Raw genomic sequence first — 67,839 nt, 5'->3', positions numbered from 1 at the left:
AGAGCCAGAAGCCCAAGAGGTACCAGCTCCCAGGGGAAGCTGGCCCTGGACCAGCCCCCCGAGCAAGGGGACCGAGCCATTCCCACGGGAGCCTGGGGGCTCAGGGCAGCCGGGCGTCCTGGTTGCCACATTGTCCCCTGAGCCCGGTGGGACCCTCAGGCAGGGCTCTCGCGGCAGCGCCCAGCCCTGTCCAGCCACCCCCACAGCCCAGCAGCTGCAGCTTTTGACAGTGGACAGCCCCGGTGCGACCCCTCGCGAAGGAGCTCCCAAAAGCCTTACCCTCGGTGGAGAGATGCAGGAGCGTGGGGAACAAGCTGCTCAGCTCCAAGCTGATGGCCACGGTGCAGCAGCCCTCCATCGCGCTTGCTGCTTGCCCTCAGCTCAGGGAAAGGGATGCTCTTGGCAGCTCCTTGCCCAAAACTCCTCGCCGACGTGCCCCTGCTCTGCCTGTCAGCAAGGGTCCTGCCTGTCAGCGAGGGTCCCCCAGCGCAGCCCCGCTGCCTCCCGACCCCGCTCCTGGCTGTGGAGCAGCTCCGAAGGGCAGCAGTGGGGAGCCCCTGAGCAGTGCCCAGCAGCACCCAGGCCTCGCCAGGAAGTGCCATGGTGCTGGGGGAGACCTCCCTGTCATGTGGGGCATCCCCCTGTGACATCAGCCCGCATCATCTGAAGGTGCATTATGACGCCAGCAGGGAGACGGCACAGCTGGGTACAGAGATTTCCCCTCTTGTCCTGGGAAATGCTCATCCCCTTTCTCGCCAGTCCTTTCCCAAAAACCCGTCTGCCCCTTGCACCAACGTCTCTGCTACTGGGAGCCCCGTCTGGGCAGGTGGGGTTTGGGGGCTGGCTTTGGTTGGGCAGTTACAAGAGATGGGAGCGAAGGCCTGTGGGATGCAACAGCCCCTCCAGCAGGCCCAAACACTCCTCTCGACTGTGCGTTGCTTGCGTGGCAGGAGTAGGACGGGCTTTGCTGCACTGGTTTTAGCTGGGATGGAGTTAAATTTCTCCAGAGCAGCCCATATGGTGCCGTGTGTTGCACTGGTGACCAAAACAGTCCTGATAACACACCGATGTTTTAGCTGTCGCTGAACAGGGCTTGCACAGCATCAAGGCCTTCTCTGTTTCTCACGCTGACCCACCAGCAACGAGGCTGGGGGTGGGCAAGAAGCTGGGAGGGGACACAGCCGGGACAGCTGACGCCAACAGCCAATGGGATGTCCCACACCATGTGACGTCATGCTTTGCAATAAAAGTTGGGGAAAGAACGAGCAAGGTGTGTGGGGGGTGTATGGTCAAGGATACGGCATTTGTCTTTCCAAGTTACTGTTGTGCTGATGAAGCCCTGAACATAATGAGCAGCGAAAAGGTTCAGTTGCCCTAACTTTTGCCATCTGCTGTCATTTCAATTGGCCAGAGGAATTTCCCAGCAACCGCCGAGCAGATGCCCCCAGATGCTGCTCTGTCTCTCAGAGCTGCTCCAGCAGAGCTTGCAGTTACCTGCACATAGCCTGGACCATCTCCAGTACCTCCTGTGTCCCCAGGTGTTTGTGTCGGAGCAGCTCACTGCTGCCCTCCATCTCCATTCATTAGCAGCAGAGCTGAGAGGAGGAGCTCACATGCAGGTGGCCATTTGGTGCACGGTACACGCCCATTTGTGTCGGGGCAGTACCTGTGTGCTGGTGCAGGGGGGGGATGGGAGCAGGGGAATGCGGGGACCTTTCCCTCAGCGCTGTGGGAGGCAGAGGAGGGAGAGCCCAGGGGCAGGGAGAAGGGATCCCCAGGAGACATGGACTGGTACCCAACCCATCACCCAGTCCCTGGCCTGGAGAAGGGCCTGTCTGGGAGGAAGCTCACGTGGGCACATTTACATGGCAGAGGGTATTTTGTGTCCCTCCCCTAAAGCAGGCGCTGATGGGAGTTGAGCCAGGGTCCCTCTCTCTCGGCTGGCGCTTTCACCCAAGAAGAGAACTTCTCACACAGGAGTCGGGTGGGAAAATGATTTGGCACTTGTGCAGGAACCTGGAGCCCAAACTGCCCTCCCTGCTCCCGCTCAAGGATCTCCACAGCCCTCTGGCTCTTCCCCAACAGGCTCCTCTGCTGCTGTTTGCAAGGTGTGTTGGTGTCCATGGCAGGGCTCCCTGCGGGAAGCAGCCACAGCTCGTTACCACTGCAAACAGCAGGATCCATAACCAGAGCAGAAGAGGGGAGGAGGCGGCTGTTGCCATCAGACTCTCCCTCAGCAGTGTTGCCCCATTCCCTGCTGGGACCTCCTCCAGCCCTGGGGTGACCCTGGAGGGGCCCAGGGGGAGCCCAGGCTCACACACCCCTCTGCCCTGGTTCCGAGAGCTTTCCTGCTGGCAGCCCCCAGTCCCAAGCCAGCCCCTCCATCCCCAGCCCTGGGCCCATCTCTCCCTGTGGAGATGCAGGGCTGGAGCCTGCCCCGGTGGGGGTTTCCCATGGGATGGAGGCTGTGTTTGCAGTGCCCATGTGTGTCACCCATCCCCTTGGGGGGTCTCGCCCTGGAAACACTGCTCTCCTGTGGATGTCCCACAGTCGTGCTCTGCCCAGCGTGGGGCAGCAGTGCAGAGGGTTGGGGTCTCACTGTCACGCCCTCGGGGAGGTCCTCGGGAGCTGCAGGAGCAAGCCCAGATCTGGGGCACAGTGCTGATCCTGCATTGCTCCAGAGCACAGACCCAGCCTGCAGGGCCGGATTGTTCAGGCCCCCAAATGCCATGAAACGGGCTCTCTCTGCTCGGGTGTGCTTCCCCCTCAGACACCCCCAGGGCCTGTGGCTCATCTCCCTGAGGAGGAGGAGGCAAAGCTCTGCCAGGTGCCAGAGTAAGGGAGAAATATTAGAGCTGGGGAGGGCGGAGCTGGTGGGGAGGTGGCATGGGGCAGACCCGGGCTCTTCTCCCCAGACCCTGCCTGGGGCAGCCACATGTCAGTGTCCATGCTGGTGCCTATCGACCTGTGTTCAGAAGACAGCCCCACCCCCTTTCTTCTTTGCTTCGCTTTTCTACATTATTTCTTGGAACTGGGGCTCACCGTTCCCAGGGGCTGGAGACCCTGCAGGTGAAAGGCCATGTCTCACAGCCCATTTTGGTTTCGGGTGTTTTTGCTGAGGGAGCAGCCAAGGCACCATCTCCTGGCCCTCCCCACCTGTGCATGGCTGTGGACAGGCCTCTGCCTCCTTGTTCCCACTGGCGTGGGGTGGAAGGAGACTCCAAACCCCCCAGGAACAAGAGGTGGGCACTGGCCCCAACTCCTCTGCACCAGGTTCCCAAAGCTGTGGCTCTGCTCAAGCCAGTGATGATGGCAGAGGGAAAAGGACCTGGAGACAGGGTCAGGGCAGGAAATGTCATTCCTCCAGCTGGGAGTCCCACAGGCCTGTCCCGGCTCCTCCAGCTCAGACACCCCTCCCTGCTGGCACAGCGGGGTGCTTCCCACGGGGTCTGGGATCTCTACCTGCAGACAGCACAATCTCAGACCCTTACCCCTGCAAAGCCAGCAGGGCAGTGTGGCTCTGGTCCCAAAGGGCCCCCGCACCCTCACACCACCTCTCTCCTGCAGCCAGGAAGGATTCCTAGTGTGCTGCTGGTGTCTCTCCCCTCCCTGAGCTCTCCCCACAGGGCTCTGCTGCCAAGCACTGTCCCTGGGCGCTGGGTGGGTGGGTCTGTGGTGCAGGGCAGTGACCTGAGCTCAGGTCCTGCACAGCTGCCTGCCTCTCTTCTGAGAGGGGGCTCAAAAGCAGCACAGCCCTCCTCCCCCCACAGCCAGGCCCTGGGTGGGCAGGGCAGGCCCACAGTGCCTGGAGAGGACCAGTGCTCCAGCTCCAGCCTGTACCTGCCTGAGGCTGGGGAGTCAGGGAAACAGCACCCTTGGAGATGCAGGGGATCGAACCCAGGACCTCCAACCTGCAGAGAGGGTGCTCTGCTGCTGAGCTCCATCCCCTTGACACCTGCCAGCAGGAGAGACACTCTCCTCCCGTGACGTGTCTATGACAAGAACAGCCCTGTTGAGCCCCTGGTCCCTGGGGAATATTCCTGCTGAGAGAGACATTGCCATCCTGCCAGCCACAGTTTCCAGCCAAAATGGCTCTCTCCAAGGTCCTGTGAGTGCCCATCACTTTACCTCTGGGTTCCCCAGTTGCTCTTTCCACCAGGCCCTACCTGGGCCATGCTGGTCCCACGCAGAGAGGCCACGACAGAGCTGCTGTGGTGGGTGAGCCCTGGGCTGTGGCCTCACAGAAGTTAGCCCTATGGTGCCCGCGGTGCCCTGGACACCCCAGCCAGCCCCAGCAGGTATGACAGTGGCGGGGACACAGGAGCAGAAAGCTCACAGCCCCTCATCCAGGCGCTGGGCCTCCCCCTGCACCCCTCTGCCCCCCAGCATCCCTGCAGGTGGGGGGAAGGGCAAGCTTCCCTCTCCCTGGGGCTAAGGGTCTCTGTGGCAGGGTGGGTGAGCATGGTCAGCTGTTAACTGAAAGGCCGACGGTTTGGCCACACGCAGGGGTGGTGTCCTCGTGGTGCTACAGCTGGGGCAATTGTGTCACCCAGTGCCATAGAGTTGTTCCCCAGTGAGCCCCTGCCTGGCAGAGAGGGCTTGGGGGAATCAAAACCAGACCGCAGTCACCGTGAACTTCTGGAGTGGTGGAGTGGAGGAGGTAAGGGGATGGGCTGCTCATCCAGTCTGCTTTGCACACATGGCCCCAGGGCCTGTCCTTCTCAGTGACTCTGCTATTCTTGCTCAGGAACAACCTAGAAGGACTCTTTTGGAGCAGTGAGAGTCCTGCAGGCTCTGTCCCTGCGGCCAAGCATTTTCAAGCTCATGCTCAAAGCTGGCCAGACAGTAACCTTGCTTGGACAGACAGCCTCTCCCTCTCACTTGCACTCATTCACAAAGAAAGCCAAACTTCTCTGGAGGTGCATTGCCAGGGAGCTGGCTATGAGGCAGCAGATCTGCAGGGGGCCAGGACATGCACATTGCTGTGGGACTACAGTCCCGTATGTGCCATTCCTTGACCTGACTGGTTGGGGAGAGGCTGAGACTGGAAGCAGAGGGGGATGGCCTGGGTTGCAGTTGTCATTGTGTTCCAGATGGGTGAGCAGGATTTTGTAGCAGCAAGAGGTTGCAAGAGGGCACTGCAGCAGGTTGTTGGAGCTCAAGAACAGGTCTTTCTTCCTCTGGGCAGGGCCTGATGGCTGTGAGGGGCTGCAGCTGGGCTGGACAGTGGTGGGTGAGAAGGTTTCGGTAAGGAAAGTGGGCACAGTTGAGACACTTGTGCTACGGGCCCTGGGTCCATAGGTGCTGAGGGGATGGAGAACACAGAAGCGTGTGCGATGCCAGGACACGCAGAGGAAGGTAAATCTGGAGAGTAAAAACGATGCTGAGTGGTTGATCTGGGGCTGTTGTGAAGGCACAGTGTGAGAGTTGGTGACCTTCCCTGCTAAACCCCAAGGGAGCGAGTGCTGGCATTTCTGTCCCAACTTGTGCCCTTGCAGCAGGGAGGAGCTGGTGCAGAGGGCTGTTGACGTGGGGTCCCAGAGGGATCCCCCTGTGCTGTGTATCTCCCTGCTGATGCCCAGAGAGGAGCACGTAGGTGTTTCATCAGTCATTGCAGCAGAGGGGCAAGGGGGGGGCCAGGAAACTGCGCAGGACAGCATGTAACTGAGCAAGACTGGTGGCCATGCACTACAGCGGATGATCCTCAGCACGGCTTTGTCAGCTGTCCTGGGCACATGAGAGGTCTTACTGGGACAGAGCTCCCTCCGGAGGGAGGATGCTGCCATTCAGGACTCAGCTCCAGGGAGTGCGTCTCCCTGGGACTGCGGGGATGGTGGCCTCCGGTCTGGGAAATGGGGTCCAGGTAAAGGAGGTGTGTGAGGATGGCACCAGTCTGTGCACCACTGAGAATGACAAAGAGGAGACGGGGTCTTTGCAGAGACCCCGCAGAGGAGAGATCTCGATCCCTGTGGAGCAGGGAAGGAGGGACAGCTGGAGACCACCCCGGAGGAGCACTGCAGGGCGAGTCCTGCCCAGGGAGGGGCTGGGGCCTGTTGGTGCTGGAGGAAGGCTCCTTCTAAGCCACAGATCTACAGCTACAGAGCCGCGATGGTGCTCTGGCAAGAGGTGAAGGAGCAAGCAGGGCTGGGGCAGGCTGGAAGAAGGCAAATGGGCTTTGCAAACATGGAAGGGAGAAAATGATTGCTGAAGCTCGTGGTTGAAGCAGGGACCTTGAGATCTTCAGTCTAACGCTCTCCCAGCTGAGCTACTTCAGCCCTGCCTTGCCCCCCCAGCCCTTGTCCCTGTGGCAGCGGTGCCAGGCCACAGGCTGACACACAGGAGGAGGCTCCTCAGGGAGGTTCCCAGGGAAAAGCTGTGCCCAGCCTCAGGCAGAGGGGACCTGGCCCCTCCCTGCCTCCAAGGCCCCGTGGGCTCCAGGTTTGGTGGAGGCCAGCTCGCACTGGCTGCGCCAAGATGTGTGTGGGCCTTGTACAAATGTGACAATGGCAAAGGTAAGTGGGCAGGCCAGGCATGGGCAGCTGTAAAGCCTGAGGGTGGCAGAAGTGCGAGGCTGTGGAAGACCTTATCTCCTTCCCCATGGAAGGCCTCCCTCCCACCACCCTTTTTTCCCAAGCTCCACTTCACCCCTTTGTTCCCAACTCTTCTGCCCCTGAGCAGTGCAGGGGGATGGGGAATGGAGGCTGTGGTCAGTCCAGAACAGTTCCTCTCTGTGGCTCCTTCCTTCTCACACTTTTCCCATGGGGTCCGTCTTGTGGGCTACAGTCCTTTGAGAGGAACTTGCTCCAGCATGGGCTCTCCTCAAGCCACCATTCTTGCAGGAGATATCCTACGTCTCCAGGGCTGGGTCCTCCACAGACTGCAGGGCTTACCTTCTCCACCGTGCTCTCTGCCATGGGCTGCAAGGAACCTGCTCTGGTGCCTGAAGCACCTCCTTCTTCACCAACCGTGGTGCCTGCAGGGCTGTTTCTCCCACTATTGTTTCCCTCACTCCTCTCCCACTTTGGCAGTTGTGACCTTTCTTAAATACACTTTCACAGAGGTTCCACCATCCTCGTTGATGGGCTCAGCTTTGGCCAGCGATGGGTCTGTTTGGAGCCAGCTGGAAGCAGCTCTGCCTGGCATGGAGGCAGCCCCTGGTCTCTTCTCACAGAGACCACCCCTGCAGCCCCCGCTACCAAAACCTGCACCTGGACACCAAGACACAGTGTAAAGCTTTGCCTTGCTAAATGACATCCCCTGCTCTTCCCTCATGCACAAATACAGTTTACTCGCTGGGGAGGCAGAGAGAGAAGCAGAGAAGGCCTTGATGCTGTGCAAACCCAGTTCAGCACTAGCTACAACACTGGGGTGTTGTCAACACTGTTTTGGTCACAAATCCCAAACATAGCACCATACGGGCTGCTATGAACAAAATCATCTCCATCCCAGCCAAAACCAGTACAATGTGCCTGGAAATACAGTTTCCAGCATTCGCTGCTGTATCACCTTGCCAGGGAGAGAGGTGAGGCTGAGTGGCCTGTAGTTCCCTGGGTCCTCCTTCTTGCTCTTCTTGAAGACAGGACTGACATTTGATTTCCTCCACTCTTCGGCCACTTCCCCCAGTTTCGATGACTGGTAAAAGATTATTGAGAGTGGCCTCGCAATGACATCTGCACGCGTGGCTGCATCCCCTCAGGGCCCAGAGACTTCGGTATGTCCACTTTGCTTACGTATTCCCTGACTTGATCCTCTTGCACCATGGCTGCCTGGCTCCTGACTTTCCCCACTGGTCTCTTGGACCTGGATTGCTGAAGGCCTGTCTTGCCAGTAAAGGAGGAGGTGAGGAAGGCATTCAATGCCATGGCAACGAAGCTGGTGAAGGGTCTAGAGCACAAGTCTTATGAGGACCGGCTGAGGGAACTGGGGTTGTTTAGTCTGGAGAAGAGGAGACTGAGGGGAGACCTTATTGCTCTCTACAACTACCTGAAAGGAGGTTGTTGCAGGGTGGGGGTCGGTCTCCTCTCCCTATTAACGAGTGTTAGGATGAGAGGAAATGGCCTCAAGCTGCGCCAGGGGAGGTTTAGGTTAGGTATTAGGAAAAACTTCTTCACCAAAAGGGTGCTCAAGCATTGGAACAGGCTGTCCAGGGAAGTGGTTGAGTCCCCATCCTTGGAGGTATTTCAAGAACGGATAGATGTGGTGCTCGAGGACATGGTATAGATGGACTTGGCAGTGATACGGTTGGACTCGATGATCTTAAGGGTCTTTTCCAACCTTGACGATACTATGATTCTATGATTCTATGGCCTTTCCCATGTCCTGTGTCAATAAGTCCCCCATCTCCTTCGGCAACGGACCCACTGTTTTTAGAGCTTTTGTCAGCTCTGTCAGTGCAGACACCCTTCCTCTTGCCATTAACATCCTTCATGACATTCACTTCTACTATGGCTTTGGTTTTCCAGACTGCCTCTCTGCATGCTTGGACAGTCTCTCTGTATTCCTCCCACGTTACCTGTCCCTGCTTCCAACCTCTCCATGCTTCCTTTTCATGTCTGAGTTTGCCCAGGAGGTCCTTGTTCCTCCATCCAGGCCTCCTGGCATTTTTGCCTGACCACCTCTGGCACCTCCAGTGTCACCAGGTGTTTGTGTTTGAACAACTCCCACCTGGCCTCTGCCCCCAGTAATGAGCATGGGAGCTGAGACAAGGAACGCACATGCAGGAGCCTATTTTGTGCACCTGTGTGAACTGAGGCAAGAAGAAACCCACCACCTGTGGGGTTGTGGCAGGCATGGGATAAAGTTTAGTCCCCTTCTAGCCCCAGGACTACAAACCCAGAAGGAGATACCTCGACGGACTCAGCTGAATCCCTTCCCTGAGCAGGGCTAAAGGAGATCATTCCCTGTCCCTCTCTGGGTGTCCTGTCTAATGATGGGAAAAGAAAACGTGATTTTCATGTGCAACTCTTTTTGCTGACAGGAGAAATGCCACTGCTGGGAGTAAGTGTCTCTCCCCAGCTAAGGGAGGGAACATCGATGATTCCTTCAGGCTGTTTCACAGCAGGTTCCCCTGGAGCCCCAGGGACACCTGGAGGGAGCCCAGAGGGGGCAGAGAAAGTGCTGCCTTGGGCTGGTCCTGTGCTGCTGAGCTGGGCTGGGCTCCTGGGATGGAGGGAGCTCTTGGCAAGAGGGCAGCGCTGCAGAGAGACAGCTCTGCCCAGGAGCAGCTCCTCTGCAAAGCAGAGCAGGGCTGAGGGCACTGCCTGCAGGCACCAAAGGGAGAGGAGCAAGGCAGAGAGAGGTTAACGTTCGTGTGGGGTGAGAGGATGCAGAGAGCTGACTGGGGGAGAAATCTTCACAGGCCTCTGCACAGAAAGTCTCTGGCTGCAGGACAATGTGGATGAGTATCCTGGAGGGTTGTCCTAAAACTCAGGCATCCCACAGCCTGTAGGATCTTTCCGGAGGACTCTCACAGTTTCCCTAGTGTAGAGGAGAAGGACATGCTCCAGAGCAGGGATTCCCTGCTTCACCATCAGAGGGACAGGGCACAATGGCTGCCTTCTCCTGGGGATGGCTGCAGGGGTGTGAAGGGGTGCCCAGAGCTGTCCTTCCAAGCAGGGTCCCTATGTCCCCAGGGGGCTGTGTGCTGGGGCAGGGTCTCTGCCACCCTCCAGGGTCAGCACTCGTCCTGCCCAGGGAGCTCCCCACGGCACTGCGGGGAGAAGCTGTGGGTGGAAGGGGCGACCCCCAGCAGGGCAGGGCAGGGTCCTTCTGCTGGTGAGAGGCTGCTGCATGGGTGAGGGCTGCTCACAGCTCCAGGTCACCCCCAGGACATTTCTGAGGGGCCTTTGGAAGAAGGACATCAAGGCAGCATTTACCTGTGTTGTGGTTTAACCCCAGCCAGTGACTAAGCCCCTCACAGCCGCTCGCTCACTCCCCCTGCCCCAGCAGGATGGGGCAGAGACTTGGAAGGGTGAAAGTGAGAAATCTCGTGGGTGGAGATAAGAACAGTTTAATAACGGAAATAAAAATAGTAATAGTAGTAGCAGCAATAATAATAATAATAATAATAATTTAGTCCCTCACAGCACCCCTGGCCCAAACCAGCTAAATTGTGCTCAGTAGGCGGAGGCCAGGCCCCAGCACGGTGCGACAAGCGGTGTCTCTTTGGCATAGCCAAGGCCAGGGCACCCTTATTTCAAACGTTCTGGCACTTCATCAGGATCCTGCACTTGTTTGTGTTGAAGTCCCAGACCGTCAAAGGTGACAACCCTTCTAGGTACCTGCCCATATTCTCCAACATGCCTTGAAACCCGTAACCACGCTGCCTCGGGGCCTGGGTGTTGCTCCAAAATAGTGGTTAACTTTAGAGAAAGCTGAAAAACTAGTCTTGAGAAGTACCAATAGGAGTACTTTGGTTCCCCAAGGATGTCCAAGATACTGAAGAGTTGTTGTACCGAGGGAGAAAACATCTGCCACGCAGGGAAAGGTGGTGAAGGTGCCAGTCTGTGTTTCCTCCACCAAAAAGCTCTCGGAGGAGAAAAGGTGAAAAGTGTAATTGTTGATTGTCTCCATGAGATGGTTCCCAAAGTAGAGTAGTGGCATCATTGCAGAGCTCAAAGACCAGATTAAGCTCAAGGCCACTGCTTTTATATATATATGTACCTGCCAGGTTTATATACCTGCCAGAGAAAGCACCACCAAGCGCTACAGAGCACAGCAAACAGCAAAAGCCAAAGCCAGCCTGTAACATGTACAACAAAAAAGGGAGCATGGCACAGATCAGATAAACTAAAGTTGGGGACAGAGGAGTCAATATGATAACCAGCAACTGTTCAACAGCTATCGCAATTATAAGTTCCCTCTACGACACTCTGGTCAAATCTGTGGTTAACTCTATCCCAGCCAAAAGCAGTACAGCAGGACAGAGACCCCCTGCTGAGTCCTGTCCTTCCCCCCACCCTCCGCAGGTACTAAGGGAACTGGAGGGTACTGGGAGACGGGAAGCAAGACGTGACCATGGGGAAAACAAGGCCCCCAGTGTCCGTCTGTCCCCACGAACGTGCCTGCCAGTGCTGCAGAGCGGTCTCTCCCTTCTCCTTCTAACCCTCCCATCCCTTCTCCTCCCCTTTTGTGCCTGCCTCTGTTGGTCTCTCCCTCCCTGCCTCCATCCCTGGGTTTCCTATGATGGGGCAGGGGAAGATGTATCTCCAAATGGGAGAGGGGAGAGCTGGGCTCATAGCTTAGGCTCCCACCCTGTATACCTAGGCAAGATGGACAGATAAACCAAGTGTTCCCACCAAAGAAGAAGCAGCACAATCACTTTTCTTTTTCTCCCCTTTCTCTCTCTAAAACAATGGCATACCTTTTGTAGGTATCCTGTAGGCAGGTCAAAGCCTGAGGAGAACAACCTTGCTAAAACTTTATTTGGGAAATAAATGTGGTCCAAAGTCCACTGCCTCACAGAAGCGACTGCAGGAAAAACAGAGAAACTCCCAGAAGTGCTCTCAGCCCTGCTCGGAGAAGGCGGAGAGAGATTAGCTACAGTTTAGACCAGCCCTGTAAAGTCTCCTGTCCATCTCTTGGTCAAACCGGCAGCCTCGTGACATTTTTCTTTTTCAATAGGCTACTGCTGCAAAACCATGAGCACGTCCTTTTAGATACCATTAAATCAGCAGATGGCATCTTCCTGAGGAGCACCTTTAATGTTAAGTGGCTATCAAACGCCATCCACCTGATTTGCATTTATCTCAAAGGCAGCCTTGACCCCTCCTAAGTCAGTATTCCTCAATTATGACAGTGCATACAATCCATCAATTCTTTTAAAAATAACTTCAGAATACAAATAGCACACAGCGGATTTAAACATGATAGATAACACCGTGTAACTTAGCTATCCAATAAATAGCGCAAAAGCAGAAGCAGTCAAACTGAAAATCTTCCAGGTGACTGCCTGCCCTTTGGGCAATTTCCAAAGCAAATACTCGAGTCATTGCCTTAAATCTTTTCGCAACCGATCCACAACAGATCTCTTATTTATAGTTAGTGTCCCGTAAAGATACAACCATATCCCTAACCCTTAAAAATGACATAGAATGTCAGTGAAGAATCTGAGCCATCTACAGTTCTCGTGAACCACTTATCAGTGTTTTTTTATTTCTTTGAAGCCGTGGCAGGAGCGTGTATCATCATCAGAACAAAACCAGTGACACCTTGGATTCACTGCCACGCAGGCAAACCTCCCGCTGACTTCAGAACCTAAACCAGACTTTTACCACCAGCCTTTGATTCCCAGCCTGTGTCTCCTAAAAATGAATTACCCTCACCCCCTCAGAGACAGAGGGCTAAAGCAGAGCACTAATTTACTTTCAGACATGTGAGGTGGACTGCTGGATGGTTTTGGAAGTGAATGGCGACTGGGAAGCACAGCGTGGTAGCTCGAATCATGTGCTGAGAGAGACATGTATCGTAGAATCATAGAATGCTTTGGGATGGAAGGGACCTTTAAAGGTCATCTAGTCCATCCCCCTGCAATGGCAGGGACATCTACAACTCGATCAGGTTGCTCAGAGCCCCATCCAGCCTGGCCTTGAATGTTTCCAAGGATGGGGCAGCTACCACCTCTCTGGGCAACCCGTTCCAGTGTTTCACCACTCTCATCGTAAAAATTTTCTTCCCTCTATCTAGTCTGAATCTCCCCTCTTTTAGTTTAAAACCATTACCCCTTGTCCTATCGCTACAGGCCCTGCTAAAAAGTCTGTCCCCATCTTTCTTATAAGCCCCCTTGAAGTACTGAAAGGCCGCAATCAGGTCTCCCCGCAGCCTTCTCTTCTCCAGGCTGAACAGCCCCAGCTCTTTCAGCCTTTCCTCATAGCAGAGGTGTTCCAGCCCTCTCATCATTTTTATGTAAATGCGTGCTGCATCTCCTGACTGAGACCTTACTGGCCCTATCTCCTCCCAGTGCTAACTCACACCGCCAGTGAAAAGGCTGGTCTTCTCATTATGCAGAAATGAATGAATACCTGCCCTGTTGTCTATCTCTTCTGAGAGTTGTGGGCATCTACAAGGAGGCAAAACAGGGGGGCCTGCGCTTCTTGATCCAAAATAGGCCTGTCTTCATTAGGAGCGTGTCCCTGCTAACAGAGGTACCAGCTGTTCCCTCTGCTGTTTGGGGCACCTGCAGCCTTGAAGAGAGCAGCGATGGCAGATCGCGTGAGTGTCCTGACTGGAAAGAATGGGTGCATCGATGCCAGATTGCTGGAAAAGAGCTTGCTTGGCTTGTGCGAGCCAGGCCAGCAGCTTCACCCAGCAGCTCTCCCCACTCAGCGCGGAGAGCTGAACCACTTGCGTACAATCCCACGCTGCCCTTGCCCCACCCTGGCCAGAGGATGCTGCCCAGGGCCCCCAGGATGGTGATGTTTGGGCCAGGGGTGCTGTGAAGGAAACCACCCGGGAAAGGCAGGGATAGCTGCAGGGCAGGCAGCGGGGGAGAGGAAAAGGGAGGCAGTGCCCCTAGGGAGACAGCTCCATCGCCCAGGCTGCTCTAAGCCCCGCTCCCGCAGGACTCCCCTGCCACCAGGCTTTCCCGAAGGAGAGCAACACCCCGGGTGTCAGGCTGCTCCCCCGGGACTGCCCCCGCTTCTGGGCTCCAGCGTGCGCAGTGCCCCGGGACCTGCTCCTCACCACTTCCCCCAGCACTGCCCTCCTCTGTGGGCTCTGCCTGCTGCCAGGGCTGGAGGGAGCCCAGGCGTCCAGGCTGCTTTAACCCCTCCAGACTCCCCCTAATTGGGCACTCTCCTGAAGCACCAGTCTTGCCAAACAGGTTCCTTGTGCCAGGGGCCCTGGGCAAACAAAGCTTATCAGAGATGCTGCGGGGACAAACATCCCTCCCCTGGCCAGGGGAGCTCTGTCCCCTCAATTAGCTCCGAGTGGCTGCCTGGGGACAAGCGCCCGCTTCATCCTGTTCCTCTGAATGGCCACATCCTGCTCAGGGACAGCGCTGGCCTGGACCAAGGACGAAGGCATTGAAGGGACACTTTGTTGGCACAAGGGCCTTTGGTGAGCTGTGGCCAAGACCCAGGCAGGGACAGGGCTGAAGCCAGAGCCTTGTTGGGGATGGGGTCACTGGGACCCCCTGTCTGGGGGCAACTCTGCAGAGTGGGACCCATGTTGTCTGGGAGGGCACCGTGGCCCCAGGCGGTGGCAGGATGAGGGCCAGGGCAGGGGATATTCCCCTCCGTTCTCCGCTTTGGGGAGGCCGTGGCTGGGGACTGCACCAGTTTGGGGCCTGCAGTGCAGGGGAAATGGGGTGGGCTGTAGCTGGGCACTGCCACCACCCCAGCACTTCCCCCAAGCCAAGTCCTCGTCTCCCGCTGCCCAGTATTCACCAGTGCTCCCCACTGCCAGTGCCTCCAGTGTCTGAAGAGCCCAGTCACACAGCAGTGCCCATTGCCCATGCCCCAGGTTGTCCTCCCACCTTCCAGTATTCCCTAATCCCGGGGTCCCTGGTGGCCCAAGAAGAGGGGTCAGTCCCAGCCCCCTCTGTACCCAAGGGGCTGGAGAGGGCTCAGAGACAATCCTGCTTAGGGACCCCTGGTTTGAGGCTGGCGTCATCTCAGGGGAGTCCCAGAAGGAAAGACTGGCCTGGGAGGCGAGCAGCACTGGGAGATGGCAGTGCTGGGAGCTGATGGGCGCTGGGAGGTGGGGGCATCTGGCTTTGGGGGGCTGTTGGAGGGTGGCTTTGTGTTGGAGCAGTGGGTCGTCACCGTAGGGTTTCCAGCAGTCAGAGGCGCAGTGCCCACCCCCCTCGCCACCCGCAGATGCCTGGGCCCTTCCCTGTGCAGCTGGCCCAGGCAGGAAGCTGGACTGATGCCGGGGAAGGTGTCTGGATCAGTGCCGAGGTGAGGGCGACTCTGTGCCAGAGTTGGGCTTGTTGCCAGGGCTGGTGTCTCTGCCAAGCCTGGCTTTGCCCTGGGGGCTCTCGGGGCAGGGAGGGGCAAGGAGGAGTCCTGGGAGGGATAAATCTGCCCGTCACCTTCTGCACCTTCACCCAGGACTCACCACACTGCAGAGGAAGATGAAGGTCGCAGTGCTCAGCGTGGCCCTGCTCTTCACCATCCTGCTGTGCACCCCGGCAGATGCTCAGGTGAGTCCTCAGTGCCACAGGGAGGGGCTCAAGTCTGGGGACAGCTCTTGGCTGCAGGACATCAGCTCCCCTGCAGAATGGAATCGTAGTGGTGGGCACGAAACCCCGTGACTTGGCCTCTCCCTTTCCCAAGCAAGGAGCTCCTCCAGGCTCCCCTGCATCTCCAGCCCCGGGCAATGCAGCTTTCTGCCTCGCACAATTCCACCTGTTCCCTCCACTTTGCCCACAATTAATCTTCTTGTGCCCAGAGCCCAAGTTCCTCAGTGAATGGTTGGACCTGTCCCCTCCCTGGCAGGGGCCACTGCAAACTCCTGGGAGGGCCCCCACCGCTTTCTTGTCTTGCTGCCCCCACATCCCTCCCTTTTGGGGCTCCCCATCCCATCCTTTTGGTCCCCTCAGACATCTCCTCCCTGGAGGAACTGGAGGGCAGTTTGGTCCTCCCATCCTTTGCTGGCACTGGGGACGGCCCAGTGACCAGTGAGGTCTCATGATCTCTCTACAGGTGGGGGATGAAGTCGAGGGACTACTGGAGGCTGAGGTGGGTACCAGGAGTTCTGCTGGCCCAGACCCTGACCTTCCATGGCCATGGCACTCCAGGGCATCGCACTACACCCCCTCCCCAGGACCCCACTGCTTTCTGTGCACCACCATACAAATTCATGTACCCCATTTTTCCATGGAGGCACCTAACCCTCTCTTTCTCCCCAGGCCCCTGCGCCTGAGCTGTTGAGGGCGCGTCTGCAACGGAGAGCATTGCCTGTAGCCGCTGATGTCCAGGTGAGCAGCTTCAGGGCATGTCCAGCCCCACAAAGCATCCTGGGCCCCGGGGGGATCCCTGACTCACCTTCCCCAAGGACCCCGTTGCTTTCCCCTGCCTCCCAGTACACCCCAGTGCACCCAAGCGAGTCCCTAACCCTCTCTTTCTCCCCAGGCCCCTGCGCCTGAGCTGTTGAGGGCGCGTCTGCAACGGAGAGCATTGCCTGTAGCCGCTGATGTCCAGGTGAGCAGCTTCAGGGCATGCCCAGCCCCACAAAGCATCCTGGGCCCCGGGGGGATCCCTGACTCACCTTCCCCAAGGACCCCGTTGCTTTCCCCTGCCTCCCAGTACACCCCAGTGCACCCAAGCGAGTCCCTAACCCTCTCTTTCTCCCCAGGCCCCTGCGCCTGAGCTGTTGAGGGCGCGTCTGCAACGGAGAGCATTGCCTGTAGCCGCTGATGTCCAGGTGAGCAGCTTCAGGGCATGCCCAGCCCCACAAAGCATCCTGGGCCCCGGGGGATCCCTGACTCACCTTCCCCAAGGACCCCGTTGCTTTCCCCTGCCTCCCAGTACACCCCAGTGCCCCCAAGCGAGTCCCTAACCCTCTCTTTCTCCCCAGGCCCTTCCGCCTGAGCTGTTGAGGGCGCTTCTGCACCGGAGAGCAGTGCCTGTAGCCGTTGATGTCTAGGTGAGCAGCATCAGGGCACCTCCAGCCCCACAAAGCATCCTGGGCCTCAGGGGATCCCTGAGCGCATCTTCCCCAAGGACTCCGTTGCTTTCTCCCTGCGAGAGGGAAAGAGACGGGACTGTCCATGATCCATGTCCCAGGGTGAGCTGGACAGAGCCACCCCCATGCCTTTCCTTGCACCCCGTGGGGCTCTGCAGACCCAGAGTGTTGCTGTGCAGGCCAGGCAGGGGCTCTGGTGCCATAGAGACCCCCAGGGTCCTTGTGAGGGCTGGGCAGGGTTCTGGGAGGTTTAGGGACATCCCGGGGTAATGACACACTGGGCAAGGGGCTCTGGGTGCCATATGGATCTCAGGAGAGCCAAGTCCTGTCCTGGGGATATTGAGGGCTCCAACTCCCTTCTCTTTCCCCAGCTCTCTGCAGAGAGAGATGGTGGGGACAAGGCTCCTCTCATGTTCCAGCGGACATTGCGGGTCTCATTCTGGGCTCTGTCTTTCAGGACCGGAACCGGTGGTGACCCCTGTCCTGTCCCCCTCCAGCGGCATGAGGAGATGATCATCCCTGGATGACCCCACCTGATCCCCTGGGAGCCCTGGGCCATTTCCCTCTCATGATCAATAAACCCCTTCAGCAAAGCTCTGCTCTGCGTGTGTGGGTGTGTCCGTGTCCATGTCCCCTCTCCTCTGCCAGTGCCCAGACACCTGGGTCCTTTCTGGGTGCACCACCGCAATGAGCAGAGCGTCTGAGGGAGCCCAGATGCCTGGGGTGTCTCTGCAAAGGAGATCCCCTTCCCACCCAGCATGTGCCGCCAGATACGGGCAGATTAGGGCAAGCTGGAGTGTCCCCCCACGAGGCTGGCGAGGCAAGGGGCAGACGGTGCCAGCCCTTGGGGCACCTGCTGTTTTGGAGGCACAGTGGGAAACAGGTTCTTACTGGGGCTTTAGTAAGCACCATCCCTCAAACAGCACAACTGGGTGTCGGGGCAGGAGAGGAGCGCGCACAGGCAGCCCGGATCCCTGGGTCCTTTGCCCCGCTCTGGGAGGGGCGGTGGTTCCCTGCCCCATGGACTCAGCACTCCTGGCTTCACCGGAGATTTCAGAGCCCCATGCTGGGCCCATGCACCTTCCCAGACCCCCAGCCCACACCCTTCTCTGGGACACCCCCCCAGCGCAGGCCAGGAAGGCATGTTGGGGCCAGCGGCTACTGCAGAGAATCCCCCCGGGATGTGTGGCCCAGCTCCATCACCATGGGAGTGGGAGAAGCCGGCTCCCTGGCGCTGAGCCTCCGTGGGACTTCTCTGGTGTCTAGAAGTGAGGTTCTGCACCAGCTGCAGTTGGTATCTCCACAAAAAGGCACAGGCAGGGCTGCTCCCTCCAGCCCAGAGGCCTGCTCTGAGGGGATTTGGGGGGCTGGAAGTGGCCAAGAGGGCCAGAGCTTCTTAGGGGAGGAGGAGGGTTGGGGAAAGACAGGGGCACATGATGGAAATGCTGTCCTGAATCGTTGCAGCCTCCCCTTGGGAGAGAGGTCCGTGGCAGCTGGGCTAAAACTCAGTCCTTGCCTCTGGGCTGTGCTTCTCCTGCCTCTCCAAAGCCCTCACACTGCTAACGGCTGATCTCACAACCGCTCACGGAAAGTCCACACCAGTCTGCAAAGCTCATTGTTGTCCACAGGGAAGGGGAGGGGAGGGAAGGGAAAAGGGGAGTGTGCTGTCAGGGCTGACACTCCCTGGGTCTCTCCCTCCAGTCCCAGAGGCAGCTTTTCTCCCAAGGCTCTGGTGCTCACAAGCTGTTCAGGCCAGGTGGTCTTGGAGCTGCTGCTGCTGCTGCTGGAGCTTCAGAGCTGTCTGTGCTGGGACACTGGCCCTTGTGCCCAAGCCCACGGCGTGTCCCCAGTGCTGCTGATCAGCCACTCTTGGCTCAGGGATGGGGCCTTGGCCTCAACACGCATCGACCCTCAGGGAAAAGTGTCTTGGTGCTGACACGCCATGAGAGGCAGGACAGTCTCTTGCCTTTGAAGAGCAGGAGAAACATTGGAGGAGTCCTTTCTCCTTCAGCCAACCGCATGCCATCTTGAAACAATTTCCCAGGGGCCAGACCTGCCCTTGGGTGGGAGGGGAGCAGGGCGGGGCCCTGACTCCAGAGGCTGCTGCTCTCCATCCCACGAGGCTGGCCAGGAAAACCCTGCTTCCTGGGTGCTCGTGGGAGCAGGAGGACAGGCAATGCTGGGGAGGGGAGCCACCCTCCTGCCTGCCCAGGCTCCACTGCAGAAACAACTTCTGTTGTCTCTTCCTCCTCCTTCCCAGACGGACCCTTTGCCCCGCTCTCAGCCTGACCCTTCCTTCTTCTCAGTCTGCACTGAGCATCGTGCCCTGCATGCGCAGCCGCGCTCCTCCGCTGCCTGAGACCCTCCTGCCTCCCACCTCCCCCTGCTCCAGCACACATAGCCCCAGCTATGCCCACGGCGCCTCCAGCTCGGGACAGGTTTGGGTCTTTTGCCTAAGCATGCAGAAAGGTGCTTGGTGTCAGGACCAAGCATCGGCACCAGCCCTCAGCCTTGGTGTTTGCAGGCTGTTCCTCTCACATTTTCTCACTCCTGTCTCCCAGCTCTTGTTGCGCACAGGTTTTTAAGCTTTCTTAATTATGTTATCATGAAAGCACCACCAGCTTTGCTGATGGATTCAGCTTTGGTCAGTGATGGATCCAGGTTTTGGCAGCAATGCATCTGTCTTGCAGCTGGCTGGAACTTGCTCTGTCCAACACAGGGGCAGCCCTCATAGAAGCCACCCCTGCAGCCCTGGCCCCTCTCCAAACCTTGCCGTGTAAACCCCATGCAGTCAGCCTTTCCCTGTTTTGCAACAGCCAGAGGTTACAGGACTTGTGGCCTAGAAGTGTCTGTACCAATGCACTAAGGAGCTGGGGAACCTTTTCCTGTCAATTTGTTTACCTTTCTTTGGACCCATCTGCGTATTTGACACCACCAAACACTCAGAGGAGTGGCAGGGTTGTGTGAAGGGGGACTGAAGGACGTGTGCCAGCATCAGGCCTTGTGGGACTTCGCCGATAATCTCCCTCCAGGGTGGACAGCGTTCATTATATTCAATAATCTTCAGTGTTCAATATCTTCAATATCTTCATTGATGATCTGGATGAGGGGGTTGAGTGCACCCTCAGTAAGTCTGCAGATGACACCAAGCTGGGTGGGAGTGTTGATCTGCTGGAGGGCAGGAAGGCCCTAAAGAGGGCCCTGGCCAGGCTGGAGCGATGGGCCCAGGCCAACTGTATGAGATTCAACAAGGCTCAGGGCCGGGTCCTGCACTTGGCTCACAACAACCCCATGCAGCGCTACAGGCTTGGGGAGGAGCGGCTGGGAGCTGCCTGGCAGAAAAGGACCTGGGGGTGTTGGTTGACAGCTGCCTGAACATGAGCCAGCAGGGTGCTCAGGTGGCCAAGAGGGCCAATGGCATCCTGGCTTGTATCAGGAATAGCGTGGCCAGCAGGACCAGGGAGGTGATGGTGCCCCTGTACTTGGTGCTGGTGATGCTGCACCTCGAGTACTGTGTTCAGTGTTGGGCCCCTCACTCCAAGAAGGACATCGAGGTGCTAGAGCGTGTCCAAAGAAGGGCGCCAAGTTGGTGAAGGGTCTAGAGAACAAGTCTAGTGAGGAGCAGCTGAGGGAGCTGGGGTTGTTTAGTTTGGAGAAGAGGAGGCTGAGGGGAGACCTTATTGGTCTCTACAGCTACCTGAAAGGAGGCTGTAGCGAGGTGAGGGTCGATCTCTTCTCCCAAGTAAAAAGCAATAGAACAAGAGGAAACGGCCTCAAGCTGTGCCAGGGGAAGTTTAGGTTGGATATTAGGAAAAACTTCTTCCCCGAAAGGGCTGCCAGGCACTGGAACAGCTGCCCAGGGAAGTGGTTGAGTCTCCAACCCTGGAGGTATTTAAAGGCAGGTAGACGTGGTGCTTGAGGACATGGTTTAGTGGTGGCCTTGGCAGTGCTGGGTTAATGGTTGGACTCGATGATCTTGAGGGTCTTTTCCAACCATAACAATTCTATGATTCTATAATTTTCTTCGTAGCAGCCCGTATGGGGATATGTTTGGGATTTGTGACCAAAACAGTGTTGACAACACCCCAATGATGTAGCCATTGCTGAACTGGGTTTGCACAGCATCAAGGCCTTCTCTGCTTCTCTCTCTGCCTCCCCAGCAAGTAAACTGTATTTGTGGATGAGGGAAGAGCAGGGGACGTCATTTAGCAAGGCAAAGCTTTACACTGTGTCTTGGTGTCCATGTGCAGGTTTTGGTAGCGGGGGGGCTGCAGGGGTGGTCTCTGTGAGAAGAGACCAGGGGCTGCCTCCATGCCACGCAGAGCTGCTTCCAGCCAGCTCCAAACAGGCCCATCGCTGACCAAAGCTGAGGCCATCAACGAGGATGGTGGAACCTCTGTGAAAGTGTATTTAAGAAAGGTCACAACTGCCAAAGTGGGAGAGGAGTGAGGGAAACAATAGTGGGAGAAACAGCCCTGCAGGCACCACGGTTGGTGAAGAAGGAGGTGCTTCAGGCACCACAGCAGGCTCCCTGCAGCCCATGTCAGAGAGCACGGTGGAGAAGGTAAGCCCTGCAGTCTGTGGAGGACCCAACCCTGGAGACGTAGGATATCTCCTGCAAGAATGGTGGCTTGAGGAGAGCCCATGCTGGAGCAAGTTCGTCTCAAAGGACTGTAGCCCACAAGACGGACCCCATGGGAAAAGTGTGAGAAGGAAGGAGCCACAGAGAGGAACTGTTCTGGACTGACCACAGCCTCCGTTCCCCATCCCCCTGCACTGCTCAGGGGTAGAAGAGTTGGGAACAAAGGGGTGATGTTGAGCTTGGGAAAAAAGGGTGGTGGGAGGGAGGCCTTCCATGGGGAAGGAGATAAGGTCTTCCACCAGTCCCACAATTCTTCCACCTCGAGCATTTGCAGTTGCCCATGCCTGGCCTGCCCACTTACCTTTGCCACTGTCACATTTGTACAAGGCCCCCACGCATCTTGGCACAGCCAGTGCGAGCTGGCCTCCACCAAACCTGGAGCCCCCGTGGCCTTGGAGGCAGGGAGGGGCCAGGTCCCCTCTGCCTGAGGCTGGGCACAGCTTTTCCCTGGGAACCTCCCTGAGGAGCCTCCTCCTGTGTGTCAGCCTGTGGCCTGGCACCGCTGCCACAGGGACAAGGGCTGGGGGGGGCAAGGCAGGGCTGAAGTAGCTCAGCTGGGAGAGCGTTAGACTGAAGATCTCAAGGTCCCTGCTTCAACCCCAGGCTTCAGCAATCATTTTCTCCCTTCCATGTTTGCAAAGCCCATTTGCCTTCTTCCAGCCTGCCCCAGCCCTGCTTGCTCCTTCACCTCTTGCCAGAGCACCATCGTGGCTCTGTAGCTGTAGATCTGTGGCTTAGAAGGAGCCTTCCTCCAGCACCAACAGGCCCCAGCCTCCCCCAGGTCAGGACTCTCCCTTCAGTGCTCCTCCGGGGTGGTCTCCAGCTGTCCCTCCTTCCCTGCTCCACAGGGATCGAGATCTCTCCTCTGCGGGGTCTCTGCAAAGACCCGGTCTCTCTCCTCTTTGTCATACTCAGTGGTGCACACACTGGTGCCATCCTCACACACCTCCTTTACCTGGACCCCATTTCCCAGAAAAGAGGCCACCATCCCCGCAGTCCCAGGGAGACGCACTCCCTGGAGCTGAGGCCTCAATGGCGGCATCCTCCCTCCGGAGGGAGCTCTGTCCCAGTAAGACCTCTCATGTGCCCAGGACAGCTGACAAAGCCGTGCTGGGGATCATTCAGCTGGTGCTCTCCAGCTGTCCAGCACCTCCAAAGGAGTTCGGCTTTTTTCGTGACTGAGTGCAAGTGAGAGGACTGGGAGAGGGAGAGACTCTGTCCAAGCAAGGTTACTGTCTGGCCAGCTTTGAGCATGAGCTTGAAAATGCTTGGCCACAGGGACAGAGCCTGCAGGACTCTCACTGCTCCAAAAGAGTCCTTCTAGGATGTTCCTGAGCAAGAACAGGAGAGTCACTGAGAAGGACGGGCCCTGGGGCCATGTGTGCAAAGCAGACTGGATGAGCAGCCCATCCCCTTACCTCCTCCACTCCACTACTCCAGAAGTTCACGGTGACTGCGGTCTGGTTTTCATTCTCTGAAGCCCTCTCTGCCAGGCAGGGGCTCAGTGGGGAACAAATCTATGGCACTGGGCGACACAGTTGCCCCAGCTGTAGCTGGGGACCACGAGGACACCACCCCTGCGTGTGGCCAAACCGTCGGCCTTTCAGTTAACAGCTGACCATGCTCACCCACTCTGCCACAGAGACCCTTAGCCCCAGGGAGAGGGAAGCTTGCCCTTCCCCCCACCTGCAGGGATGCTGGGGGGCAGAGGGGTGCAGGGGGAGGCCCAGTGCCTGGATGAGGGGCTGTGAGCTTTCTGCTCCTGTGTCCCCTCCACCGCATGCCCTGGGCTGCCATCAGAGCCTGGGGGCACCTCAGCCCAGGGAGGGCATTTCCCTCAGCCTCTTGCTCGGCTCCTGCTGTGCAGCTGGGGACAGATGTGACACAGAGGGCTGTAGCCCTGGGGGGCAGGGGAGGCTCAAGGGAAGGGCTTTGCTCCTCTCCATCAAAACACCCCAGGGTGGGCCAGAGCGTGGGAGCAGCGCCTGCAGCAAGAGCCTGCTTCTGCCCCATTGCCCTGCAGAGACGTGGAGGGGCAGTGCTCTGTAGTACAGCCCTGTGCCAGGATCAGGCCCCAGTGGAGAGGTAGTCCTGAATTTCCTCATCTCAGGAGGGCTCAAATGCTTTTTTCTTCACACGTGAGCAGAGAGAGCCCATTTCATGGCATTTTGGGGCCTGAACAATCTGGCCCTGCAGGCTGGGTCTGTGCTCTGGAGCAATCCAGGATCAGCACTGGGCCCCAGGTCTGGGCTTGCTCCTGCAGCTCCTGAGGACCTCCCCGAGGGCGTGACAGTGAGACCCCAACACTCTGCACTGCTGCCCCACGCTGGGCAGAGCACGACTGTAGGACATCCACAGGAGAGCAGTGTTTCCAGGGCGAGACCCCCCAAGGGGATGGGTGACACACATGGGCACTGCAAACACAGCCTCCATCCCATGGGAAACCCCCACCGGGGCAGGCTCCAGCCCTGCATCTCCACAGGGAGAGATGGGCTCAGGGCTGGGGATGGAGGGGCTGGCTTGGGACCGGGGGCTGCCAGCAGGAAAGCTCTAGGGACCGGGGCAGAGGGGTGTGTGAGCCTGGGCTCCCCCTGGGACCCCCCAGGGTCACCCCAGGGCTGGAGGAGCTCCCAGCAGGGAATGGGGCAACACTGCTGTGGGAGAGGAAAGAGCAACTGGGGAACCCCAAAGTGAAGAGATGGGCACTCATGGGACCTTGGAGAGAGACATTTTGGCTGGAAACTGTGGCTGGCAGGATGGAAATGTCTCTGTCAGCAGGAATATTCCCCAGGGACCAGGGGCTCTCACAGCCCCACAACCTGACCCCAAGACTGCTGTCCCTGAGATGTGCCCCTTCCCCACCACCATGTCTTTGTGCTGTGCTCCTCCCAATCAGCCTCAGGGAGACACCCTGACACCTGCCCACGCAAGCACCAGCTCTGGCTCAAACCCCTAAAGGCTTTTAATAAGAACAAATGTGGAGGCACGATGCAAAAACAAGGGAACAAATATAGAGGAAATGCCCAGCTGTTTCTGCTGCCCGTGGGAAAAGGGAGACGGTTCCCTGGTGCTCACGGCTCTCCCAGCTGCACAGACCTCTCCTCCCTCCTGGCTGCACCCAGCTGCATGGCAGGGACGGGCTCTCCTGGCGCGGGGCTCAGGGACTGTTGTGCACTGAGCTCCGGTGGCACAGCCTGTGTGTCCTCAGGGGGATGTGCCAGAGACACCTCTTCAGCATCGTCATAGCCTGTGCTCTCTGGGGACAGGGACCAGGCATCTCCCTCAGCTCCAGGGGCCCCAGCACGTCTCTGGGAGCACAGCTTTGCCCCTGCAAGCAGCAAGGCAGGCACTGCACGTTCACCCCATGGGGTGCCCCTCCTGCTCTGTACATCACCTTCCTCCCTTCTGCTCACCAGTCCTGAGACGTTCAGCTCCCTCTCCCACCCCTGGGCCCCCAAGGAAAATTCCTGGGCCACAATCCCTCATCCCAAAATTTTGGGCCTTTCAGTACAACGATTCATCCGGCACCAGGGATGGCAGCCCAGGATCCGGCAGCGCTCTCTTGCCCTCTCACCTCCAGGTGCATCCCTGGGTCCTGCTGCCTCCTCTGGTGCCCTGGCCATTTCCCAGTCTCCCTGCCCAGGGGCACGATCCTCCCCAGGCTCAGAAACCTCCCTGGCATCATCATAGCCATCCGCTGGGTCACCTCCGGGCAGGACAGGGACGTCTGAAAGGAGAGGGGAGCTGGTGACAGGGAGAAGATACATTTGCAGAGCAGAGGATGGGAGGATGCACAGGGACATGGGGCTCAGACACCCCCATGTCCTCCCCAACTCCGACAGAGACACTCAGTGACACCGCTGTTCTTCCCATGTCTGCAGGGAGGAGAGATCCACTCCTTCCCGCACCCTATTACCTGCTGCTGATCCCGGACCAGCCTCCTCCTTGCTGTCCCCGGGGTAGGGCTGCAGCTTGGTCAGGGACCCCTCTGAAGAGAAGCCTGGAGAGAGGCGCAGCGGCTGTTAGGGGAGTGCGCTCTGCTGACCAGGCTTGTGGTCAGTGCTGCTGGGGATGGGGCACCCACAGAGGCAGGGCTGAGTGGGGAAAGGGCTCAGGACTCACCCTGCTCCCCTGGGACAAACCCTGTCTCAAAGGGGCTCCCAGAGCTGCCCCGGGACAGCCCCTTCCCTCCCCCTCAGGTGTCCCAGAGGGGTGCAGGGACAGGCAGAGAGGGGCTGTCCCCAGCTGGGACGGGAAGAACTGGTGGGGAGGAAGCTCCTCTCTTGGGCCCAGGACCTGGCTGCTCTCCCCACAGCCCCCACAGCCTCAGCACTGCAGGGACCATGGGCCAGGGGACTGCAGGGGTCAGCCATGGGTGGGGTTGACAGGGAAGAGCCTGGCAGATGTGCCCCCCGGGAGGAACCCACACCCACCTGAGCCACTGAACCTCGCCTGCTTCTCCCACGCCGGGCTGTAACCGATCTCCTCATACACGGCCTCAGGGAAGGGCTCCCAAGCTCTCCCAGAGCCTGTGGACAGCAGCAGGGCTGGCCCAGGGACAGGCAGAGACAGGACGGGATCCCACTCTGCTCCCCCAGCTTTGGTCCTCTGGGCCAGCAGACGGCTATCGCCAGAGCGCAGTCCCGCTACGTGAGCCCAGCTCTGCCATTTCTGTCCTCAACCCATTCCTAATTCCCCCGTGTCTGGACTCTCTCTGCCCCTTGCTGCTGGTGGCCCATGGTCAGGCAGTCAAGGAGGCGGTGCATGGGAATGAAGGCAGCACACACCCTTATCCCCCCAGCTCTGCCTGTGCCACTCACTCACACCTCACAGCACCCCTGGCCTTGCCAGGAGGCACCTTTCCCCGCCACCCACCTCCGCGCCCAGCCCTGGCGCTTCGCACTTGCCCGGCCAGGAGGGCCAGGACAAGGCAGAGAAGGGCACCCAGGATGATGCAGATGATGACGGGCAATGAGACTCTCCCGCTGACGGTCAGACGGCCCCGAGTGGGATCTGCATGGCAGGAGCACAAAAAGGGCAGCACCAGGCCTGGGAGAGGTGGGGGGCTGGGACACCCCAGTCCTGACCCCCATTACACCAGGGGTAGATGACCCCAGGAGTGAGTCATGAGGAAGATCCCACCCTGATGGGGAAATGACAGCCCTCCCCAACGCCCCCGCCCCACTGCTATCCCAGTGCACTTTCTGGGAGTTTCACATCCTGGCAATGAGCCCCTTCCCTCCTGCCATGGGTCACAGCTGGCCCTGAGATGATCCAGCACCAGCGCGGAGGACAGGTTACCTGGTCGGGGGGTTGGTGCTGCTGTTGTGGGTGCAGCTGCAGAAGAGGAGAAGGAGAGCTGGGCTGAGAGGGTGGGTGTGCAGGTACCAGGGAGCTTCCTCTCTCACACGTCATGTGTGTGTGTGTGTGCATGTATCCCTGACACATCCCACCCAAATTGCCCTTCCTGCAGTTTTGCAGGTCAGGGTGGCCAGGACAGAGCCCAGGGCCCTGCTCTGGCTATTGGGCAGGATGGCACAGGCAGCCCAGGAGATGCCCCTGTAACAGCCCCTGTGGGCCCTGTCTCTGCGCTTGACTGTGCCCAGCAGGGAGCAGGAGCCGGGGGGATGCTGGTGCCCAGGGAGCTCCGAATTACCATTGCAGGTGATGTGGGTCTCGTCTCGCAGGTCATCACACGACTGTGGGTCCCAGGGAGCAGAAGGACACTGCCAGAAGGAGCTGTGTCTCTCCCCACACTCCACGCGATCCAGCCAGGTGAGGCCAGACACCCTACCATAGGGCAGGCGTGTCTCCAGCGTCCCTCCATCCCCACAGCCCAGCTCCTTGCATGCCAGCGACACCGTTTGGGGAGTCATTGAGTTGGAGCAAACGGTCCCCCATGTGCCATTGTAGAACACCTGCAGGCGCCCGGAGCAGTTGGTGCTGTTGTGCAGCCTCAGGGCCATGAAATCTGGGAGGAAAGACCCCAGAGGGGAACAGGCTGGTGTGGGGCTATGGGAGCAGAGAAGCCTCTTCACCCCCCAGGCCCTCAGCCAGGCAGAGGCACGGCCAGCAAGTCACCCTTTTGCTGGGGCAGAGAGAAGTCCCTGACGGACAGACACCCATGCCCTCCCCGCTAAGCCTTGGGGACAGCTCAGCTTACAAGGAGCCCCCAGTGGGACCGAGGGGGTTCGTGCATGGGTGTCCCCAGGACAGGCTCAGGCAGGGGCTCAGAGGCAGCCAGGGACAGCCTCGGCCGTTGCTGGATCTCCCCTCGTCCCGGCCTCCCCGGGCACTGGGCTCCCACCACAGCTCCCAGCACAGACCTGAGCAGACGACTCCTGCGTCCTCTTTGTGCCCGCAGTCGTGCTGCCCCCAGGACCCTGCCGGGCAGTCCCAGAGAGCAGCTTCGGCCCCGGAGCAGTTCACGCTCTCCAGCCATATCTGACCGGAGCCTTCCCCAAACCAAGCGGAGCCAACCGCCTCCACCGCCCCTCCGCAGCCCAGCTGGTGGCAAACGACGGCGGCATCAGACAGGTCCCAGCCGTCATCGCAGACAGTCCCCCAGCTGCCCTGGTGGTAGATCTCCACTCTGCCAGCACAGCGCCCGGGCCCGTTCACCAGCCGGACCTGCCGGCTCCCTGCAGCAGGAAGAAACCCCAGCTGCCCTCAGGGGCCGGCTGCCCACCCAGCCCAGAGCCTGGGGGGGCCTGTGCAGTGCCACTCACCCCAGCAAACGACCCCCACGTCCTCTGCAATCCCTGCTGCCAGCGCGCTCTCAGGCACGGAGGTGTTGCAGAGGGTCAGGTTGGCCTCGTGCCCTGCGCACCGGACCCCTCGCAGCCCCACGGGACCCGTCCCTCTCTGAGGCTTCGGGGGGTTGTAGGTTCTCTCTGCCTCTCCGCACCGCAGCTGCCGGCACACCACGCTGGCCTCCTGCATGTCCCACTGCTCGTCCAGGACTCGGCCCCACGTCCCGCGCTGCAAGATCTCCACTCGCCCGTCGCACCGGCTCCCTCCACCCACCAGCCGCAGGGATGTGGAGCTGCCTGGGCCTGGGGAGAGCAGCCATGCCCCAGCCCTCAGCACCACCAGACAGCCCACAAACCTGCAGCACCTCTCCAGGCTCTCCAACCCTCACAACCCCCTGCAGCTCACCCGCCTGCCCCCAGCCCTCTGCGGTCAGCTTCAGGAGCAGCTTTCCACAGGCTTGGTTCCCCAGTCCCTGAGCCTTCCTGAGCAAGACACTCTCTTGGCTCTTGGTGGGGCAGAGCCACCCAACACGTCCCTGCTGAGGCAGATGGGGCAGCTCCCGCAGGAGGGAGCAGCAGCCGGCGGTGGCCTGGGGACAGGCAGCCCCAGGACAAGCCTTGCCCCACCTCAGCGCTGCCATTGGCACTGCTGAGCCATGGGGCAGAGCACCCACGCCTCTGCCCCTCTGCATCCCTGGGCATCTGGGCCTGGGAGCCTGTGTCCCTGGCAGGGAGCAGAGCAAGGGGGCCTTCCCGATCAAACAGGACAGGACTGGGACTTGTGCTGACCAGAAGCGAGGGCAAAGCCCAGCCCTGCTCTGTAGTTCACACCCAGGCCTGCTGCTGGGGGCACCTGGGCAGCCCCCACGGGTGTGGGATTGGGCTCTGTGGGGGTCTCTGTGGGGCTGGGACAGAGCTGTGTGCAGCCAGAGGGATGGAGCTGAAGCCAGGATTTCTGAAGGGAGAAATGCAGGCCGGTGCTGCCATGGGGTCCCTCGCTTTGGGTGGCCATGTCACACCCAAGGGACAAATGGAGTTAACACAGCGCTGTCCCAGCACTCACCTGAGCAAATGACAGCAGCATCGTTCTCATGGGAGCATGGTGAGGCCCCCAGGGCGGTCACTGGGCACTGTCCCAGGTGGGCTTCAGTCCCATCACAGTGGAATGAGTCTCTCCAGACAGGTCCCGTGCCTCTCCCAAAATGCCCTCCTCTGGGAATGGACTCAGCAAACCCGCAGTCGAGGTGACGACAGAGAACGTGGGCGTCCGAGAGATCCCAGCGGGAGGCACAGAGGGTGCCCCAGGACCCCAGCACATAGACCTCCACCCTCCCCTCACACGCCGTGCTGCCGTTCACCAGCCTGAACCCTGTGTCATCAGGAACAGGGAAGAATGAGAGAGGGTGGACTTGTACTCTCGCTTAGTTGGCAGAACGCCTGCCTTTCTCCTCTTTCTGCCTGATTTTAAGGCTGCAGACAACCCCATCACCCCTTCTGTCCTCACACCCAGCACAGCATGGCACTGTCCCTGCCCTGCTCCCCTTGGCCCCAGCACACCCCCAGATATGGAACACCCCACCCCGAGTCCTTACGTGTACAGGTGACACCAGCGGCGTTCGTGCGGGTGCAGGGCTGGTCTCGGGGGGATCCCCTGGGGCAGGAGAAGAGTAAGGATTCATTCCCCACACACTGCAGCTCTCTGTCCCACATGGCACCAACACCTTCTCCAAAGTGAGCTGCCCTGGGCACAGGCAGGGCTGCACCACACTGCAACTCCCTGCAGACCACGTCGGCAGCTTTGGGACCAAAGTCTGAGTCACAGACAGGTTTCCACTGGTTCCCATCGCGGATCTCCACGCGTCCTGAGCAGGGGCTCTCCCCTCCGACCAGCCGGACAAATCCTGGAGCAAGCAAAGTCCCCAGAGAGTTCCCAGAGCCCCCTGGCAGTTACATGCCCACGTCCCACCTGGTCTGCAAGGTGGCCACAGGCACAGAGCCCCACGACCCTCCCAGCAGCTCCCAGTGGCTGCTGATGGCACAAACACACCCTGCCGCTCCTCAGACATCCGCACAGCACTTGTGGCCTTGCTTCTCTCCCAAACCCCCAGCCGTAGGCACTGCTCAGACAAACTGCCGCCATTTTGGAGATGCTGGGCTTCCTGGCAGCACTCCGAGCACTTGGGGCCCAGGGAGACTGGCCAAGGCACTGTTGGCTGCTGCAGCCTGATCTGCCCACTGAGCTCAGGGCCTGGCTGAGGAACCCTTGGCATCGCCAGAAACACACCCTTCTCTCAGGGCAGTCTCAGGCTGTTGGGGCACTGCTGTTAGATGGGCCATTTCACGGGGTACAGCTATGGCACAGCTCTAGGTACAGTCAGTGTCTGTGCCAGCCCCCCACTCTGGCACCTGCCCGGGGAGGGGGTCCTCAGCCAGGGCCAGAGTGCACTGCCAGGCATGCACATCCCCACCAACGGCCAGGCAGAGGGCAGGAGAGCGGGCAGAGGGGCAGCCCTGCGCTGACATGAGCTCCCGGTGCAAGGACAGGCACCGAGGACAGTGCAAGGGCTGGCAAAGCCCCTGTGGCACAGGGCAGCCGGGGCTGGGGTAGGCAGGAGAGGCTGGGCAGCGGGTCAGCATTGACAGCACGGGGCCATGTCCACGTGGGCTGGCTCTCGCGGGGTGACCCTGGGAGAGGAATGGGGTGCCATATTCCCCCCTGCTCCTCTGCCCAAAGCCAGCGCTTTTCCCCTCTGAGCAGCCCCTTTGCTTAGGCCGAGGGACTCATGCCTGCCAGGAGGCTCAGCCCAAAATTCCCCGGCCACTCTGCACCCTTCCCTGGAGATGTGGGTGGCCGCATGAGCAGCTCTCGGTGCCTCTGGCATGGGGGGACCTGGCCCCTGGCAATGCCAGACAGGTCCTGGCTGAATGGGAGGAGAAAGATGGGCACCAACAGACACCAAGGGGCAAGGAGGGGGTTTCACCTGAGCCCCAGGCACCAACGGAGTCTGGGCTGAGCCCCCTCAGGGACCAGGAAGGGTGTGCGCACCCAGGGTGGGCTCTCACGGGGCTTTCCTCAGGCACTGGCAGAAGCAGCAACATATGTCCCAGCTCAGCATTGCAACTGGCCACACTGGGCCCTGATCTGGTGTCTGCTCATTCCTTCCTGAGGGCACAGCCAGTTCCCTCCCTGCATCCTGGCCTCAAAGGTGGGGAAAGGGCTGACCCCTTACCTGAACACGTCACTCCAGCATCCCAACGGTGATCACAGTTGTGTTTACCCCATCCACTGTGTGTGCAGTCAGACAGGGCAGACTCGGTGCCACCACAGCCAACATCATCCATCCAAATGGGGCCAGATCCTGGCCCAAAGTGTGCATTCTTAGGAGCTCTGACAGCAGACCCACAGCCCAGCTGCTTACAAACCACTGCAGCATCGTCCATGTCCCAGTAGTCACTACACACGGTCCCCCACTGGCCCTGGTGTTTCACCTCCACTCTCCCAGCACAGCGCCTGCCGCCAGCCTCCAGCCTCACCTCCGCAGCCCCTTCAAACACCAAAACACGGGACCGGTCAGGAGAGGGCCGAGCCCCAGACTGCAGGTCTGGGAGTCGAGTCACAGCACCAGGCTGGGAGCCCTCTCCTCCCTGAGCTGTCCCTGGGGAAGTGTGGGGGTCCCTCCTCTCCCCATGGGCTGTGCAGGCTGCGGGTGCCAATTCCGGCCCTGCTGGGCCATTCACTGCCCCACAGCCCTTGGCACCTCCTCCCACTCCAACAGCCCCCTGCCCATGCCCACCCACACACCGTGCCCCCAGGCCCTGCACAGGGCACCGTCTCCTCCCCAGCCAAGCACACCCTGGAAAGCCCCATGCCCCCAGGCCCGCAGCTTCCCCTGCCCACCATCTGCCCTGCCACCACCCAAACCCACACCACCCCCAGGGCTTCCCATGTCCTCAGGGAGCACCGAGATGATCCCAAGTGTGTCCCCTCCTCATCCCAGGCATCAGCCCAGCGCCTGTGCTTGGCTGGAGCCCCCAGGAAGGAGACGCTGGTAACTGCTGCCCCTGGGCTGTGAAACGAGGGAACTGGCACTTACCCCTGCACAGCTGCACCCAGAGGAGCAGCCACAGCACCCGAGGGGACAGGACTGCCTCCATCCCCATCCTGAGCCTCCTGCCCTGCTGGCACAGCCCTGCTGAGCCCCACTCCCTGCCACGGCTCCTGGGGACTCACGGGGACAACGACGATGGGAGGGTAATATATGTCTGCAGATGCCGACCCAGCTGCAGGAGGAGCCAATCAAAGCAGCAGCAGCACCTTTTGAGACATTATCGGGAGCTATCTCCCCTCCGACACAGCCCAGCCCTCCAATGAACTTCTCCAGCGCCGTTCATGACCATATATGAAGGACATATATGTCCTGATGACGGTGTCATGGTCACTGTGGCAGGGGATCGTCATGGGAGAAGCTGAGCAGGGAGGGGAAATGAGTCCGTCACCCCTTGTACCCTGCTGTGGGGACTGGGAGGACTGAGCATCTTCTACGGTGGGCTCATCCAAGAGGCCAAGAGACAAGTGTCCAGCTCCACCATGAGACGAGGGAAGCACAGAGCTGGGACTGCACCGGGGTCTGTGTCAGGATGGGAAGGAAGCAGCCCCTGCCCCTGCTACAGACCCCACTGTGCTGGGAGCAGCAGCTGGGCAAGGGCCTTGGGCAGGGGAAGAGCTCCATCCCAGGAGGGCTGGCTCGCCCGTCCCTCCCTGCCCAGCCCCACCGTGGGTCCCTCGCAGGAGCCAGAGCTGGGCCATGGCCTTGCCCTGGCAGCAGACCTGCAGCCCAGAGGCTCAGGCAGGCCCCTGACTCTCAGCCTGTCATCGAGCGGCCGTTCTTCCCCACAGGCGGATCGGGAGCTGGAGCCTGCAGGTGCACAAACCACAGCCCACGGGGCCTCGCAGCGCTCGCCGCGCTCCCCCCGCAGCGCAGCGCCCGGGCAGGAAGTCTGTGGTTTCCTCCTGGCACCGTGCCCAGGCACATCCCTGCGGTGCCCCCGAGCCACCCCCAGCCCGACTGCTCCAGCCAGGGATGCAGGGGCTGCTCCTTTGGCCTCGCAGACACGGGGCCGGGCAGCTCCCGGCCCCCGGCATGCCCCGCTGATGCACACGGCCACTCTGCACTGAGCCCCATGGCCAAGCCGTGCCATCGGTGACAGGACTTCAGACCCTCCTCCTGCCACAGCTGTGTGCTTCTGAGTTATAGTGACGGTGACCTCACACCCTCCTACAGCCACCACTGGGTGCTCAGCAGTTACAGTGACAGTGACCTCACACCCTCCTACAGCCACCACTGGGTGCTCAGCAGTTATAGGGACGGTGACCTCACACCCTCCTGCTGCCATCGCTGTCTGCTCAAGAGTTACACTGTCACACGGGTGTGGGTGCTGTGCACAGGCTTCTGCTGATGATGGTTCTTCCAAAAAGCCATGTTTGGGTGGGGTCCAAATACTATTTTGATGACATCAGAAGCACCCACACAAGCCCTATGCCTGCTCTTGGCCTATAGCTGATCCAATACTGGTGAAATCACAAGCTCGTACACAAGCCATGTGCATGCTACCTGGCCTATCCGTCCCTCAGCCACAGGTGATGTCATAACATCTAAACCTGCCACATGCCTGCTTCTGGCCTATCAGGTATTCGGACACCAGTGACCAAACACCTACACAAACACCTACACAAGCCATTGTTCTGCTCCTAACCTATCAGCTCCTCAGGCACCAGTGACACCACAGCAACCTACACCACCTGTGGCCCTGCTCCTGGCCTATCAGCTACCAGGGCAGCAGTGACTTCACAAGCACTTACACAACCCAGGGGCCTCTTCCTGGCCCATCAGCTCATCGGTCACAAATGACCTTGCAAACACCTACACAAGACAGGTGCCTATTCCTGGCCTACCAGCTTCTCAGGCACCTGTGACCTCAAAATATCCAGCGCAAGACATGTTTCTCTGGGCCTACCAGCTACTCAGGCACCACTGACATCACAAAGACATTCTCAAGCCATGTGCCAGATCCTGGCCTACTGTCTGCTCAGGCACCACTGACCTCACCAGCACTTACACAATCCATAGGCCTGCTCCTGGCCTCCTAGCTCCTCAGGCAGGAGTCACCTCAGAAGCACAGACACAAGCCATGGGCCTGCTCCTGGCCTAGCAGCTACTCAGACAGCAGAGCCCTCACAACCAGCTGCACGTGCCCTGAGTCAGCCTCTGGCCTATTGTCGGAGAGTGGCCTCACAAGTACGTATCTGCCCATTTCCATGTACTTGGAGGTACTCAGGCAGGAGTGACGTCACAAGCACATACCAACCTATTTGCTATGTACTCCTCTGGTGATATATTTTATATATATGGTGATATATATTATATATAATATATATCATTATATATTATAGATATCATAATATAATATAATATAATATAATATAATATAATATAATATAATATAATATAATATAATATAATATAATATAATATAATATAATATAATAATTATTATATTTTAAGAATTATAATACTTATATTACAATCATATTAATTGTATAGTTATAATAATTATTATTTTATAATAATTTTGATAATAAATATGATAATTATACTAATCCATATAATATAATATAATATAATATAATATAATATAATATAATATAATATAATATAATATAATATAATATAATATAATATAATATAATATAATATAATATAATATAATATAATATAATATAATATAATATAATATAATGTAATAGAATAGAATAGAATAGAATAGAATGTAATATACTAATTGGTATAGTATTATATTATAATATAATTTAAAAATACATTTTATAATATATTATTATATAATTCTGTATTATATACATTGTGGTATACATAATATCACATATTATGACATTTTATACATATTATATATATAATATAGATATATGTGTTGATATCTATTCAATATCGTGTGGCAAATGAGTCTGTTATTCCTTGGAGGTGGCTGTAGCCCCTGGGCACGTTCCAGCTTGTCCACACCCCACCACCTCTCAGGCACCCTTCTGCCCTGCTGAAGCCCCCCCACCCCAGACCTCTCAGGGCTCACTCCAGTAGCTCTTCTTAAAAAAGGTTTTATACATTTCATCCCTATGTTTTAATAGCTACCTATATTTACTTGCTATAGCTCTATAAATATTTACAAAGATATATAAATCTATACATAAATACATATATAGGGGTACATCTATTTAAAAATATTGTACCTATTTATATATATGTGTACGATTATTTATAAATATATATATTACATAAATGTATCTTTATATCTGAGCACTTCCTGGACAAAAGGTGGTGGGCAGCCAATCACAGGGCTGCCCGAGAACATGCGGGTATGAAGGCATCATGAAATGGCTGTCAGCCAATCACAATGCAGGATGAAAAGACATGGGGAATGAGGCTGGCAGAAGTGGCGGCCTCCCTGTAGGAAATGACAGGGGCCTTCCTTTGGGACGTGCCCCTGGGGACAGCGGGACGGGTGGCCGGTCCTGCCAGCCAATCACAGGGGCTGCTGAGAACACACGGGTGTGACGGTGTCGAGAGGTGGCCATTAGCCAATCACAGAGCAGTATGAGCTTTAACAAAAGGGCAGCTCACTGCCATGGAATGGCGGCACCCTGTCCCAAAATGGCGACCAACCCAAAATGGCGGCCCCTGTGGATGCAGGGGAAGGGCCTTCCGGGTCTCCCGTATCTCTGGGCCAACCAGCAGGGGTGGCCGGTCCTGCCAGCCAATCCCAGCGGAGCACATGGCCGGTAGAGGAGAGCCACTTCCGGGGCACAGGGCCCCTGCAGGTGCTGGGAGGGGGCGGGGCTTCCAGCGGAAGCTGGTGGGCGGGGCCCCGGTCCCGTCATGTCTCCCGCAGCAGCGGTGCCCGTGCTCTGGCGTGTTCCAGGGCAGGGATCCCAACAGGCACCGGGAAGGCACGTGGGGAGGTGAAAATGCTTCTTGGGAGCCGTGGGCAGAGAAGGGCTCACTGTGGGGTCAGAGCTCCCGGCTTTGTGCCGGACGTAAGACCTTTCCCCGCCTCCCAGGGCTTCAAGGCTGCACCACCTTCCTCAGCAAAATAATTACAGAAACACCTCCAACAACAACAACAAAACCCTTAAACTCCAAAACACCCTAGGAAAAGAGGATGAGGGGAGAGAGGCAAGGGTTAAAGGAATAAAACCCTCAGAGTTCCTGCATCTGGTCAATGTGACGGATACACTTGGCTCCGAGCCGCACTTTGGTTCAGGCTGACGCAGGAGCAACAGCCCTCACGTCCTTGGGGTGAACGTGTGAGCTGGAAAGCCCCTGGCTGACGTACAAGGCAGTGAAGGTGTCTGGAACAAGATTTCAAAAGGTGGTTTTGAAAGCCAAAAGTACAAGATGCCAGAGCTAAAATGAAGACATCTTGTCTATACTGCTGACTAGCAGCCAGCTACTTCACCCTAGAAATATTACCATCAGGATGGGCCCAATGTGAGCTCTCCCTGACTGGCAGCTGGACGGCAGGCGAGGTGACTCTCCCCTCGAGCAGGGACGCCTCTCAGGGTTTGAGATCCCTTACCTGAGACTGAGAGATCCTTCCTTACCCAAGGCAGAGAGATCCCTCACCTGCGACAACACCCTCGGTAAGTGACTGCGAGCATGCTGAATTAATACTATGAAACAGTACTTAATCCATGTAGCTCCTCAGATATTATAAACATGGTATGGAGAATTCCATTAGACATGAACCGTTGATCAAGTCTGAGACTAATTAATAAGGTGAACCTTGCCATCAAATTTATTGAACCTTAGTAAACCACTGTTAAACCTTTGTTAAATTCCATCTAACTTATTGAACGTTTTCAAATTATTCTTTTACCTCAGTAAAACCTATTGCTGCTTCTCCCTTTTAAGTGGGGTGCATTCTGCTCTTCTGCGACACCATGGAAGGCTAAGGTCCTTCTTTTCCGCTCTCTCCTAGTAGGACACCTGTGAGGAAGAACCTTTTCCTTCTTTGTTCGTTGCTTAAAGAAATGGAGAAGGAAGTTCAGAGAGGTGAAACATGGAGGTGTGCGCTTCTGGGTGTGTTACTAATCCCTAAATGGGCTCTGTGCCTTCTGAAAGGTGAGAAGGGCCTTCTTCTAGAGGGCAATGTCGCTGCTGCGTGCAGAACCCCTTCTGACTGCCCAGGTGAGATGCTCCACAGGCGTGCTGCTTTCCTGCTGTGTATTTGAAGGCACAGGCCAGAAAGCCAAGAATGAAAATCATAGCAGCCAGAGGAACTGGCAATGAGCGTTTCCAAGGCGAGTGAGATAAATCGCCCTGGGACGGTGGGAGCTGTTCCTGGAGTCACACAGAGAAATGTCCGGGCTCTGTGAGGTGCCCACGTCTGAGCTGTCCTCATGCACTCCTCCTGTACACAGGGGTGTTCAGAGATACAAGTCCTTCCCTTGCCCAGGCACAGGCAGTGCATTGCAGCAGTCGTAGTGTCTCTGGCCTCCTGTTGCCACTCCCAGAGGCTGGCAGGCACCTCAGCCTTGCGGTGTATCGCCCTGCTCTGCACTCCTCTGAGATGCTCCAAGGCATGAGGAATGGACACGGGGATCTCAGTTCTGGGAACCACATCTCAGTGCTGCATGCGGGTGGTTTCCCAGGGGATGTTACTCTCAAGGGGAAGTGACTTGGAGACACCATGTGTCCCACAGACACTCATGGGATCCCCAGGAGCAGCTGATGGCATTTGTGCACCCACAGCAAAGGGTTTCTCTTCCCATCTCTCCCCTGCACACACATGGTGTCCTGCTCTTCTCCCAGGACATCCCATCTCTCCACAGAGCCTTTCCTCAACGTGGGCACATCTGTGCTGGCCTGGCCGGCCATTTCTGCGCCCCCTTCCCATGCTCTCCACAGCCCCTGAGCTGGTGGGGCTGCTCTGCAGAGCAAGTGGGCTGTGGGACCTGGGGTCACAGGGTGACTCCCCAGGGCTGTGCTGGTCAGGCTGGGAGGCAGAGCCAGCTCAGGGACATCACTGCCACTGCCTGCCTCCCACAGAAGCTCTTCTGTGGCCACGGAGGGTGCTCAGAGCTACCCTGCCTTATTGCCAACACCATGAGATGCGTTTGGGTGCTGCACTGGATGCAGTCTACAAAAGTCCACTGACGGTAAAATGAATCACTCACCAGGCTCCTTTCCCTGTGCCTGCTGCTCCCCCTGGGCTTGCAGAGCCCTCGCTTGGCGGTTCACACCCAGATTTAGCACTTTATCTCTGGGTCCCTCCACCTTGCGCAGGCCTGTGCTAAGTGGGCTCCACTCACTGCTGACCTCCTGGCACACGCTGTCCCTGCAGATCCCCTGTGCTCTGCTGGCAGCTCCTGATCCCTTCCAGGAAAGCACTCATCTGCCATCAGCCCTAGCACATGCTGTAGAGCCCCAGGCAGGTTAATTGGAGACCCTTCCCCATCTGTGTGGGTGCTGTCCCCCAACCAGTAACACCTGAGACATTGCTCAGTCCCTGGAAGACCATACTGGGACCCATCCCACTGAGCCCAGGGAGAAACAAGCAAAGCAACAGTCCTCTGGAGACTCTGTTCCTTGGGCATGTTCTTGAGAACGACTTTGGACAAAGACCTCAGCCTTCGGGCACTGCCCTGAGGAGATCCCCTTTCCTGATGGAAATGGTGCTAGAGAGGCCAGCTCTGTCACCGATCTGCTGTGCAGGGACTCTGGACACAGGAACTGCCTCTGCAGCTCCAGAGAAGGTCTTGGAGGAAAAATCTCAGACAAAAAACATCTCTGCAGGGTCCTTCTTAATGTTGAAATGCACAGAGGGTGCGGAAATTCATTTGTGCTCTCTCTGGGTCAAACCAGACAGGTAGAGAATTAATTTGAAATGGTATGAGTAATGAAAATTCCTTGTGGACAACATTATCAGAAGTGAAAAAAACAAAAAACAAAAAACAAAAAAAAAAACCCAGTAACATAAACAACTAAAAAACATAAAAGACAGGTTGGGTCTGTAATGAGTTATGTTACGAGTGATATGTAGAAGAAGATGGGCAGTATATTGCTTCTAAAATACCATCTAGTCATCGGTTTCCACACTGCATCCTTGAGCTCCCGGTTCCTCATGCTGTAGATGAGGGGGTTCACTGCTGGAGGCACCACTGAGTACAGAACTGCCAGCACCAGGTCCTGGGGTGGGGAGGAGATGGAGGAGGGCTTCAGGTAGGCAAACATGGCGGTGCTGATAAACAGGGAGACCCCAGCCAGGTGAGGGAGGCACGTGGAAAAGGCTTTGTGCCGTCCCTGCTCAGAGGGGATCCCTTAATGGAAATGTTCAGTATCTGCACTCCTGACTCCTAAGCCTGTGGGCTGCAGAAGAGAGGCTTAGCATGTCTTGATGACAATTTTCTCTGTGTCTTTTATTTTCCACCATCACATTTGGAGAGTACTATATGTAGGGGTAGAAATCCTCATTTTTATGACTGAAAGTGTGGAGTCTTGAGACAAGACAGGCCAAAGGGCTCAGCTCCTGTGGCTCAGGGCAGAGTCAGGGGAGCTGCAGTGTCCATCAGTCTTGTTCCCAGCTGCCCTCTGCTTTCACTTCTGCTACCTCGAGGATGACTGCACGCACGTTACTCTTGAAGAAAAGAAAAGCAACTGGACTCTGATGAAAGCACAGCTGGGAAGTGAAAGCACCGACCCTGGCAAGCGCCTTTCCTCCCAGGTAGCCCCTGCCTTGATGTCCTTCTTGAAGAGTGCCCTGTGAAATGTCCCTGGGGTGATGTGGAGCTGTGAGCAGCCCTCACCCATGCAGCACCCTCTCGACAGCAGAGTGACCCTGCCCTGCCCCACGGGGGGTTGCTCCTTCCACGCAGAGCTGCTCCCCGCAGTGCCATGGGGAGCTCTCTGGGCAGGCTGAGTGCTGACCCTGGCAGGGGGCAGAGTCCCTGCCCCAGCACACAGCCCCCTGGGGTGGGGGACCCTGCTCGGAAGGACAGCCCTGGGCACCACCAGCTGCACACCGTGGCTTCACAGCGATGCAAAATTGCCTAAGAAGAGCCCCCTCCTTACAGATGCCACAAGCTGTGGGCTGTGCCAGCTTGAGGAGATGCCTCCAGGAACTACAGCTGCATCGCTCTGCACCCAGAGACTGACCGTGTCCAGGGCTGCAAAGATTTCTCCTCTTTTGAGCTCTCAGTCCTCCTCCCAGTCCTGACCGCCTTTAAGCTCTCAGTCTGCCTTGCTCATCTCCCTGAGAGACCCTGGGAGGGCCCTTCGCCCTGCTGCACTTTGCAGAGGAGCTGCTCCTGGGCAGAGCTGTCTCTCTGCAGCACAGCGTAGTTGCCAGGAGCTCCTTCCATCCCAGCAGCCTGGACCAGCTCAGCAGCAGAGGACCAGCCCAAGGCATTTTAATGTCCCCTCTGGTGGGTTTGGTGCCGAGTCCATGAACCTCAGACCCTGAGAGAAAGTTGATGAAACCTCTCAAGAAGTCAAAGTCAGGTGCAACCTCCAACGTCCCTTGGAGCTTTAATGGCTCCCACTGAGGGACATCACTGACAAAGCAACCCTGGGGGCTGGTTAGAGCAGACAACTGGAGGCAGGGATGAAGGGTAGGCAAGGGCTTTGTAAAGGTGGCTCTGGTGCTGAGTAAACCTGGATGTGTTTTATCAGGCCAAAGGGCCAAGGCCTGGCCCCAGCCCCTGGGAAGGGAGATCCCGTCCCACACACATGGCTCGGGGCAGTGTTTTGTGGGGACGTGCAATGCCAAGTGCAGGACTAGGGTACGAGACCTCCCAGGCTCTTGGGTGGAGACAAGGAGGCCATGAGGCCCTAGTGCTGTAAGCAGGAGGTGTCTCCTGGCAGGCCTTGGTGACACAGACAACAGCCACACCCAACAGGAGAAAGACCTCAGCTCTGTTGGGGGCTTTCAGCATTGTCAGCTCCCTTGACCATCTCCACCACAGGCTGTCCTATGGTGTCCTAGGCCTGCACCTGCTTCCTTGAAGGCTGTGGACATCCACTGTGGACTTTATTCCCTCCTGTCCCTACGAGCAGTTATGGGATCATGCACAGGGTGTTTATAACCCTTTAGACCGATCCGTCTCCAGGCACCGGCCAGTCAGTCCAGCTGGGAACAGCCCCAGAGCTCTTTATTTTGGAGTTAGAGATGGATCTCGGCAGCTGAGAAGCCACCCAGCCCCTTTGCTAACAGCCACTGCTACAGCTGCTGCTCCCGGCACCTTCCCCTCTGCTGCGGTACCAGCATCTAGCGCTAGGGAGGAAGAAAGAAAAGTGCATGATCGTCTGACCAGGGAGAAGGCAGAGAAATGCTGCAGGCGTAGCTCAGGCCACCTGTGATGGGATCTGCTTGTGCTGAAGCCTCAAGGTGCCTGTGAAGTGGGAGAGACCCCTTGTGCCCAAGCCCATGAGAAGGTCCCAGGTGCAGCTGATCAGCCTGGGGCTGAGTCAGCTTGGGCCAAGACCTTGAGTGTCCCATACAGGTGTCCCCCCTCGGGGCAAGGTGTCTTGGCCCAGGACTCTGCAAGGGAAGGACATGCTCTCTGGTTTGAAAGGGGAGAGCCAGCCATCAGAGGGATCCCTCGGTCTTCAGCCAGGACTTTCATATCGCCCATGGAAAGCCAATCCTGGGTGCCCAGGCAGACCCCTTGGGTGTCAGGGAGGTCCAGGCCAAAGGCAGCCTCCAGAACCTGCTTTGGTCTTGCGAGGGGTGTCAGAGAAATCCCTCTTTCCCACAGGGCTGCCCTCCGTGCAGGGATGGGCCTTGCAGCTGGGGGAAACACACCCCTTTTTGGAGATAGTTACCAGGGGAGCTGCCTCTGCTGCTCCTGCCGCCGCCTGTTGTTCTCAGCGACGTGCTGGAATATCTTCCTCTGCACGTGATGTGGCTCCAGCCTTCTCAGGACCTGGACCGCTCGTGGGGAAAGGTGGCTGCAACAGCAGGGAAACATCATCCCTCAGCCCCTGCCGGAGACCCCTTCTGCCTCTCCCCTCGTCCAGCCTCTGCACCCACCCGGTCCCGCATGTGCCCACCCTTTCACCCTGTGGGGAGTTTTGGGCCTTGGCTGTGGGGGTGACCCACGTCACGCCCATGTTAGGAGACATCAGAGGGTGTCCTACACAGCCCCAGGATGCAGGGATGGGGGTCCTGGACATCTCTGTGGGGTCACGACTGCTCGACTGCCCCTGGCTGTGGCCAGAGCCAGTGTACACTTACTCAGGCTGGAGTCTGTGCAGCTGGGCTGCTGCTGCCATCTGCTCTGCTGGGAGAGGCTTTTCAGCCCTTCTCCACCTCTCGTTGAGCTCCTTTCTCCTGGGCTGGGCTGGAGGGTGGGGAGTCCAAGTGCCTCCAGTGCCGAGTGCCTGCCAAGGAGGAGACGCTCTCAGCAAAGCGGATGGCAAAGAGGGGTGCTGCTTCCCAGAGGACCTCTTGAAAGGGGCCTGCAGCAGGACCTGGGAGCTGGGTAACTCAGCACCACACGCCCGTCATCACAGCTGACGGCTGCTTTTCCCCCTCGGATCCTGCTGCTGATCTCTCCCTCACAGGGATGAGCAGGCAAACCCCTGCCCTGCAGCTGGGTGTCAGTCCTGCTCCCAGCCCCTGGAGACCTGCCGCCCTGGGTGCCCCGACAGAGAGGGTCGCTGCTGCTCTCAGCGGTGTCAATCACTGCCCGTACCTGGGGCGGCTGTCGGTCCTCCCCTGCAGCCCAGGCTTCCCACGCCGCCCATTCTGCCTGTGCTTGCTGTCGCCGCTCTTGCCAATGGGTCTTTGTTTGCTCCCACTCTGCAGACAGCTGCCAGACCTCCTGGAGGGCATGGAAAGGCAGCAGCAGGCGGGATTAGTCTCAGCTCCTGGAGGGGGATCCCTTGGGTCTGACCCGCCTTGGTGCCCCTTGCCTCAGCTTTGCCCCTACCAGGTCAGGGGCCGTGGAGTCATGGCAGGCTCCTCAGCTCAGGGCAAACACAGCTGAGTGACCAAAGACCTCCACTGTCAACGACCTACAAAGGACTTGTACATTTTCCAGAGCCCCTGGCCACAATCAAGTGTTTCACGACAACCCAGGGGGCAATAACAGGCGGGAAGGATGCACAGCACCTTCCTTTTCATGAAGAAGATGTGAAGGAGGTGACGGACCGGTTACAGTGAACGCACGCCAAGGGATCCTTTCAGGATGGCTCTCTGCACAAAAAGGCTTTTGCCCAGTCTCAAGCAGCACGGTCGTTACAGCAAGGCAGAGCACGTACCTGCAACGCTCTCTTGCAGCCTTCAGAGGACGGGAGTGCAGCGGTGCGCCTGGCTGGAGGAGCTGGCTCCTGCCTGCCTGCCTCCTTCGTCCTGGGGGAGCTGCCTGGACATGGCGGGAACACACTGCCAAGAGACACCACGAGGAGTCGGTGTGAGCATGGGGCAGTTTGCTCTCCCAGTTTCATCTGCTATCAAAGCTCCACAGGCTGGCAGAAGCAGCAGGGGAGGTGGGGCCGTTTCCCATGGCAAGGGGGAGCCTTTCCTGAGCCCCATCAGATGGATGGGAGAGGACTGCACCTCAGGTCTGTTGTAAGGGCAAGCAAAGTGATGAGGGCTGCAATCAACATCTGCCATCTTCCCCACTAAGGGGCCTGCGATGGGGCAAGCAAGCTCCTAAAAACCATGGGGCATGTGTCATGGACCCTCCCGAGTCCCTACAGCCGGAGTGTCCAGAGGGGATGTCTCTCCTACACGGGTGCAAGGATCCCTTTCATCCCTTCCCACAAGGGGCTCACCTGGCAGAAGTCTTCTTCCCCACGTCTTGCTGCCTTGGGCCTGGCCCCTGGCTTGGCAGCACGGGGGAGGAAAACGTCACCCGCCTCTGCAGCAGCTTGTCAGGACACCCCTCTGTACCTGGGAAAGGAGGAAGCTCTTCAGAGCAGCCCCATGGAGAGTGCCTTTTAACCGGGCTGTGGTCACCCTCCGTGGGGCAGGGCCCCACCTGCAGAGCAGGGACCCGTTCCTGTACCTCTTCTGGTCCTGTGCTTTTCTGCAGCCTTCTTGTGCCAGGTGGAGAAAGCCTTGGCCACCCTTCTGCTGATCACCAGGAACTTAAACCTGGAAAGCAGATGATAATAGAGGCTTGAAGAAGGGTGACCCCCTACCCTCTGCAGCTTCCCAGCACTGATCCTCCTGACTGCCGTGCCAGGCATGGCATCCCTTTTCCTTTGGGGCCACACACGGCTTTTATTGGCAGCTTCCCCCCGTGGAGAAACACAACGATGACGTCTGGTCACTCCAGGAGAACATGCGTGGAGCCCAAACTCAGCATTAGTTAACCAGAAAGCAGTCACTTCAGGATTGATCCCTGACTCAACGCTGAGTGTCGAGTCCCAACAACGTGCGCTGCTCAGCAGGAGCTGGGAAGCCGCCCGCTCGGTCGGTCGAGGGCTGCAAAGGAAACGCACTCACCTCGGGAACGCGCGGGCAGGAGCAGCCTGCATCCCCTGAGCGGCGGTCGCTCCACCGGAGACAGCTGCACCTGGCATCCACAGCCTCTGCAAAGTGACACAGAGCTGTTAGGAGGTTTCCAAGGCAGTTTTCTCTTGGCTCCCAAAGGCAGCAGACCTGTCTCCTGCTCCAAAAGAAAGCCATTTCTCCAAACCCCTCTTCCAAATCCTCCTCCAGGAACTTTAGCCCTTGCTCTGCTCTCCAGAAGCTGCACAGCAAACACTGAGATTGCAAAACAGTGCTGCTGGGCTTTTTGTAGGGCAAGGGCCCAGGAACTCACAAGAAACTTTCTTTGCTAATGGAGAAGTCCGTGGGGGTGAGCATGGGGAAGGGCGTTTGACTGGCCTGCCACGTCCAGGCCGGCCAACGGCGATTGGGTTGCTCACCCTTCAACAGGCTTCCCAAAGACATTGAAGCAGCCCTCAAAACCTGAGCAACTCACGCTGTGAAGCAGTGCAATCCGGCTGGCCTTGCTCTCCAGCCCTGTGACGCAGTCGTAATAAAACCGCATGCACAGGACATCGTCTTTGCAGGACAGAACGCCAATGTCCTTGAAGGCGAAGGAGAGGCGCTGCCTGTTCCTCAGCTGGAACGAGTACAAGAGTATGGTCTCTTGCACACAGCCCTCCACCACGTGTCGTGGGAAGGAGGTGGCTCGCGACAGCCACCTATAGTCCAGCGGCTTGATCTTGACATCGCCTGTAAGGAGAAGCACCATCGTCACTGCCACAGCAGGCCAAATAGCCATGTAAGATGCATAACAAAAGAAAATTCTCCAAAGAGCAGAGAGCACGCACCCCACCCCCAGACATGGAGGGGCAGAGGGGAGGGTGGCCGCTGCCTTCTCACCGGGGATAACCACTGTGGGGAACGCAAACTCCTGCAGACGTAACAAATCCGTGTCCAGCTGGAAGACGGGTCTTCGAACCACATACACCTCTTCTTTGCCCTGGAAGCGCTCATGCAGCATAGCGAAGGTCCCGAGTCCTGTGACCAGGACACCCTGCCCAGGAAAAAGACAAAAAGGCTGATGAGTGAGGACTTGAGAGAGGGGAAAAGTGAAGGCTTTGGAAAAGGCCCGCGATCTCCATGTGCTTTCTTCCCCTCCTCAAAAAAGTTGCTAACATCCCTTGGCTAGAGAAGAGGCCAGGCATTCCCAGCACAGGGAATACCCCAAGGATTATCCTTGGCACAGACCCAGCATAATCCCCTGTCTCTCTGCTTGTCCTCTCCACTCTGAGCACAGGGAAGAGTGAAGCCCTATCGTGTGCCCAATGCTTTCTCAGACTAGATCTGGACTTGGTTTCTCTCCGGGTTGACCAAGCAGCAGCTCTGGGCACACGGGGTTGTCTCGGTGTGCTGCCACGATGCTCAGGAAGGGATCGCTCCCCAGGGCCCAGGCTCCCCAGGGCAAAGGAGGACCAAGACGCCAGCCCACCTTGTCCAGCTTCAGCTGTCCCAGGATGTACGCAGACACAGCATCCCAGATGGCCACAACCTCTGGAAAGCAAGGGAAGGAGGTGTCAGGCTCCGGGCCAGCCAGCTCACAGCCTCTCGGCAAGCTCCTCGCCCAGTGGGTGACAGATGCAGGTGTCCACCAACAGCCCAGACCAGCACTGCCATGGCTGCGGAGCTGGGCTGTGCCCCAATTTCAGACTGCCAGCCTTACCCTGCTCCCGGGGCAGGGCTGGAGCAGAAATGGGCATGTGGGAAGGGCTCAGGACCAGGGCTGTGACCATCTAACCCTCAGCAACGGATGGCGCCCCAGAGCCCAGGATGTGATCTGCCAGCCTGGTGGCACAAGAGGATCCCATGGGAAAGAACAGAGGTTCTCCCAAAGGAGACTAGCTCAAGGCAAAGGGCTGATTTACAGCAGAGGCATTTCCAGCTGGCTCGTGAGAGCCCTGTGGGAGCTGAAGGACACCCCAGCCTCCAGGACGCAGGGCCCCTTTTCATCCCAGAGCCAGAAGCCCAAGAGGTACCAGCTCCCAGGGGAAGCTGGCCCTGGACAGCCCCCCGAGCAAGGGCAACGAGCCATTCCCACGGGAGCCTGGGGGCTCAGGGCAGCAGGGCGTCCTGGTTGCCACATTGTCCCCTGAGCCCAGTGGGACCCTCAGGCAGGGCTCTCGCGGCAGCCCCCAGCCCTGTCCAGCAACCCCCACAGCCCAGCAGCTGCAGCTTTTGACAGTGGGCAGCCCCAATGCGACCCCTCGCGAAGCAGCTCCCAAAAGCCTTACCCTCGGTGGAGAGCTGCAGGAGCGTGGGGAACAAGCTGCTCAGCTCCAAGCTGACGGCCACGGTGCAGCAGCCCTCCATCGCGCTTGCTGCTTGCCCTCAGCTCAGGGGCAGCTCTTGGCAGCTCCTTGCCCAAAACTCCTCGCCGACGTGCCCCTGCTCTGCCTGTCAGCAAGGGTCCTGCCTGTCAGCGAGGGTCCCCCAGCGCAGCCCCGCTGCCTCCCGACCCCGCTCCTGGCTGTGGAGCAGCTCCGAAGGGCAGCAGTGGGGAGCCCTTGAGCAGTGCCCAGCAGCACCCAGGCCTCGCCAGGAAGTGCCACGGTGCTGGGGAGACCTCCCTGTCATGTGGGGCATCCCCCTGTGACATCAGCCCGCATCATCTGAAGGTGCATTATGACGCCAGCAGGGAGATGGCACAGCTGGGTACGGAGGATACAGATTTCCCCTCTTGTCCTGGGAAATGCTCATCCCCTTTCTCGCCAGTCCTTTCCCAAAAACCCGTCTGCCCCTTGCACCAACGTCTCTGCTACTGGGAGCCCGTCTGGGCAGGTGGGGTTTGGGGGCTGGCTGCGGTTGGGCAGTTACAAGAGATGGGAGCGAAGGCCTGTGGGATGCAACAGCCCCTCCAGCAGGCCCAAACACTCCTCTCTGCTGCGTGTCGCTTGCGTGGCAGGAGTAGGACGGGCTTTGCTGCACTGGTTTTGGCTGGGATGGAGTTAAGTTTCTCCAGAGCAGCCCATATGGTGCCGTGTGTTGCACTGGTGACCAAAACAGTCCTGATAACACACCGATGTTTTAGCTGTCGCTGAACAGTGCCTGCACAGCATCAAGGCCTTCTCTGTTTCTCACGCTGACCCACCAGCAACGAGGCTGGGGGTGGGCAAGAAGCTGGGACAGCTGACGCCAACAGCCAATGGGATGTCCCACACCATGTGACGTCATGCTTTGCAATAAAAGTTGGGGAAAGAACGAGCAAGGTGTGTGGGGGGTGTATGGTCAAGGATACGGCATTTGTCTTTCCAAGTTGCTGTTGTGCTGATGAAGCCCTGAACATAATGAGCAGCGAAAGGTTCAGTTGCCCTAACTTTTGCCATCTGCTGTCATTTCAATTGGCCAGAGGAATGTCCCAGCAACCTCCGAGCAGATGCCCCCAGATGCTGCCCTGTCTCTCAGAGCTGCTCCAGCAGAGCTTGCAGTTACCTGCACATAGCCTGGACCATCTCCAGTACCTCCTGTGCCCCCAGGTGTTTGTGTCTGAGCAGCTCGCTGCTGCCCTCCATCTCCATTCATTAGCAGCAGAGCTGAGAGGAGGAGCTCACATGCAGGTGGCCATTTGGTGCACGGTACACGCCCATTTGTGTCGGGGCAGTACCTGTGTGCTGGTGCAGGGGGGGGATGGGAGCAGGGGAATGCAGGGACCTTTCCCTCAGCGCTGTGGGAGGCAGAGGAGGGAGAGCCCAGGGGCAGGGAGCCAGGAGACATGGACTGGTACCCAACCCATCACCCAGTCCCTGGCCTGGAGAGGGCCCTGTCTGGGAGGAAGCTCACGTGGGCACATTTACATGGCAGAGGATATTTTGTGTCCCTCCCCTAAAGCAGGCGCTGATGGGAGTTGAGCCAGGGTCCCTCTCTCTCGGCTGGGGCTTTCACCCAAGAAGAGAACTTCTCACACAGGAGTCGGGTGGGAAAATGATTTGGCACTTGTGCAGGAACCTGGAGCCCAAACTGCCCTCCCTGCTCCCGCTCAAGGATCTCCACAGCCCTCTGGCTCTTCCCCAACAGGCTCCTCTGCTGCTGTTTGCAAGGTGTGTTGGTGTCCATGGCAGGGCTCCCTGCGGGAAGCAGCCACAGCTCCTTAGCACTGCAAACAGCAGGATCCATAACCAGAGCAGAAGAGGGGAGGAGGCGGCTGTTGCCATCAGCCTCTCCCACAGCAGTGTTGCCCCATTCCCTGCTGGGAGCTCCTCCAGCCCTGGGGTGACCCTGGAGGGGCCCAGGGGGAGCCCAGGCTCACACACCCCTCTGCCCTGGTCCCGAGAGCTTTCCTGCTGGCAGCCCCCAGTCCCAAGCCAGCCCCTCCATCCCCAGCCCTGAGCCCATCTCTCCCTGTGGAGATGCAGGGCTGGAGCCTGCCCCGGTGGGGGTTTCCCATGGGATGGAGGCTGTGTTTGCAGTGCCCATGTGTGTCACCCATCCCCTTGGGGGTCTCGCCCTGGAAACACTGCTCTCCCGTGGACTTCCCACAGTCATGCTCTGCCCAGTGTGGGGCAGCAGTGCAGAGGGTTGGGGTCTCACTGTCACGCCCTCGGGGAGGTCCTTGGGAGCTGCAGGAGCAAGCCCAGATCTGGGGCACAGTGCTGATCCTGCCTTGCTCCAGAGCACAGACCCAGCCTGCAGGGCCGGATTGTTCAGGCCCCCAAATGCCATGAAACGGGCTCTCTCTGCTCAGGTGTGCTTCCCCCTCACACACCCCCAGGGCCTGTGGCTCATCTGCCTGAGGAGGAGGAGGCAAAGCTCTGCCAGGTGCCAGAGTAAGGGAGAAATATTAGAGCTGGGGAGGGCAGAGCTGGTGGGGAGGTGGCATGGGGCAGACCCGGGCTCTTCTCCCCAGACCCTGCCTGGGGCAGCCACATGTCAGTGTCCATGCTGGTGCCTATCGACCTGTGTTCAGAAGACAGCCCCACCCCCTTTCTTCTTTGCTTCACTTTTCCACATTATTTCTTGGAACTGGGGCTCACCGTTCCCAGGGGCTGGAGACCCTGCAGGTGAAAGGCCATGTCTCACAACCCATTTTGTTTTCGGGTGTTTTTGCTGAGGGAGCAGCCAAGGCACCATCTCCTGGCCCTCCCCACCTGTGCATGGCTGTGGACAGGCCTCTGCCTCCTTGTTCCCACTGGCATGGGGTGGAAGGAGACTCCAAACCCCCCAGGAACAAGAGGTGGGCACTGGCCCCAACTCCTCTGCACCAGGTTCCCAAAGCTGTGGCTCTGCTCAAGCCAGTGATGATGGCAGAGGGAAAAGGACCTGGAGACAGGGTCAGGGCAGGAAATGTCATTCCTCCAGCTGGGAGTCCCACAGGCCTGTCCCGGCTCCTCCAGCTCAGACACCCCTCCCTGCTGGCACAGCGGGGTGCTTCCCACGGGGTCTGGGATCTCTACCTGCAGACAGCACAATCTCAGACCCTTACCCCTGCAAAGCCAGCAGGGCAGTGTGGCTCTGGTCCCAAAGGGCACCCGCACCCTCACACCACCTCTCTCCTGCAGCCAGGAAGGATTCCTAGTGTGCTGCTGGTGTCTCTCCCCTCCCTGAGCTCTCCCCACAGGGCTCTGCTGCCAAGCACTGTCCCTGGGCGCTGGGTGGGTGGGTCTGTGGTGCAGGGCAGTGACCTGAGCTCAGGTCCAGCACAGCTGCCTGCCTCTCTTCTGAGAGGGGGCTCAAAAGCAGCACAGCCCTCCTCCCCCCACAGCCAGGCCCTGGGTGGGCAGGGCAGGCCCACAGTGCCTGGAGAGGACCAGTGCTCCAGCTCCAGCCTGTACCTGCCTGAGGCTGGGGAGTCAGGGAAACAGCACCCTTGGAGATGCAGGGGATCGAACCCAGGACCTCCAACCTGCAGAGAGGGTGCTCTGCTGCTGAGCTCCATCCCCTTGACACCTGCCAGCAGGAGAGACACTCTCCTCCCGTGACATGTCTATGACAAGAACAGCCCTGTTGAGCCCCTGGTCCCTGGGGAATATTCCTGCTGAGAGAGACATTGCCATCCTGCCAGCCACAGTTTCCAGCCAAAATGGCTCTCTCCAAGGTCCTGTGAGTGCCCATCACTTTACCTCTGGGTTCCCCAGTTGCTCTTTCCGCCAGGCCCTACCTGGGCCATGCTGGTCCCACGCAGAGAGGCCACGACAGAGCTGCTGTGGTGGGTGAGCCCTGGGCTGTGGCCTCACAGAAGTTAGCCCTATGGTGCCCGCGGTGCCCTGGACACCCCAGCCAGCCCCAGCACGTATGACAGTGGCGGGGACACAGGAGCAGAAAGCTCACAGCCCCTCATCCAGGCGCTGGGCCTCCCCCTGCACCCCTCTGCCCCCCAGCATCCCTGCAGGTGGGGGGAAGGGCAAGCTTCCCTCTCCCTGGGGCTAAGGGTGTCTGTGGCAGGGTGGGTGAGCATGGTCAGCTGTTAACTGAAAGGCCGACGGTTTGGCCACACGCAGGGGTGGTGTCCTCGTGGTGCTACAGCTGGGGCAATTGTGTCGCCCAGTGCCATAGATTTGTTCCCCAGTGAGCCCCTGCCTGGCAGAGAGGGCTTGGGGGAATCAAAACCAGACCGCAGTCACCGTGACCTTCTGGAGTGGTGGAGTGGAGGAGGTAAGGGGATGGGCTGCTCATCCAGTCTGCTTTGCACACATGGCCCCAGGGCCCGTCCTTCTCAGTGACTCTGCTATTCTTGCTCAGGAACAACCTAGAAGGACTCTTTTGGAGCAGTGAGAGTCCTGCAGGCTCTGTCCCTGCGGCCAAGCATTTTCAAGCTCATGCTCAAAGCTGGCCAGACAGTAACCTTGCTTGGACAGACAGCCTCTCCCTCTCACTTGCACTCATTCACAAAGAAAGCCAAACTTCTCTGGAGGTGCATTGCCAGGGAGCTGGCTATGAGGCAGCAGATCTGCAGGGGGCCAGGACATGCACATTGCTGTGGGACTACAGTCCCGTATGTGCCATTCCTTGACCTGACTGGTTGGGGAGAGGCTGAGACTGGAAGCAGAGGGGGATGGCCTGGGTTGCAGTTGTCATTGTGTTCCAGATGGGTGAGCAGGATTTTGTAGCAGCAAGAGGTTGCAAGAGGGCACTGCAGCAGGTTGTTGGAGCTCAAGAACAGGTCTTTCTTCCTCTGGGCAGGGCCTGATGGCTGTGAGGGGCTGCAGCTGGGCTGGACAGTGGTGGGTGAGAAGGTTTCGGTAAGGAAAGTGGGCACAGTTGAGACACTTGTGCTACGGGCCCTGGGTCCATAGGTGCTGAGGGGATGGAGAACACAGAAGCGTGTGCGATGCCAGGACACGCAGAGGAAGGTAAATCTGGAGAGTAAAAACGATGCTGAGTGGTTGATCTGGGGCTGTTGTGAAGGCACAGTGTGAGAGTTGGTGACCTTCCCTGCTAAACCCCAAGAGAGCCAGTGCTGGCATTTCTGTCCCAACTTGTGCCCTTGCAGCAGGGAGGAGCTGGTGCAGAGGGCTGTTGACGTGGGGTCCCAGAGGGATCCCCCTGTGCTGTGTATCTCCCTGCTGATGCCCAGAGAGGAGCACGTAGGTGTTTCATCAGTCATTGCAGCAGAGGGGCAAGGGGGGGGCCAGGAAACTGCGCAGGACAGCATGTAACAGAGCAAGACTGGTGGCCATGCACTACAGCGGATGATCCTCAGCACGGCTTTGTCAGCTGTCCTGGGCACATGAGAGGTCTTACTGGGACAGAGCTCCCTCCGGAGGGAGGATGCTGCCATTCAGGACTCAGCTCCAGGGAGTGCCTCTCCCTGGGACTGTGGGGATGGTGGCCTCCGGTCTGGGAAATGGGGTCCAGGTAAAGGAGGTGTGTGAGGATGGCACCAGTCTGTGCACCACTGAGAATGACAAAGAGGAGAGAGACGGGGTCTTTGCAGAGACCCCACAGAGGAGAGATCTCGATCCCTGTGGAGCAGGGAAGGAGGGACAGCTGGAGACCACCCCGGAGGAGCACTGCAGGGCGAGTCCTGCCCAGGGAGGGGCTGGGGCCTGTTGGTGCTGGAGGAAGGCTCCTTCTAAGCCACAGATCTACAGCTACAGAGCTGCGATGGTGCTCTGGCAAGAGGTGAAGGAGCAAGCAGGGCTGGGGCAGGCTGGAAGAAGGCAAATGGACTTTGCAAAGATGTAAGGGAGAAAATGATTGCTGAAGCTCGTGGTTGAAGCAGGGACCTTGAGATCTTCAGTCTAACGCTCTCCCAGCTGAGCTACTTCAGCCCTGCCTTGCCCCATTTTAGCCCTTGTCCCTGTGGCAGCGGTGCCAGGCCACAGGCTGACACACAGGAGGAGGCTCCTCAGGGAGGTTCCCAGGGAAAAGCTGTGCCCAGCCTCAGGCAGAGGGGACCTGGCCCCTCCCTGCCTCCAAGGCCCCGTGGGCTCCAGGTTTGGTGGAGGCCAGCTCGCACTGGCTGCGCCAAGATGTGTGTGGGCCTTGTACAAATGTGACAGTGGCAAAGGTAAGTGGGCAGGCCAGGCATGGGCAGCTGTAAAGCCTGAGGGTGGCAGAAGTGCGAGGCTGTGGAAGACCTTATCTCCTTCCCCATGGAAGGCCTCCCTCCCACCACCCTTTTTTCCCAAGCTCCACTTCACCCCTTTGTTCCCAACTCTTCTACCCCTGAGCAGTGCAGGGGGATGGGGAATGGAGGCTGTGGTCAGTCCAGAACAGTTCCTCTCTGTGGCTCCTTCCTTCTCACACTTTTCCCATGGGGTCCGTCTTGTGGGCTACAGTCCTTTGAGAGGAACTTGCTCCAGCATGGGCTCTCCTCAAGCCACCATTCTTGCAGGAGATATCCTACGTCTCCAGGGCTGGGTCCTCCACAGACTGCAGGGCTTACCTTCTCCACCGTGCTCTCTGCCATGGGCTGCAAGGAACCTGCTCTGGTGCCTGAAGCACCTCCTTCTTCACCAACCGTGGTGCCTGCAGGGCTGTTTCTCCCACTATTGTTTCCCTCACTCCTCTCCCACTTTGGCAGTTGTGACCTTTCTTAAATACATTTTCACAGAGGTTCCACCATCCTCGTTGATGGGCTCAGCTTTGGCCAGCGATGGGTCTGTTTGGAGCCAGCTGGAAGCAGCTCTGCCTGGCATGGACGCAGCCCCTGGTCTCTTCTCACAGAGACCACCCCTGCAGACCCCCCGCTACCAAAACCTGCACCTGGACACCAAGACACAGTGTAAAGCTTTGCCTCGCTAAATGACGTCCCCTGCTCTTCCCTCATGCACAAATACAGTTTACTCGCTGGGGAGGCAGAGAGAGAAGCAGAGAAGGCCTTGATGCTGTGCAAACCCAGTTCAGCACTAGCTACAACACTGGGGTGTTGTCAACACTGTTTTGGTCACAAATCCCAAACATAGCACCATACGGGCTGCTATGAAGAAAATCATCTCCATCCCAGCCAAAACCAGTACAATGTGCCTGGAAATACAGTTTCCAGCATTCGCTGCTCTATCACCTTGCCAGGGAGAGAGGTGAGGCTGAGTGGCCTGTAGTTCCCTGGGTCCTCCTTCTTGCTCTTCTTGAAGATAGGACTGACATTTGATTTCCTCCACTCTTCGGCCACTTCCCCCGGTTTCGATGACTGGTAAAAGATTATTGAGAGTGGCCTCGCAATGACATCTGCACGCGTGGCTGCATCCCCTCAGGGCCCAGAGACTTCGGTATGTCCACTTTGCTTACGTATTCCCTGACCTGATCCTCTTGCACCATGGCTGCCTGGCTCCTGACTGGTCTCTTGGACCTGGATTGCTGAAGGCCTGTCTTGCCAGTAAAGGAGGAGGTGAGGAAGGCATTCAATGCCATGGCAACGAAGCTGGTGAAGGGTCTAGAGCACAAGTCTTAGGAGGACCGGCTGAGGGAACTGGGGTTGTTTAGTCTGGAGAAGAGGAGGCTGAGGGGAGACCTTATTGCTCTCTACAACTACCTGAAAGGAGGTTGTTGCAGGGTGGGGGTCGGTCTCCTCTCCCTATTAACGAGTGTTAGGATGAGAGGAAATGGCCTCAAGCTGCGCCAGGGGAGGTTTAGGTTAAGTATTAGGAAAAACTTCTTCACCAAAAGGGTGCTCAAGCATTGGAACAGGCTGTCCAGGGAAGTGGTTGAGTCTCCATCCCTGCAGGTATTTCAAGAACGGATAGATGTGGTGCTCGAGGACATGGTATAGATGGACTTGGCAGTGATACGGTTGGACTCGATGATCTTAAGGGTCTTTTCCAACCTTGACGATACTATGATTCTATGATTCTATGGCCTTTCCCATGTCCTGTGTCAATAAGTCCCCCATCTCCTTCGGCAATGGACCCACTGTTTTTAGAGCTTTTGTCAGCTCTGTCAGTGCAGAAACCCTTCCTCTTGCCATTAACATCCTTCATGAGGTTCAGTTCTACTTGGGCTTTGGTTTTCCAGACTGCCTCTCTGCATGCTTGGACAGTCTCTCTGTATTCCTCCCAGGTTACCTGTCCCTGCTTCCAACCTCTCCATGCTTCCTTTTCATGTCTGAGTTTGCCCAGGAGGTCCTTGTTCCTCCATCCAGGCCTCCTGGCATTTTTGCCTGACCACCTCTGGCACCTCCAGTGTCACCAGGTGTTTGTGTTTGAACAACTCCCTCCTGGCCTCTGCCCCCAGTAATGAGCATGGGAGCTGAGACAAGGAACTCACATGCAGGAGCCTATTTTGTGCACCTGTGTGAACTGAGGCAAGAAGAAACCCACCACCTGTGGGGTTGTGGCAGGCATGGGATAAAGTTTAGTCCCCTTCTAGCCCCAGGACTACAAACCCAGAAGGAGATACCTCGACTGACTCAGCTGAATCCCTTCCCTGAGCAGGGCTAAAGGAGATCATTCCCTGTCCCTCTCTGGGTGTCCTGTCTAATGATGGGAAAAGAAAACGTGATTTTCATGTGCAACTCTTTTTGCTGACAGGAGAAATGCCACTGCTGGGAGTAAGTGTCTCTCCCCAGCTAAGGGAGGGAACATCGATGATTCCTTCAGGCTGTTTCACAGCAGGTTCCCCTGGAGGCCCAGGGACACCTGGAGGGAGCCCAGAGGGGGCAGAGAAAGTGCTGCCTTGGGCTGGTCCTGTGCTGCTGAGCTGGGCTGGGCTCCTGGGATGGAGGGAGCTCTTGGCAAGAGGGCAGCGCTGCAGAGAGACAGCTCTGCCCAGGAGCAGCTCCTCTGCAAAGCAGAGCAGGGCTGAGGGCACTGCCTGCAGTCACCCAAGGGAGAGGAGCAAGGCAGAGAGAGGTTAACGTTCGTGTGGGGTGAGAGGATGCAGAGAGCTGACTGGGGGAGAAATCTTCACAGGCCTCTGCACAGAAAGTCTCTGGCTGCAGGACAATGTGGATGAGTATCCTGGAGGGTTGTCCTAAAACTCAGGCATCCCACAGCCTGTAGGATCTTTCCGGAGGACTCTCACAGTTTCCCTAGTGTAGAGGAGAAGGACATGCTCCAGAGCAGGGATTCCCTGCTTCACCATCAGAGGGACAGGGCACAATGGCTGCCTTCTCCTGGGGATGGCTGCAGGGGTGTGAAGGGGTGCCCAGAGCTGTCCTTCCAAGCAGGGTCCCTATGTCCCCAGGGGGCTGTGTGCTGGGGCAGGGTCTCTGCCACCCTCCAGGGTCAGCACCCTCGTGGGTGTAGATAAGAACAGTTTAATAACGGAAATAAAAATAGTAATAGTAGTAGCAGCAATAATAATAATAATAATAATTTAGTCCCTCACAGCACCCCTGGCCCAAACCAGCTAAATTGTGCTCAGTAGGCGGAGGCCAGGCCCCAGCACGGTGCGACAAGCGGTGTCTCTTTGGCATAGCCAAGGCCAGGGCACCCTTTTTTCAAACGTTCTGGCACTTCATCAGGATCCTGCACTTGTTTGTGTTGAAGTCCCAGACCGTCAAAGGTGACAACCCTTCTAGGTACCTGCCCATATTCTCCAACATGCCTTGAAACCCGTAACCACGCTGCCTCGGGGCCTGGGTGTTGCTCCAAAATAGTGGTTAACTTTAGAGAAAGCTGAAAAACTAGTCTTGAGAAGTACCAATAGGAGTACTTTGGTTCCCCAAGGATGTCCAAGATACTGAAGAGCTCTTGTACCGAGGGAGAAAACATCTGCCACGCAGGGAAAGGTGGTGAAGGTGCCATTCTGTGTTTCCTCCACCAAAAAGCTCTCGGAGGAGAAAAGGTGAAAAGTGTAATTGTTGGTTGTCTCCATGCGATGGTTCCCAAAGTAGAGTAGTGGCATCAGTGCAGAGCTCAAAGACCAGATTAAGCTCAAGGCCACTGCTTTTATATATATATATACCTGCCAGGTTTATATACCTGCCAGAGAAAACACCACCAAGCGCTACAGAGCACAGCAAACAGCAAAAGCCAAAGCCAGCCTGTAACATGTACAACAAAAAAGGGAGCATGGCACAGATCAGATAAACTAAAGTTGGGGACAGAGGAGTCAATATCATAACCAGCAACTGTTCAACAGCTATCGCAATTATAAGTTCCCTCTACTACACTCTGGTCAAATCTGTGGTTAACTCTATCCCAGCCAAAAGCAGTACAGCAGGACAGAGACCCCCTGCTGAGTCCTGTCCTTCCCCCCACCCTCCGCAGGTACTAAGGGAACTGGAGGGTACTGGGAGACGGGAAGCAAGACGTGACCATGGGGAAAACAAGGCCCCCAGTGTCCGTCTGTCCCCACGAACGTGCCTGCCAGTGCTGCAGAGCGGTCTCTCCCTTCTCCTTCTAACCCTCCCATCCCTTCTCCTCCCCTTTTGTGCCTGCCTCTGTTGGTCTCTCCCTCCCTGCCTCCATCCCTGGGTTTCCTACGATGGGGCAGGGGAAGATGCATCTCCAAATGGGAGAGGGGAGAGCTGGGCTCATAGCTTAGGCTCCCACCCTGTATACCTAGGCAAGATGGACAGATAAACCAAGTGTTCCCACCAAAGAAGAAGCAGCACAATCACTTTTCTTTTTCTCCCCTTTCTCTCTCTAAAACAACGGCATACCTTTTGTAGGTATCCTGTAGGCAGGTCAAAGCCTGAGGAGAAGAACCTTGCTAAAACTTTATTTGGGAAATAAATGTGGTCCAAAGTCCACTGCCTCACAGAAGCGACTGCAGGAAAAACAGAGAAACTCCCAGAAGTGCTCTCAGCCCTGCTCGGAGAAGGCGGAGAGAGATTAGCTACAGTTTAGACCAGCCCTGTAAAGTCTCCTGTCCATCTCTTGGTCAAACCGGCAACCTCATGACATTTTACTTTTTCAATACGCTACTGCTGCAAAACCATGAGCACGTCCTTTTAGATACCATTAAATCAGCAGATGGCATCTTCCTGAGGAGCACCTTTAATGTTAAGTGGCTATCAAACGCCATCCACCTGATTTGCATTTATCTCAAAGGCAGCCTTGACCCCTCCTAAGTCAGTATTCCTCAATTATGACAGTGCATACAATCCATCAATTCTTTTAAAAATAACTTCAGAATACAAATAGCACACAGCGGATTTAAACATGATAGATAACACCGTGTAACTTAGCTATCCAATAAATAGCGCAAAAGCAGAAGCAGTCAAACTGAAAATCTTCCAGGTGACTGCCTGCCCTTTGGGCAATTTCCAAAGCAAATACTCGAGTCATTGCCTTAAATCTTTTCGCAACCGATCCACAACAGATCTCTTATTTATAGTTAGTGTCCCGTAAAGATACAACCATATCCCTAACCCTTAAAAATGACATAGAATGTCAGTGAAGAATCTGAGCCATCTACAGTTCTCGTGAACCACTTATCAGTGTTTTTTTATTTCTTTGAAGCCATGGCAGGAGCGTGTATCATCATCAGAACAAAGCCAGTGGCACCTTGGATTCACTGCCACGCAGGCAAACCTCCCGCTGACTTCAGAACCTAAACCAGACTTTTACCACCAGCCTTTGATTCCCAGCCTGTGTCTCCTAAAAATGAATTACCCTCACCCCCTCAGAGACAGAGGGCTAAAGCAGAGCACTAATTTACTTTCAGACATGTGAGGTGGACTGCTGGATGGTTTTGGAAGTGAATGGCGACTGGGAAGCACAGCGTGGTAGCTTGAATCACATGCTGAGAGAGACATGTATCGTAGAATCATAGAATGCTTTGGGATGGAAGGGACCTTTAAAGGCCATCTAGTCCATCCCCCCTGCAATGGCAGGGACATCTACAACTCGGTCAGGTTGCTCAGAGCCCCATCCAGCCTCGCCTTGAATGTTTCCAAGGACGGGGCAGCTACCACCTCTCTGGGCAACCCATTCCAGTGTTTCACCACTCTCATCGTAAAAATTTGTGCCGGGCACAGCTGCAGGTGAGCGGGGTTGTGCGCCTGGGCACAGTTGTGCGGGGGTGCGTTCCCCTGAGCCCACCCGCGTGTCCCTGTGCGCTTGTGTGTCAGGGTAGGGCAGCGTCCCCGCCAGTGTCCGTGCCGGATAGTGCCTGCGGCCGTGCCCCTCACGCCCTGCCGGCTCCCGACGCGCAGGTGCAGCCATGCAGGCAGAAGTGGGGAAGCAAGAGCTCCGCATGCTCCGGGAGCGCCTGACGCAGTGTTCTGCTGCGTCACAGAGGCACAAGGAGGTGCTGTGGCGTCTGGTAGGTGTGGAGCGTTCCCCTTGTCCCCGGGGGCTGGGGCTGCGAGACCTGAGCCCCTGAGCCCTCTTTTCCCCACACAGGGCAAGAAGCAGCAGGAGCTGCAGGAAACCGTGGAGCGGCTCTCCATGGAGGTCAGCGTGCCCTCCTCTGCCCACCTCCCCCAGCTGCAGCCCCTGGCGCTGTGGCAGGGGCTCAGTGCCTGTGTCCGGCTCCTCTTCCCAGAAGGGTGCTGTGGCGCGGCGCTTGAAAAGCAATGGCCAGGAGCTCCAGCAGCTGGAGCGGCTGGTGGCCCGGACGAAGGTGAGTTCACAGAATCACAGAGTGCTTGAGGTTGGGCGGGAGATCGTCTTGTCTTGTGCAATGCCCCTGCTCAAGCAGGGTCACTTAGAGCCAGTTGCTCCAGATGTGGACCCGTGCGCAGCGTTGGGCCTGGGGGTCCCTCTGTCTGCCCCTGGTGCCTGCAGGGCTGGGAAGGAGAGGGGACGCGAGGGCAACGGCAGTGCCCGAGGGGAGCTGGGAGGGGATAATGCCGAGGGGAATGCACTCGTGGCGGTGTCCCGCTGCCCTGATGGCTGCTTTTCTTCCCCTCCTCTCCCACAGGAGCACGCTCAGGTGGCAAGCAGGGAGGCAGCCGTGAGCCTGGAAGAGACGCAGAAGGTACAGGGGAAAAGGAGGCCCGTCCTGAAAGGGTCAGGGAGGGGGGTGCCAGCGGTGGGTCCATGCACCCCAGCAGCCACGGGCAGTGGTGTGGCTGGGCAGGAGATTTCCTCCAGGATACGGTGTCCGTGATGGAGGGACTGGGCCTGTGCAGATCCGCCAGGCTCTTGGCTGTGGCTGTGCTGCAGAGGGGAGCCTGCTGTGGGTCTGCAGGCACAGCAATATGGCTTTGGGGAAGGCAGAGGGATGAGTGACCCTCCTGGAGACATTCCTGTTCCCTCTTCTCTCCCAGGCAGGCCTCTCCCAGGGAGAGGCAGAGGGAGGCACAGCAGTGTGGGAGCTGATGAAGGTCTGTGACCTGCATCCAGAAATCCCTTGAGGGGGTGGCCAGAGCTGCTGGGCAATGGTGCTAGCCCCAGGTCACCCGGGCGCCTGCTGCCCTGGCCCTGGCCTGACCTCCGGGGCCCTGGGGACTGACTGGGGATGCCCTTTCCCGCCATGGTTCCCTGCAATGTGTGGGGAGGACGCGTGCGCTGCTGGGGCTGGTGGGGGACCAAAAGGAAGGGGGGTCCTGGGGGCAAGGGCGCTGCGACCTCACGGGGCAGGGTGGCGACACTGGAGGCGTCGCAGCGGCCCTAGAACAGGGCAGCCCCATGACCAGGAGTGGTCCTGCGGGCGCCCGGCACAGCAGGGATGGGGAAGCTCCTTCTCTCCTCAGCGGTCCCTGGTGCCCCCCACCACCTCCTGCCACGGGCTCAGCACCCAGCTGGCGCAGGCCAAGCCCGGCACAGGGCGAGGGTGCTGGGTGTGCAGATGGCTGATGGGCGCTGGGACGTAGGAAGCTGGGGCAGAGCCATGTGCGAGGGCGGGGATGTCTGTGACAGGGAATCTGATGGTTCCCCATGCCTGCAGGCAGCAGAGGCTCCAGGGACTGATGGCGGAGCCGGCAGAGATTCTGGGCAGGGCTCCACACAACGGGCAAGGAGCATGGAGCTACTGCAGCGTATGGTAGGTGTGGAGTGGCTCCTGGTCCGTGGGGGCTGGGGCTGCAGACCCTGGGGCTGCAGACCCTGAGCCCCTGCTCTCCTTCCCGCATGCAGGAGGAGAACCAACAACGCCTGCACGATGCCATAGAGGCGTTCAACATTAAGGTTGGTGTCCTCTCCTGCCCATGTCCCAGAGCTGCAGCGGCTGGGGCTGAGAGGCTCGAAGGGACCTCTGGAGGTCATCTTGGCTTGCCCAACCCCCCTGCTCAAGGAGGGTCACCTAGCGCCGGTTGCCCAGCGTCCGCGGGCAGAAGCGGGACTGGGGAGGACATTTTCCCCAGGATCGGGGGGCGTCTGTCACTTCCCTCTGCCCGGCCTTGTCAGTCGCCCAGTCTCCCCGTGCCCTGGGGCAGTGGGGTAGCGAGTGGGCATGGCCCTGGGGCTGGAGAGGGGTGAGGGTGCCCAGGTCCCAGCCCGGCCGCCCGCACGATAACGCCCGTTGTTTTGCAGGGGCAAGAGCACTGTGCCCAGATGGAGGCCTGGCTGCGGAAGGATGAGGAGGAGAATGAGGTAGTGCCGAAAGGGCTGGGGGAAAACGGGTGGGTGCCCCCGGGCCCTGGGGTGGGGGGGTTGGAGGAGGCTGGCAGCGGGCTCAGGGACTCGCACCCTTCCTTCTCCCAGGTGCTGCGTCAGGAAATGAAGAAACTCGAAGAGGCACTGGAGGAGGAAGAGGCCTGGTGAGTTGGGCCCCTCGCCCCACGCGGGTGTCCGGGGGCGGGGGGGGGGGGGGTTGTCTCTGCAGCACCCGGAGCGCTGGGGCTGCCAGTGCTGGTGCTAGGCAATGGGGTGGGGGGAATGTGCAGCACGCGGTGTGACAGGGGAGCCCAAGCCCTGCCTGGGGTGCTGTATGTGCGCAAGGGGCCTGCCCGCGTGGCCACGGAGGTCTCTAACTCCTCCAACCGAGCCCTGTTGCCTGCAGCCAGCTGCAGAGGAAGAAGGAGGCAGAGGCGCCGGGGACTGCGCTGCCGGAGGTGGTGGAAGCACAGCTGGTAAGGGGGAGAGCCTGTGCCAGCCCCTGCCCCGGCCAGCGTGGGTCTCCCTGGGGAGGGGGGTCCGTGGAGGTCACAGCCACGCGTGGGCTGTACTCCTGCGCAAGGCGGAGGCCGGGGGCACCGTGCAACTCCAGCTGTCCCGACTGCGCAGCAGTGCTTGACAAGCGTCCATCTCTCTGCAGGAGAGGGAGATGCTGGCGAGAAGACGCGGCTTCATTTATTGGCTGGAGTGAGTGTCCCCACTGGGGCCCCTGGGGCCTGCTCCCGGGCAGCGGGTGGCATGGGCCAGACACCTGCTCCCGCCGGCGGGGCTCACAAGTCCAGGCTGCTGGGGAGCTGCTGGCCGGCTGTGGGCTTGGCAGCTGGGAAGTGCTCAGCGGCGGTTTTCCCTGGGCCGCGGTGCTTTCCCGGGCTTGTGGAGTCTCATGTCCCATCCTGCCCGAGGGAGCAATGAGAAGCGGCTGGGGAGGCAGCCCGTGGGGGCTCCCACGAAGGCCCCCTCCATCCCAGAGGCAAGATGGGCTTGGGATGCATCCAGCCTGCCCTGCCTCCCATCCCTCTTCTGCCCCACAGGACACTCGGCCTGCTCTTCATCGGCCTGCAGCTGGCCGTCGGCTTCGCTCTGGCTGCTGCGGTGCTCTACGCCTCCTGGTACGACCCCGAGCTCTTCTACCGCCTGCTGGTGTGTGTGCTGCCTGAGGAGACCTACACCACCCTGGGATGCAGCCTGTGGAAGATCCTCCCCGTGCGCAGTGAGGGGCTGCTGCCCTTCTGACAGCCCGCCCCCCCAATAAAGCCTTTTCTACCTCCAACTCCATGGGCTCAGGCGTGTTTGCTGGGGCACAGGGGGAGAGAGGGTCTTGCCCCGTGTGCTGGTCCCCGCAGCTCCTCGAGGCCAGGCCCAGCCTCCTCTGCTAGGCACTGGGTGCCACCACCCTGCCTGCCACAAGCCAGGTCCTTGTGTGCCAGCCGCACCTGCCCTCCCTCCCGCCGTCCCCAAAGTATTTATGCTGCTGTACGCTCAGGGGGAACCACCCTCTTCTCAGGCCACCCTAGTTTTTTACACCACCTTTTGGCAACCATTTAGCCATGCGCAGGCCAACCACCGTAAGCGTCTGAGACTACTTGGGTTCCAGCAGCCGGGGACACATTTACACGGCGGCCGGCAAACGTTTTCACCCACAGCCCCCTAGAACCCCCAAGCCCCCTCCCTTCCTCCCCACAGCCCCCCACAACCCCGCGGCTGCCCACCTGCCCTTGTGCCCCATGGCCCCTATGGACCCACACCCCCCATGCCACAGCCCCCCAGCCTCTGCCCTTCTCCCTCCCCACTGTCCCCACGACCCTGCTCTCCTCTCCTCCAAATGCTCCCATCCCTCTTGGCCCCACAGCCGCGGGGGCCCCTGTCCCCATCACCTGTCGCACCCCATCCCATGGGACCCATTCTAGCAGTCTCGGAGCCGCTGGCTCTGTCCCCAAGGCCCGTGTCCCGGCTGACCCCACAGCCACCGGCCGGCACAGCCCCGGCTGCTCCCTGCCACCTTCTCCAGCCACTCACAGGTTTGGCTGACGAGGGGAAAGGCCCTGTCAGATGGAGGCCGGAGCGACCCGGCCTGCCACCTCCTGAATGCGGCGCTGCTGCATGCAGCCCCTCGAAGGGCCAGAGAGCTGGAGCACGTGGGTCACTGCCTGCCTGCCGCGTGCCCCCGCCCCTTCCCTCCTGCTGTCCCCCCCGCGGGCCAGCAGCTGCGGCTCGGAGCAAGAGAGAGAGACCATTCCTCTGGGGAGCCTGCAAGCACGGCGTCTGCCCAGGCTGGAGCAGGGGGCTAGGCTTTATTCTTCCCCTTCCGGGGCTGTAGTTCTCCCCCCGGGGCTGGATGCTGGATCCAAACGGGGGCTGGATGCTTGAGCCCTGTGCTGGACTCCATGCGGTCTGGCCACCTGTGCACACGCGCGCAGCCGTGGTGCACGCGCGTGGCTGTGAGTGCCTGCCTGTGCCTGCTGGGAGTACACGTGCAGCCTGGCTCCTGCTTGGACTTGGGGTGGGGAGCTGCTGCTGGAGCTGGACAGCTGTGGGACAGGCGTACCCCGCGGAGAGATGCTGACACGCGGTGCCCCAGGTCGCTCCCGCCCATGCGCTAAGAGTGGACGCTGAGAGTGCTGCCCTGTTTCCCCCTGGCCATGGCTGGGCCCCACGGCCAGCTTGGCGCCAGCCCCAGGGAGGTGATTGCCACGTCACAGTGGGCAGTGGTGGCCCTGTAACCGTGACGTCACTCGGGGCTTGTGAGAACACGGTCACCGCCGTGGGTACAAAGGGGGCTGCTCCCAGAGGCAGGGCAGCACCTGGAGGAGAACCTCAGTGGTGCTGGGCAGGAGTCTGGAGAGTACGCGCCAACGACCTGTGCTGTGTCCGCCGTGCAGAGGGGCCCCGCGGGCACCTGGCAAAGCAGGGCAGGGGAAGCTCCTTCTCTCCTCAGCGGTCCCTGGCGCCCCCCACCGTATCCTGCCACGTGCTCAGCACCCAGCTGGCGCGGGCCAAGCGCGGCACGGAACTAGTGTGTGTGAGCGCACAGGACCGCTGGTGAGAGGGAGGGGGCGCAGGCGCGTGAGTGCAGACGGCGGACGGTGCCCTACGCTGGAGGGAGGCTCCCGTGCCAGCCCTGACTGTGCACGTGCGTGGCCTTCCTTTGCGTGAGAGAGCGCGGGTGCGCCTGCGTTTGCGGAGCACAAGGCGGTGCGTGGCTGTGCCCGCGGGCGTACGGCTGGACCTGTGCCAGCACCTGCGGTGCCGGGCACAGCTGCAGGTGAGCGGGGTTGTGCGCCTGGGCACAGTCGTGCGGGGGTGCGTTCCCCTGAGCCCACCCGCGTGTCCCTGTGCGCTTGTGTGTCAGGGTAGGGCAGCGTCCCCGCCAGTGTCTGTGCCGGATAGTGCCTGCGGCCGTGCCCCTCACGCCCTGCCGGCTCCCGACGCGCAGGTGCAGCCATGCAGGCAGAAGTGGGGAAGCAAGAGCTCCGCATGCTCCGGGAGCGCCTGACGCAGTGTTCTGCTGCGTCACAGAGGCACAAGGAGGTGCTGTGGCGTCTGGTAGGTGTGGAGCGTTCCCCTTGTCCCCGGGGGCTGGGGCTGCGAGACCTGAGCCCCTGAGCCCTCTTTTCCCCACACAGGGCAAGAAGCAGCAGGAGCTGCAGGAAACCGTGGAGCGGCTCTCCATGGAGGTCAGCGTGCCCTCCTCTGCCCACCTCCCCCAGCTGCAGCCCCTGGCGCTGTGGCAGGGGCTCAGTGCCTGTGTCCGGCTCCTCTTCCCAGAAGGGTGCTGTGGCGCGGCGCTTGAAAAGCAATGGCCAGGAGCTCCAGCAGCTGGAGCGGCTGGTGGCCCGGACGAAGGTGAGTTCACAGAATCACAGAGTGCTTGAGGTTGGGCGGGAGATCGTCTTGTCTTGTGCAATGCCCCTGCTCAAGCAGGGTCACTTAGAGCCAGTTGCTCCAGATGTGGACCCGTGCGCAGCGTTGGGCCTGGGGGTCCCTCTGTCTGCCCCTGGTGCCTGCAGGGCTGGGAAGGAGAGGGGACGCGAGGGCAACGGCAGTGCCCGAGGGGAGCTGGGAGGGGATAATGCCGAGGGGAATGCACTCGTGGCGGTGTCCCGCTGCCCTGATGGCTGCTTTTCTTCCCCTCCTCTCCCACAGGAGCACGCTCAGGTGGCAAGCAGGGAGGCAGCCGCGAGCCTGGAAGAGACGCAGAAGGTACAGGGGAAAAGGAGGCCCGTCCTGAAAGGGTCAGGGAGGGGGGTGCCAGCGGTGGGTCCGTGCACCCCAGCAGCCACGGGCAGTGGTGTGGCTGGGCAGGAGATTTCCTCCAGGATACGGTGTCCGTGATGGAGGGACTGGGCCTGTGCAGATCCGCCAGGCTCTTGGCTGTGGCTGTGCTGCAGAGGGGAGCCTGCTGTGGGTCTGCAGGCACAGCAATATGGCTTTGGGGAAGGCAGAGGGATGAGTGACCCTCCTGGAGACATTCCTGTTCCCTCTTCTCTCCCAGGCAGGCCTCTCCCAGGGAGAGGCAGAGGGAGGCACAGCAGTGTGGGAGCTGATGAAGGTCTGTGACCTGCATCCAGAAATCCCTCGAGGGGGTGGCCAGAGCTGCTGGGCAATGGTGCTAGCCCCAGGTCACCCGGGCGCCTGCTGCCCTGGCCCTGGCCTGACCTCCGGGGCCCTGGGGACTGACTGGGGATGCCCTTTCCCGCCATGGTTCCCTGCAATGTGTGGGGAGGACGCGTGCGCTGCTGGGGCTGGTGGGGGACCAAAAGGAAGGGGGGTCCTGGGGGCAAGGGCGCTGCGACCTCACGGGGCAGGGTGGCGACACTGGAGGCGTCGCAGCGGCCCTAGAACAGGGCAGCCCCATGACCAGGAGTGGTCCTGCGGGCGCCCGGCACAGCAGGGATGGGGGAGCTCCTTCTCTCCTCAGCGGTCCCTGGTGCCCCCCACCACCTCCTGCCACGGGCTCAGCACCCAGCTGGCGCAGGCCAAGCCCGGCACAGGGCGAGGGTGCTGGGTGTGCAGATGGCTGATGGGCGCTGGGACGTAGGAAGCTGGGGCAGAGCCATGTGCGAGGGCGGGGATGTCTGTGACAGGGAATCTGATGGTTCCCCATGCCTGCAGGCAGCAGAGGCTCCAGGGACTGATGGCGGAGCCGGCAGAGATTCTGGGCAGGGCTCCACACAACGGGCAAGGAGCATGGAGCTACTGCAGCGTATGGTAGGTGTGGAGTGGCTCCTGGTCCGTGGGGGCTGGGGCTGCAGACCCTGGGGCTGCAGACCCTGAGCCCCTGCTCTCCTTCCCGCATGCAGGAGGAGAACCAACAACGCCTGCACGATGCCATAGAGGCGTTCAACATTAAGGTTGGTGTCCTCTCCTGCCCATGTCCCAGAGCTGCAGCGGCTGGGGCTGAGAGGCTCGAAGGGACCTCTGGAGGTCATCTTGGCTTGCCCAACCCCCCTGCTCAAGGAGGGTCACCTAGCGCCGGTTGCCCAGCGTCCGCGGGCAGAAGCGGGACTGGGGAGGACATTTTCCCCAGGATCGGGGGGCGTCTGTCACTTCCCTCTGCCCGGCCTTGTCAGTCGCCCAGTCTCCCCGTGCCCTGGGGCAGTGGGGTAGCGAGTGGGCATGGCCCTGGGGCTGGAGAGGGGTGAGGGTGCCCAGGTCCCAGCCCGGCCGCCCGCACGATAACGCCCGTTGTTTTGCAGGGGCAAGAGCACTGTGCCCAGATGGTGGCCTGGCTGCGGAAGGATGAGGAGGAGAATGAGGTAGTGCCGAAAGGGCTGGGGGAAAAGGGGTGGGTGCCCCCGGGCCCTGGCGTGGGGGGGTTGGAGGAGGCTGGCAGCGGGCTCAGGGACTCGCACCCTTCCCTCTCCCAGGTGCTGCGTCAGGAAATGAAGAAACTCGAAGAGGCACTGGAGGAGGAAGAGGCCTGGTGAGTTGGGCCCCTCGCCCCATGCGGGTGTCTGGGGGCGGGGGGGGGGGGTGTGTCTCTGCAGCACCCGGAGCGCTGGGGCTGCCAGTGCTGGTGCTAGGCAATGGGGTGGGGGGAATGTGCAGCACGCGGTGTGACAGGGGAGCCCAAGCCCTGCCTGGGGTGCTGTATGTGCGCAAGGGGCCTGCCCGCGTGGCCACGGAGGTCTCTAACTCCTCCAACCGAGCCCTGTTGCCTGCAGCCAGCTGCAGAGGAAGAAGGAGGCAGAGGCGCCGGGGACTGCGCTGCCGGAGGTGGTGGAAGCACAGCTGGTAAGGGGGAGAGCCTGTGCCAGCCCCTGCCCCGGCCAGCGTGGGTCTCCCTGGGGAGGGGGGTCCGTGGAGGTCACAGCCACGCGTGGGCTGTACTCCTGCGCAAGGCGGAGGCCGGGGGCACCGTGCAACTCCAGCTGTCCCGACTGCGCAGCAGTGCTTGACAAGCGTCCATCTCTCTGCAGGAGAGGGA

General features: G+C 58.8%; 3 protein-coding genes and 1 non-coding gene across 4 annotated transcripts in view; 3 read left to right on the top strand and 1 right to left on the bottom strand.

Moving 5' to 3' along the window:
- The first annotated feature begins 21,807 nt into the window (after positions 1 to 21,807).
- On the top strand, positions 21,808 to 21,880 carry TRNAF-GAA (transfer RNA phenylalanine (anticodon GAA)). The gene has a single exon. It is a non-coding gene; the product is annotated as a tRNA-Phe (tRNA).
- Positions 21,881 to 24,339: 2,459 nt separating this feature from the next.
- On the bottom strand, positions 24,340 to 30,290 carry LOC148052823 (scavenger receptor cysteine-rich domain-containing protein SCART1-like). Its single transcript, XM_087778547.1, has 11 exons — positions 30,068 to 30,290; positions 29,613 to 29,921; positions 29,084 to 29,389; positions 27,997 to 28,323; positions 27,595 to 27,909; positions 26,925 to 27,239; positions 26,144 to 26,281; positions 25,702 to 25,797; positions 25,185 to 25,268; positions 24,843 to 24,995; positions 24,340 to 24,596 (listed from the first exon to the last, which is right to left on the bottom strand). Exons 1-11 carry the CDS (start codon positions 30,288 to 30,290, stop codon positions 24,340 to 24,342), a joined length of 2,523 nt encoding a protein of 840 aa, XP_087634673.1.
- A 28,783-nt stretch (positions 30,291 to 59,073) lies between these two features.
- LOC148052822 (uncharacterized) lies at positions 59,074 to 62,645 on the top strand. Its single transcript, XM_087778546.1, has 12 exons — positions 59,074 to 59,175; positions 59,256 to 59,306; positions 59,398 to 59,475; positions 59,776 to 59,832; positions 60,494 to 60,630; positions 60,717 to 60,810; positions 60,933 to 60,989; positions 61,329 to 61,388; positions 61,500 to 61,555; positions 61,798 to 61,867; positions 62,053 to 62,099; positions 62,444 to 62,645. The coding sequence occupies exons 1-12, from the start codon at positions 59,074 to 59,076 to the stop codon at positions 62,643 to 62,645; spliced, it is 1,011 nt and encodes a 336-aa protein (XP_087634672.1).
- A 2,208-nt stretch (positions 62,646 to 64,853) lies between these two features.
- The window catches only part of LOC148052821 (uncharacterized), a 3,571-nt gene continuing 585 nt past the window's right edge, over positions 64,854 to 67,839 (top strand). Inside the window, exons 1-11 of the mRNA XM_087778544.1 lie at positions 64,854 to 64,955; positions 65,036 to 65,086; positions 65,178 to 65,255; positions 65,556 to 65,612; positions 66,274 to 66,410; positions 66,497 to 66,590; positions 66,713 to 66,769; positions 67,109 to 67,168; positions 67,280 to 67,335; positions 67,577 to 67,646; positions 67,832 to 67,839. The exon at positions 67,832 to 67,839 is cut by the window's right edge and continues 39 nt beyond it. Coding sequence (XP_087634670.1) covers positions 64,854 to 64,955; positions 65,036 to 65,086; positions 65,178 to 65,255; positions 65,556 to 65,612; positions 66,274 to 66,410; positions 66,497 to 66,590; positions 66,713 to 66,769; positions 67,109 to 67,168; positions 67,280 to 67,335; positions 67,577 to 67,646; positions 67,832 to 67,839 — 770 coding nt within the window. The remainder of the gene's footprint in view (positions 64,956 to 65,035; positions 65,087 to 65,177; positions 65,256 to 65,555; positions 65,613 to 66,273; positions 66,411 to 66,496; positions 66,591 to 66,712; positions 66,770 to 67,108; positions 67,169 to 67,279; positions 67,336 to 67,576; positions 67,647 to 67,831) is intronic.

Source organism: Nipponia nippon, unplaced genomic scaffold (assembly GCF_047370975.1).
Source record: "Nipponia nippon isolate SJK-2023a ecotype South Korea unplaced genomic scaffold, ASM4737097v1 scaffold_44, whole genome shotgun sequence".
In the NCBI taxonomy this organism is placed as follows: Eukaryota; Metazoa; Chordata; class Aves; order Pelecaniformes; family Threskiornithidae; genus Nipponia; species Nipponia nippon.
The sequence above is the reverse complement of the archived record's forward strand: the minus strand, read 5'-3'. Positions and strand labels throughout refer to the sequence as shown.

What these genes read in the sequence shown, in the direction of transcription:
- LOC148052823 (XM_087778547.1), bottom strand. Translation starts at nt 30,290, where the DNA reads ATGCCAAGGGTTCCTCAGCCAGGCCCTGAGCTCAGTGGGCAGATCAGG. An exon ending in GGCGAGGTTCAGTGGCTCAG is followed by an intron (nt 25,269 to 25,701) that starts GTGGGTGTGGGT and finishes GCCTCTCTCCAG; the next exon opens with GCTTCTCTTCAGAGGGGTCC. An exon ending in TGGTCCGGGATCAGCAGCAG is followed by an intron (nt 24,996 to 25,184) that starts GTAATAGGGTGC and finishes CTCTCCTTTCAG; the next exon opens with ACGTCCCTGTCCTGCCCGGA.
- LOC148052822 (XM_087778546.1), top strand. Translation starts at nt 59,074, where the DNA reads ATGCAGGCAGAAGTGGGGAAGCAAGAGCTCCGCATGCTCCGGGAGCGC. An exon ending in GCCTGGAAGAGACGCAGAAG is followed by an intron (nt 59,833 to 60,493) that starts GTACAGGGGAAA and finishes CCCCATGACCAG; the next exon opens with GAGTGGTCCTGCGGGCGCCC. An exon ending in CTGGAGGAGGAAGAGGCCTG is followed by an intron (nt 61,556 to 61,797) that starts GTGAGTTGGGCC and finishes TGTTGCCTGCAG; the next exon opens with CCAGCTGCAGAGGAAGAAGG.